Source organism: Rattus rattus, chromosome 1, assembly GCF_011064425.1.
Source record: "Rattus rattus isolate New Zealand chromosome 1, Rrattus_CSIRO_v1, whole genome shotgun sequence".
Lineage (NCBI taxonomy): Eukaryota > Metazoa > Chordata > Mammalia > Rodentia > Muridae > Rattus > Rattus rattus.
This window is the reverse complement of record NC_046154.1, coordinates 165638769-165699716: the sequence shown is the minus strand read 5'-3', so window position 1 is coordinate 165699716 and position 60948 is coordinate 165638769. Positions and strand designations below refer to the sequence as shown.

General features: G+C 46.9%; 1 protein-coding gene across 2 annotated transcripts; it reads right to left on the bottom strand.

Moving 5' to 3' along the window:
• Nucleotides 1-352: 352 nt before the first annotated feature.
• Nfyb (nuclear transcription factor Y subunit beta) lies at nt 353-15959 on the bottom strand. 2 transcript variants are annotated; one of them, XM_032910677.1, is made up of 8 exons: nt 15821-15959; nt 13476-13561; nt 8314-8407; nt 6605-6735; nt 4007-4204; nt 3070-3151; nt 2305-2384; nt 353-2093 (listed from the first exon to the last, which is right to left on the bottom strand). In XM_032910677.1, the coding sequence occupies exons 2-8, from the start codon at nt 13479-13481 to the stop codon at nt 2061-2063; spliced, it is 624 nt and encodes a 207-aa protein (XP_032766568.1). In that variant the 5' UTR covers nt 13482-13561; nt 15821-15959; the 3' UTR covers nt 353-2060. The 2 variants fall into 2 exon arrangements, with proteins under 2 accessions (XP_032766568.1, XP_032766577.1); XM_032910686.1 differs by lacking the exon at nt 15821-15959 and adding an exon at nt 15287-15543.
• Nucleotides 15960-60948: the final 44989 nt, after the last annotated feature.

Here is a 60948-nt window from a genome sequence, read left to right as displayed (position 1 = left end):
CCAACACTGGGCATGCAGGCCCTGTGTCTGGCACACGCAGAACGCCTGTTCTCTGGGAAGAGTGGAGATGGTATCACTCAGAGGCCACCTGCTTTTGGCCCTAGAGAGCATTACTCACAATGAGGTTCAAAATCCTGTTTTGATGCATGCCTTAAATGTAAAAGCAGTGAGCGATCTCTGTCTTGACTCTTAACTCAGTCTTTAGGTAGCTGTAGAGAGTGTCTGGTGCCCAAGGCCTCACTCACACTGTTTATCAGTGAGGTAGCGACAACACCTGGGTAGGACACATTTCAAAGTGAACCCACACGCAAGGAGCAAAACCTTACTGCCATGTATCTGGCAACCCAAACAGTTCTACTTCTAAGAATTTATTTCAAGAAAAGTTACGATGTACACAAGATTCAGTGAACTTATATAACTATGTTTATAACTATGAAGAGATGAAAAAGGTCAAACTGTGCAATAGGCAATTAAATAAATTAATCATGATTCAGTCATATAACAGAATAAAAACCCAGTAAAAATGATGCAGAAGACCATGCATGACCTGGGAAAGATGTTCACAATGTATTAAGTGAAAAACGAGTTACAAAACAGTGTGCACAACACGACCCCATCTTTATAAAAATATACATATTTAGCAAAGTAAAAGGACAAATGAGTTATCAAAATATTAACATTGTTACTTCAGCACAGTAGGACGACTGCTGGTTCTGCTTGACCGTCACCTCCCGTTCTTCCCTATGTGCATCTCCTACACAGAAGGTGACTACTGAAGAGGAAAGGAGGAAGGAGAAGGGGGAATTGTTTAATCTCAGAGTAGCCAGCTGTGTTCCACAAGACTCTTGGCAAGTGGCCATTACTGATCAGCCTGGACCTAGGGAACTGCTTGCTTTTGTCCACTGGAGCCCCAAAATTTCCTCTGGACAAACTATACAATAAGCCATTTTTGATAGGGCTAAAACTACCACACTACACACACAAAAATTCAAAGGAAGTATTACTAAAAAGACTAGATGAGAAAATAGAAATCTTCACTTTAAAAAAGAAACCACGCTCCATCAACTAATGCTAGCTTACTGCAGATGGTGTGACAGCACACCAGAAGGCTCCGTGTCTCCTGATTCCAAGTGCTGGCTGCTCCCCTGCCTCACTGCTCCTCCGCTCGCTTGCTCTCACCTGCAGCATCTGCACAGAACCACACCCACTGCTCGGCTCCCACAGCCCGACAGGGACCTGACCTTTCCATGAAGGGAAATGACTATCAGTGGACTGAAAACTCCCTCTTCAGGAAGGGGACTGTAATACTTGAAGAAGAAAGGGGCCATTTCAGAGGTGGCAGGACCGTATGGAAGGGAAAGGAATTCTCACAGGCATGGCAGTAACGGAAGCTGCCTCAACAGCATGGACAGCGACAGGCACCAGGTCTGACAGGCCAGGCAACACTTGCTTCTGCATCCAACTTAATTATTCAGTTAAAAAAAATGACGTTGCTTAAGCTATGACTGTTTACCAAAAAAAAAAAAAAAAATTTGTTTTCAATAAATAAATGCTAAAACATTCGGCTAAGTTACCATGCAGGATAGTGTATAGCCAAGACAAACGCAAATTCGTAATAAAGGCAACTTTCATTCAAAATGAACTCTACCCTTATATTTTATTAAAAGGGTAATAAACATTATGAATTAACCCAGCTGCTTACTTGAATTACAAAATAACATGATTCAATATGAAAATAAGAAACTGTCTACAAATCTCTGACAGTAATAAATCGCAATATACAATGCATACAGGCGTCACAGAGCAACACACTCTCGTACAAAACAAAAATATTTTTAATACCTTTAAAATCCAATTTTTTTCTTTTAAAATCATTCATGAAAAAGATTCTCAAGTCAGAATTAACACCTCAATTAGTCAGGCATCAGGAAGCTACGTTACAGCTACTTATTGTACAAGGAGGCGGCCTCACTCTCACTTCCTCCCAATGCCTCTGCTCCAGACTCCGTCAGACTCTCGCTCGCGCTCTCCACACAGCCCGGCTCCATCCTTCCTTCATATCATGAAAACTGAATCTGCTGGACACCAGAAATCTAAGATTGGAAAATGGGATTATTTCAGACACCAAACAAGCCACAGCAGGAGCTGCTCCCGCCCCGGCCGGCCCCACCACCCGCCTAGGCTGCTCCAGTTCTCTATGCAGACGCCTGAACGCTTGTGAAAGGCCTGTCCTTAGGAATTCTGGTAGTCGGACACACTCTGAGCAAACGGCTGTTTGAAATGCAGAGCCAGCACCCACCGTACCTGTTGATAGGACGTCGTGTAAACCATAACGTTTTGTTGTTGGCCATCTGCAGTTATTAACCCAGCCGGTAACTGGTTAGCTACGAGGAAGGGGAGGAAAAGGTTAGGAAGGGAGATAATCTTGACCTCAACCTTAGTTCAATGCCGATAATGTCCTGTTACACTTCTCCCACACATGCAGAATATAACCCCATATAAAATCATAAACTTCACACTTTCTTCTTTTTTTTTTTTTCTTTGTCTGTTTTTCGGAGCTGGGGACCGAACCCAGGGCCTTGCGCTTGCTAGGCAAGCACCCTACCACTGAGCTAAATCCCCAACCCCAAACTTCACATTTTCAAGAAGTCCCCGAGGAATACAAGCCACACTGTGTCCTACTGTACCAGCCTAGGCACTGCCTCAGACCTCCAGACTCTGAGTCCTGGGCAGATCTGGCCTCACCACAGGGTGTGGCTGGAGCACTGCAGGGCTGGGCTGCATGAGTCTTGTAGGCGAAGTTTCTTGTGCGAACATAGAAGCCTACAATGTTACGTTACAAACTCCAGTTCTCAGTGTCCTGTCCCAGGAATCCTCACCGGAAACTAGAGGCTATGGAAATGACTCATGCCCATTAATGAAAGGTCAGTGTCTCCATGTTAAAATCCCCATGTATCTATCACTCACTGACTTCAAACAAGGACATATAAACAGCCACACGGCTCAGCACCGGGACTCAGCAGCACACTGCCCACGGTGAGGGCTCCCCAGCGGCAGTGCCGAGCTTACTGAATGCCTCTTCCGTGAGCTCCTCGCTGAGTCCATCTGTAGCGGACACGGCCCCACCAATGCCCTTCTCTCCCTTCATGGCCTACAGAATAAAGAAAAACAAGCGTTCACACCAGACTATTTCTAAATGAGAATGTTCATGCAATGTCCAAAATCGGAAGCTTCTCTCAGAAGCCTTTATAGTATTTTATGAATACTTTCTGGGATGCCCCCGCCCCCACCCAGCACAGAGTCACCAGGTGGGAGGCAGTGGAAGGCTCCAAGCTTAGTGTGCACAATCCCCAAATAAAAGTCAGTGTGGAGCGGAGACCTGGAGGCCGCCGGCTCTCTGCTCTATGTATGTACTGTGGAAAGCATTGGGGAGAGGACTGTGGATTATAAAGACACCCATTACAGGGCTCTACTCAGTCCTACCGATCCACTTAGCTGGCTGTGGTCTACACGCCTGTAGGCAGTGCTGGGGAGGCAGACAAAGGTCTCTGGGCTCACTGGCCAGCCAGCCTAGCCAACTGGTGAGCTGCTGGCTCAGCGAGAGACCCTGTGTTAAAAAATAAGGCAAGAGCTGTGTGTAATGTGTATACACGTGCATGCATACACACAAAGGGTAGAGTTACGTCACCCTGGCCTGAGAAGGTTCACACTGACGCCATTTCTAAGCAAACACGGCAGCACGGACCACCACTTCCGCAAACTTTCCAATAATCCACACTCAGTGCCGTAAGTCTCTTCTCCATAGGAGACACCAAAGTAACCATTTAAAGCTGCCCGTGGTCAAGGAGTTCAGGCCCCAAACTCAGAATCTCTTTAATCACCACCTCCCTGAAGTTTGTAATAAACTAAGGAAACGATAAAGGCTTGGTATTTAAGTGCTATAATTTAACGCATTAAATACTCCGGGCTATGTCATCTGCTACAGTGTAGAGAGCATGTCTCCTACCTCTCTGAACTTCTGGAGGTACAGTTTCAGAGGCTCCACGTAGCTGTCGAAGCCGAGAGTGGACATGGCAAACAGAATGTCCTCCCCGTTGATGGTCTTCCGTTTCTCCTGGTGACAGCGCTCGCTTGCTTCAGACGTTATGAAGCTTATAAACTCACTCACACACTCCTGAACGCATTCTTTGGCATCCTTTGCGATCTGAATAAGTAAATTTGTAGGAAATACAAGTATTACTTTCTTAACAGCTGCAAAACCAAAGTGCCATACAGAGCACACCCCATTATACTGGCTCGGTCTCAGCTAGCCCAGGCTGGGCTCTTGCTGTGTAGCCAAGGATGACCTGATCTTCCTGCCTCCACCTCTCAGTGTAGTCTTAAAGCCCAGGGCTTTGTGTAAGCTGGGTGAGCACTCTCCCAGAGCTGGTGATGGCTAAGTGTTAGGCCCTCAGATAGTAATACATGCTGGCAACAGCCGACTCAGTCAGAACGACAGGACATGCATGGACATAAAAGTGAGGGGAACCTCTCCAACTGCTCACAGCAACCACAAGTGGACGGTAAGAGCTACTACCACACCGAGCGGCTCTACCATCCCAGACAGATGCCCAGGAAGGGCAACCCCGGTGCCTGCACTGAGAACATAATAGGCTCAGGAAGCACTTAGTCCTCTAGCTAAGCACTTCTATAATAAGGCCGTAACAGAATAAGGACATAAACAGGTCCCCTCCCTAAAATAAACAAACAGAAATGGACTGGGGTTGGGGATTTAGCTCAGCGGTAGAGCGCTTGCCTAGGAAGCGCAAGGCCCTGGGTTCGGTCCCCAGCTCCGGAAAAAAAAAAAAAAAAGAAATGGACTGGAGTTGCCTTGCTAGTTAGGAGGACACAGGTTCAATTCCCAGTATCCACATGATGGCCAACAACCATCTGTAACTCCGGGTTCAGGGGTACCTCTGGCACCAGGCATGCATGTGCTGCACAGATAGAAATGCAGGCAAAACACTCATATAGAAAATGATTTTTAATGTAAAAAAAACAGCAAACAAAAAAACCTAAACAGTTAAGGAGTAAAATCTTGTTAAAAAAACCTCTTGAGGCTAGAACATGTCCCATGTGGGTTATGAGTGTTGCCTAAAACAGCACACAGCACACAGCGCACAGCATTAGGGATCAATCTTCTCATCAAGGCCTGTGTCTGCTCGGAGTGGAATGAAATGCCTGTAAGTCCTTGGAGGTGGAAGCAGGCAGAGGCCAGCCTAGGCTACATAGCATGTTCCAGGCCAGCCAGAGCTACACAATAAGACCCTGTCTCAATGAATGCATACAGAAACAGATAAAGTTCTGGGAGCTAATAGTGAAAACCAAATAGACCAATCCAACAATTGTAGAGCCACTTACAACAGCGGTGACACTCAAATGCCTTCCTGAAAAATTAGTCACTGGGCCCTGGCAAGATGGTTCAGTGCGTGAAGGGGCTTGCTTGTTTGGAAAACCTGACCTCCTAGTTTGATCCCAGGGCCCAGATGACAGAAGGCAAGAACTAAATACTCTAGTCCCTCAGCCGTTCCCCTGTTCTGTGGGCATGGGGTGCACACAGGCATCTCACACGTGGAGAGTGACTGAGTCACACAATGCACTGATCTAAAACAATGAGAGCCAAATGCATAGCTCTGTTTCCTGGAAGCCACTTCAGTTAGTATCTTTCTAGCCGATATGTAGAGTTGTTACAGCTGAAACATGCGGTCAGCTTCACATGAGGGGCTCCCTGCCCTCCGAGAGCTAGGCTTCTACACAGGTGGGTTTAGTACACCATGTCTCTTTAGACCAGCCACATTTCAGCTGCTTGGCGGCCACAGATAGCTGGGGTTTGGGTAAAAAAGACAGGGCAGGTATGAACAAGTCGGGAATAATTCCTCTGCCCTAAAAGGTAAGGAGGTAATTTCTCAGATTAGAACTTACAGTGTGAGTAACAACATGTCACAGTATTTTTACTGTAAGCTTCACTTTCGAAAGAACATTTATAAAAGTGATGGAAAAGTTATATAATGACTGAATATGTAAGTAAGGCAACACAGAAAGCACAGGATCTACCTCCCACCAAATGGTTAAGATCAGTGCTGAGGTCTGTCTGCTTTATGACACAAGGTCTCACTGTATACCCAAGGCTGGTGTGGAACTTACATAGCCCTCAAACTCGTGGCAATCCTTCTGCCTTAGCATCCTAAATGCTGGCAATTAAAAGCAAGTGCCACCACACCTGGCTGAGGAATGTTTTGTGGAAGGCGTTCTAAGACAAGCGACAGTGTGTCAGTTAAAGTGCATGTCATACCTATTTGTGTAAAAGTGAAAAGAGAAGTTTCCAGTGCCAGCCAACATGACTGACATTCGAGCCATTATGAGGTATGGGGGGTGGGGTAAGAGGACTCAAGACGGGACGATGTGCTGTAGCCAAGTAGTCAGAAATAAATATTTGCTGTGCTGAGAGGCTGGGACTGAAATCAATAGCTGGCTACTGATTGAACTATGAATACATGTGTCTTACAGTTTCCACTCCCCCTCCCCCCTGCAAAAGAAAAGCCAGATAAAGTCTCCTCTACGTTACCTTTCCTGTTTGAGGTATGGCATTTTTCATTATCCTAGCCACATTTGCAATGGGAAGATAAATATCTTGTTCTCTGAAACTTTCTTTTGAACCATTTGTATCTTCATGATCATTCATGCTGTCCTCAGTATCTAAAGAAAGTTTTTTAAGAATTAGGTTTAGGGGCTGGAGATGGCTCAACGGTTAAGAGCACTGACTGCTCTTGCAGAGGACCTGGGTTCGGTTCCCAGCACCCACATCAGGCAGCTCACAACTGCCTGTAATTCCAGTTCCAAGATCTGACGCCTTCTGCCTCCACAGGCAACTGCACACACACAGTGCACATATGCTCACCCAGAAACACACGCATAAGTAAAAATAATAGTTTAAAGCTTTTCGTAATTTTACTTCAACCCTGAAAGGACTATTTGCGAAGGCTCATCACCCAGTGCTCCCAGTGCATAACTGTTATTGCATTTTTCTCAGGGCTACAACTGACCCATTCACCTCATGCCTAGCAGTCTTTGTTGTCACTGTCATGTCAAACCCACCACCCATTCTTCCAAAAGCTCCACTCACACCCCTGTAGCACCTTCCAACGTGTCCCGTTTCACACAACACCCTGGCTAGAACTCTGCTGGTTCTCTCAAGAGTTTGATAGTTCTTTTCACTTCTTGTTTCTTTCCCCATAACCAGCTTTGTGTGCCTGTGACTTGGTTCTGGAGAGCAGACGGGGGAGGTGGCTCAGTGGCAGTGCTTGCCTGCTAAGCCTGCGGCAGCATCAGTCCCCAGCAGTGGCAGGGCTGGGCTCATCCAGTGCCTACTCAGCTATAAAACTGTCAGTAACCTACACTCCTTACATGGCTGGACTAAGGTTTATGTGTACCCAAAGCCAAGTTTATATAAGCCTGTATATGTAAAATTTATAAAGTATAAAACTCTTAGCATTTATATAAACTTGTTCATATAAAGTCTATATTAAATTCTACGGACCTGATTACTAACCCAATTGGATAATGATAATATAGTGTCTAGGAACACAAATACTTTCACAGCTCCTAAAAATACATATTAATGTTTAAATTTACAAATGGCACAACAGCAAATTATTTCTGGCAGATTAACATAAGATTCCTCTTATTTACTGTTTACAGGAGTCAGTGGTAAGTTTTGAATTTTTTAAGGCACACTTTTAAAGCACTCTTCTGAAGACTCTTATCTAATAAAGATAGTAAGGGTCGCCTCTAACGTGTTTGCTTTCAGAATATCTGGATTGGACCAAGGGCCTCGTTCTCAGTCTACATCACTGTGTTATGTCCTCCAACTGGTACATCTGTCTCTCCTTTCTCTCATCTCCCTTCCTCTCTCTTCCCCACTGCTTTTTCTTTTGAGACAGGGTTTCTCTCTGAAGCCCTGCCTAGTCTGAAACTGGCTGTGGAGACCAGGCAGGCACCATGCTCACAGAGGTCTGCCTCCTGAGCTCTGGGTTATAGCTGTGCACCGACACAGCTGGCACTGGCTTCTGTGATACAGGGTCTCAGACTGGGTGGAGCCAGGCCTGACCACGTAGCCACGTAAGGCAGAGCCTTAGCCTGACAAACAGCTGGGACTATAGGTCTGCACCCCTAGAGCAGGCTCCCTTCCATTCCAGTGAACCAAGGCATGCGGTCGCTCACTCTGCTGGGAAGACACTGGTGACCTGTGTAGTCTGGCTCTAGTAGTGACCTTACCATCGTGGGGCTGGATCACATAATGACTTCCTCCGATGTAGTCTGCAGAAATCCCTAGTTGAGAAGCATCTGTTGTAGAGCTGTCGCCATCCATCTAAAGAGACAAAGTCTTTAGTGCACTTCGGAAAACAAGACCTAGTACTTACTGTCACTGGCTGGACCAATGGTAGTCTTCAGTTGACCTTACTGCTGTTCCAATAATCTGCTAACTATTCGACATCCCTGTTCGTCTTCCATGTACAGTAAGTATAAAGTCAAGAGGAACAAACAAAATAAATCCACAGTATGTCTCTTGCCTTTCGATTACATAACCCTTAAGGACTGCACAGTCGGCCTTAACTCGCCAGACACTTTTTCCTTATAATGCAAGTCAAAGTGAGCAGAGCTTCCCCAGGGAGCCGGCCAGCCGCCTCCTCAGCTGTCCTGTGGGGCCATGAGGCCTAAAGACTTACAATGCTTTTGCTCTTGCTGTGCACCCTCTTTGTTCCCCAGTGGGGTCTGACTGAACCTGCAGCTCCCTGCCCTGACTTTCTAAGGGGGGATTCCATGCAGTGGCCACCACACCAAGCTTTCCGTCAGGTTCTGAATGAGCCATTGCCCGAGTCTAGTACAAGTATTTCCTCTTCCCCTGCCTCCTCGCCCTTTTTAATTCTTTAAAGAAAAGGAAATATCCAAGAGGCCTGACTAGAGATAGAGCGAGCACAACCACAGACGAGAACGAGCCTTTCAGCGACTATTTATATCTGTGGAGATCTGAGGTCAGCTTCAGTTGTCGCTCCTCAGGGGCAGACACCTTGTTTTATGAGACAGTCTCTCACTGACCTGGAACTAGCCAATTAGGCTTGGCTGTCTGGCCTGACTCCAACCCCAACCCCAACTCCAACCCTAACCCCAGGCTGTGCACAGCATCACTGCTAGCCTTTTCATACAGGTTTTGGAGACTGAACTCAGATCCTCGTGTGGCAAGTACTGAATCACAGCGTTATCTCCTCAGCCCCGACTAGCTTTTTTGTTTTCAGTCTCATTAGGGCTCTGAGCAATAGGAACTTTAAAATGAACCGTCTGGGCGGGGAAGGAAACCACTGGCCCTGAGCAGATGTCATTTCATGTCCCGTGAGCAGACCCAAAGGGTTTCTGCTTTGCAAACAGTAGACAAGGAAGGACTGGCCTGTGCACACCGTCTCCATGACTGTCCAGCAGCTGGACAGAAGTGGCAAACTGAACTAAGGCCTAGGAGTTGCACAAACTGCAAGCTCCATTCCTGATAGAGTAGTTTCCATCTCTGTGGGTTTGCTCCAATCCTCACACACTAGGCTAGTTTCCAAGTTTCCAAGACGGCATGTCTTCTATGCATCTGTCAGCTTTGATATCTAATTCGGTTGTAGACAGACGCATTTCATAATTCATAGCTGTCTTAAGGAGCCTCTAGCAGTCTATGGAGATGCAGGGTCCTACTCTCTGACCTGCCCACTCGTTTCTTTGTACATAGAACAGAACTGCCCTCCCTCCCACCGAGCACCAGTGCACAGGAAAGTCAACCATCATCCCAACAGAGAATGCTACACAAATGCCCTCCAGGACACAACAAAGGGCCTGCTGGCCACCAAAAGATGCTCTGGTAGAGAGGGTCACCATTTTACAGGAAACGACCAAAAGCTTTGTCTCAGAACCCAAAACTGGAAACAAGTCTTGACTGGTGAGGTCTGACAGCAGACATTCTTGGCTAAGTGGATGTTCACAGGACGCCAGTCTTACAGTTCCCTGAGCAGGGAGTCTGCTAAGGAGCTAGGTGGATCTAGAGATGAGCGGATGCGTAAGTGCAACCACAGATACTAAAGCACAACGCTGACTCCTGACATCTTGCTGTACGCTAGAATTGGTGCTTAGCCCGTGGACAGCCTGCACGCTAGAGCCGTCCAAGCACGCAGATACTACTACTTCGCAGCTGTAGAGTTAGCGGCAGAGCTTCGAAGACCCAGCAGTTACTGCAGGCCCTGGCTTGCCTCTTCCTCTTCTGAAGCCGTGTCTTCTGCTTGACTGTGCGTGTCTTTGGTTCTGTCAACCCCACACCTTCTGTTCCTTAACTCTTTCTGCCATTAAATCCCACCCAGACTTTAATTCCAATATTCCCTTCCCTGCTGGGATTCCCGACTGATCCTATTCTGAAATTTCCAAACATTTAGCATCCCCTTGTCTGAAGTCAGCAGCAGCAGCGACATTCCTTCAGAGAACAGCCTAACCTCTGGGTCTTACACTGTGCTAGCGACTCTGCTCCACATGAGGAACAGAGGGAAAACTTGCTCTAACTCTGAGGGTGTGTTTTCCTATGAAACTGTATGAGAGAGTGTAGATGAAAGTCAGTCAATGACTATTTCACAGACCAGGCCGGCAGTGTTTACTGGCCATGCTTTGTGTGGTCATCTAACAGTAACGCAGATAAGGCTCTGCCCTCATCCTGCAGAGCAAACAGTGTTACACAATCTAGGGACAGGTGAGGATGCAGAGCAATCTGTGTGCTCTGCCAGGCTCTGGAATCACCCGGTTGGAACTCTCTGCTGCTTTGATCAAGAGACCTTTCTGGACTTGAGCAAGGTGGATGAGCAGAGGACTTTTGCTCACAGGGCTATTGCATGAATCAGGAGACATCTGTAAATACCGAGCACGGTATAACAGGAATACGCCAGGGTGTTATATTTAGCATTATGTATCTATCTACAATATGTACATATGCGCACACACACAGAGCATTAGTTGTTAAATGTTTATATAAATAACGACAATCAGCCAAGCAACTGCTAACGCTGCCCAGTACTAAGAAAAACCGAGGTTCTGCTAGTACCTTATTTCAAAGGGGCTTCACTAAACTAGTCTGAGGGGGCCCAGAAAAGCTCCATTAGGAGATGGCATTAAGCCAGCAGTGGTGCAGCCTTTAATCCCAGCACTCAGGAGGCGGAGACAGGCGGATCTCTGAGTTCAAGGCCAGCCTGGTCTACAAAGCAATTTCTAGGACAGCCAGGGCTACAGATCTTGAAAAAATAAACAAAGAAGGTGCCATTTAAACTGAGATAAAAAGAGGGGTGGGGGTGTAGGGCAAGAAGATGTTTCCGACAGAAGAAATAGGAAACTGTGCTGAGGGCTAGGCTAAGCAGTTGTCTTATGGACAGGAGCCACCAGAGGGGAGTCTTAAGGGAAAAGAGCAGGCCATCGGTCATCACAGCAAACGGAGGAGCGAGGCAGAGCCAGGAGTCAGAGGCTGTGCTGCACTGCTGCCATGGTAGGAAGTGGGGTAAGATGATCCCAGCACATGTCCAAGGCTGGAGCCCTGCACATCACCATGAGTTTACAACTGTGTGCACCCCAGGCACTTCCCAGGCCTAGGGAACTGGGGTTCAGAGGTCACCTCGTTACATAGGTTCAGTGACTATGCGGTCTAGCTGGGCTGAGATTGTTGTTTAAATACAGTGCAACAGTGCATTGCATTCTGACTTTAAAAGCAGAGTATTTAAACCACACTGGTCCCTGTGAACACAGTAAATGGCCAGGCAGAGTAAACATCGTCTTCTTTACTACGCTTATTTCTGAGCACTTCTAAAGCCCTCATGAAATGTTCATGGCCCCCTGCAGCAGTTTAGACACAGCCATGGGCCAGTGAGAGCTCAGCAGGTAAACCTGCTTGCCCCCAACCTAACAACCGAGTTCGATCCCTTGAACCCACGGGGAAAGGAGAGAACCCAGTTCCACAAGTTATCCTCTGACCCACCTCATGCCCCTCACCTCCAGCACGCTGCTGTCTTTTTAGGGTTTCAAAGGCACAAAGAACTTTTCTTTCCAGGCACAAAGACCTTTGCTCTCATACGTAACCTACCTCCTACCTGCTCTTTATCTTTTGGGAGTAAGAAACAGTATCAGGAATCCTCATCTCGACTCCATTTTCCTGCCCCGCCCACTTCCTTATTCTCACTCACATGTGTTGTCTCATTACCTATGGCTGTGAAAACCTTCCCTTCCCCCACCCCGTCTGCCTCTCCTCTCCTGCAATGCAAGGTTCTCACACAGCTTTCCACCTAACTCCCTAGTGCATGCTTCTAACCTCCGAAAGCCAGTGAAGCCACTCTAGAGGCCGCCAGCGGCCCTACCAACCTGATGGACCACTGCACAACAGTCTTACTCGATCCCCTAATTGTTAGTTTTAATCCAAGGTTGTTTTCTTTTTCTTTCTCCCCATCTGGTGAGCTCATTAAACATTACATCTCCTCTCAGAAACAGTAAATTTACACTCACCATTTCCCTGCCATTCAAGCATCCATCAGTGCTTAGGACACCGGCGTCTAAGACACCTACCTCCCCTAGCCCTGCAACTCTAATAGAGCGAACTCAGCCAGCACTGCTTTCCCGGCTCCACCTGGCCCTGCCCCTCCTATTCTGTCCTACCGGCCCAGCACAGCATCCTGTCAAGACCAGCTCACCAAAAATGCTTTCCACAAGATCTCTTGCATCAAATCCAAAACCCGTCTTCTAAGCTTTACAAGAAGCTTTCTAAGCTTCTTGTAACCTAACAAAATCCTTAGTACTAGCATACACCTGGAGGACCACCTGATAAATGCAGACCTCTCATTTTAAGAGTGAAGCAACCAAGACTCATAGGAACTGTACCCTGCCTGAGGTCACAGATACCACAGCAGAGCCACATCCAGGCCAGGTGGGAAGTCATCATTGCATTTTCCTGTGAAATCCCCATCTGGAAAAAGTACCTGTCTTCATCTCCAAGCCTGGCTCACTGGGTTGCCCAGGCTTTTGCTTTGGGTGACACCCTTTTCCTAGCCATATCCCACCACATCTGGGCCCTTTCCAGGCCAGGAGGATCCCGCCTGACAGTCCCAGGTCAACCACACCCCTTCTTAGCCACGTGTGCAGGGAGATTCACTTCTTGCCAGCAGAGCAGACAGGCCAGACAGGCAGGCAGGTTCTCTACCAGACGGTCTCTCTGGCACTGAGGGCCCACAGGAACCAGAGAGCATGTGCCAAGAGCATGACAAGAGGCGAAGGGCTAGCACAGGTAGTCTGCCTAAACTTCAGAACGACTACACAGCCCTCTCCAATACATGGGCTACCCTTTAATTCCATACCACATTAACCAAAATGATTAACTAAAACATACTTACTGTCATGAAATACTGTCAGAATTGTGTTATCTGCAGGGTTCTCAAACACCTGTCCTAAAGGTGGTGGATCTTTGTCCAATTTTAACCTAAAAGACAAACACACAAACATCTATTAATAGTAAAAGTGTAGGGGTTGGGGATTTAGCTCAGTAGTAGAGCGCTTGCCTAGCAAGCGCAAGGCCCTGGGTTCGGTCCCCAGCTCCAAAAAAAAAAAAGTAAAAGTGTATAGACTATAGGCTTTCTTAAAATTAAAGAGGACGGACTCAGGTCATCTCACCTGCTATGCTTAATCAATGGAGGGTAAAAAGTTAACTCTACAGGGAAGGGGGGAAAATGGCTTTCTAACATAACCCTGAATTTACTCCAATAATCAATATACGTCACAATACTCCAAATAAGGGACCAAATTATATATTATGCAAGAGACTGAAAACTCACACATCTAAATTTCATAAAATATTAACACCAAGGACAGAAATACCCTACTGATAAACTTGAATTTTTGAGGATGGCTTCCTTAAGTGTTTCAGAGATTATGTTACACATTTTTAAGCTGAAATGGAAATATGTCAAGACAATAATGCGTTGAAATTATCTTATGTCGAGCTGGAAAAAAAACACAAGGCCAAAGAGGGCACACCAAAACAAACAAATTTCCACTTGAAGAGCCATCGTTGTGAACTAAAACTGCATCAAGACTGCACTTGGTCTCCCGTAAGGCATGAAGAGCAGAGCACATCACAAGCAATGACAGGACTGGGACCTTACTTGCTGGTTCCCCTTTTTCCCCCCAAAGGTAACAAACAGGAGGGAGGTGCAAATCAAACATCCTTTCCCTGTTCCTTTTAAAAGAGGGAATTCTGATTCGCATTGAAGCATCTAAGTGTAGTACATAACAGGGAAAAAAAGGGGGGGGGCTGTTGAAATTTTAAAATGGCATTTAAAAGGTCCCAGACAGCAAAGACTGACTGACACTATTATAATCTTAAAGGTAATTTACATTGCCTTCCCATATATGTCCCTATTCTGGATCCAACTGTTCCTGTTGCTTGAAAGTGTGTTTGAACACTCAAGCACAAGAGGCTGGTATGTTTATGCATCTTGCTTAGAGTGGGTATAGGGCAAGAGCCTTACCAACCCAAATAGTTGGCTAAGTAGACATTTAGATTTAGTCCATTAAGAATAAGAAATCACTGTATCTCTTCATATGGAAAACATTTTCCTAAGGGCAGGTTATAATCTTTGTAATCGCTCAAGGGAATGCATACATCTGCTTGATGTTTGAAGAAATGCAAATCTGTATCCAAGAAAAGCAATATTCCCTTCCTCCAACCTCCTTTCTTTGGCATCGACAACCACAGCTTTGCGTCGATAGAATCCTTAAATTAAGCCACAAAGAGCAGTGCAGAGGAGGAATAATTTGCCTTTTAAAGGAATTCTGGTTAAACTCTCAATACCTCACCCATAAGGCTCCTATTTATTAATGCCACTACTACTGACCAGTTGAGCCATCACTTTCTGTTACTGATTAGTTTCCTTACTGAGAGCTGAAGCCACCCGGGTGATTTTCGGCACCATCCACAAAACTAGGGTCTGTGAGGATTAGCGGGATGCCATTTTTTTTAAAGGTCGCCTGCTACCTAACCTTGCCCAAATCAACCAGCCCTGTCGTAGCACTTTAGGCATGAGAGGACGATCTGCGGGTGCTCGGTAAATTCTTTGTTCTCACAGACCCTCCCGCACACCCCCCACCCCCACCCCAGCACGGGTGACTGAAACCTCCGTGCAACCTCCAAGGCTCCCCTTCCCACCTTCGGGGCAAGTCCGGGGCGAGCCAGCCGCCAGATGGCTGCATGCTGTAGGCGCGGAGCGGGCCGGGGACCCGCCAGGCCGCTCGTTCCTCGCGGGGACCCGCCGCCTCGGCTCGCAGGTGCCCGGGCGGCCCCGCGGAGCGCATCCCCCCGCCGCCCGCGCCCAACGCCTGCCGCCGCCGGGATGCGGGAGACAAAGCGGCCGCTCCGGAGCGCCGCGTTCCCCGCCCGCCGGCTACCCGGACAAAATGGAGCCGACCTGGGGCTGCCGCCGCGAGAGCCCCTGCAGCCGCCCGGCTCCAGCCTGGCCCGGCTCGCGGCCCCGCGCACAGCACCTGCCGCCCCGCGCCCGGCCCGGCCTGAAGCACAGCGGCCTCGCCTGGAGGCCCGGCCCGCCTGAAGGCTGCGGACTGCGAGTGCCCCTGACCGCTGCGGCGTTGGCGGCGGGGACGGCGCCGGGAGGAGACGGACATTTCATTCGAGCTAAAGTGGAGTCGGTTTAGGAGCGATCATTGGCCGAAGCGAGACACAAACCTCCAATGCAGCCCTGGTTGGCTCCCGTCTCCAATCGGCTGTTTGGTTGGACAGAAAATGGCTGCGAAGGAACCAGTCCCAGCGCGGAGCTCCACTTCCAGGACTCGGCCTCCCCTCCCTCCGCCGCGGGCCGCTTCCCTCTGCGTGACACCCTCCCTCCGCGACGCCCGCGCCCGAGGCCCCGCCCCCGGTCCGCCCCCGGCCCCGCCCCGCCTGGGAGTCCAGAAGCAAGGCGCGCGGTCCGTAAAAGCGCGCGGGCGGGCTCTGGACACTCGCTGATCTCCTTGCTGCCGAGCTTCGGAGAGGCTGGCGTTCTCATCCCCGGCTTGCAGAGCGGGTTTGCTCCGGCCTCTTTCTCCTCCCAACTCCTCCTTCCCCACGAACAGGCGTCTCGCCCGCCTGAGTTCAGCCCCGGAGGGGATCTACACCTGAGCTACCTTCCAGAATGCCTTAGGCACCTAGTGTTTTCTAGGTATCCCTCCAAGTCACCTCAGGCACACAGCGTTCCCTCTCAGTCACACAGTACAGGGCTGTTTTTCATTTAGCAGACCATCCCCTTCCTCAAAGTTTATCAGGTCGACCGGACCTGTAGACCACCACCCTGTACACTGTCTGCTTTTTCGTGCTAGGTCTGCCCTACCAAGTTGGCTTACTACCTAAAGTGCTCTTTTCCCAACCAGATAACACCGGCTTGTAAAAACTCATGTCCTCGGTGCATTTAAGGCCTTCCCTGTTGGCCTCACTGAAATCTGAATCGAATGTCCCTTGACTGTCATTCTCCCCTGTGGAGGAAATCCAAACGTCCTGCATGGTCAGTACTGCAGTATGCATGCACCCGTACAGGTGGAAAAGTATTGTCCTAGGACTTACAGGGATAAGTAAGCAAGACTGAAAGTTCTAGGTCAACCCGAGATACATTGAGACCTTGTCTTTAAAAATAATAGTACGGACGGGTCAGAGGGGTCAGGCAGGTGCACAGCTTTAATCCCAGGACTAGGGAGGCAGATCTCAAGGCCAGCCTGGTCTACAGAGTGAGTTCCAGGACAGCCAGAACTACACAGAGAAACCCTGTTAAAAAAAAAAAAAACCAAACCAGAAACAATAGTAGTAATAAATATAGACGGCCCTGGTGTTGTGGCTTAGGGCTGGGGAGACACAGACAGGAAGATTGGAAAGCCCAGGCCATCTTGGGCTCCCTAGTGTATGTGTTCATATCCAGCCTGGGCTACATAATCACAGACTGTATTTCAAAAAAAAAAAGTATGTGTGGGTATATATTACATATAAATATGTTCATAAAATGTACAGAAACATCGAGAATGGTGTTATTCATCAAGATCCTATCTGGAATATATAAATATTTCTCAGGCAAATAAGGAAGCAAGAACAAATGAGACTTGCTTAATTGTTTCAAGAGGAGTAAGCGGCACTATAGAATCTACCAGAATTCTAGGACACCCTCCTCTTGTTTTGGTTTTGTTTGTTTATTTGGGTTTTTTGTTTGTTTGTTTGTTTGTTTTCCAAAACAGGATTTCTTCGTGTGGCTCTGGCTGTCCTGGAACTCACTCTGTAGACCAGGCTGGCCTCCAATTCATAGTTCTGCCAACTTCTGCCTCCCCAGTACTGGGACTAAAGGTGTGGGCACCACCAACCTTGGGCCCAGGACCCCTTCGACCTAAAAGGCTAACATTCTAAAATTTTTGTTTGTTTGGTTTGTTTTTTGAAATGTTTCACTATATAGTTCAAGTTGGCCTTAAACTCAAGATCTGTCCCCAACCCCCCGTCCTCGACCCCGCCCCTGCCTTCTGAGGAACTGAGCATATATGTCACTGGTGTTTGTATTAATCAGGTTCTCTGGAGGAAAAAAAAATGACACGATAGATGGATAGAGGGGGCTGGAGAAATGGTTCAGCGGTTAAGAGCTCCGACTGCTCTCCCAGAGGTCCTAAGTTCAATTCCCAGCAACCACATGGTAGCTTACAACCATCTGTAATGAGATCTGGTGTGTCTGAAGACAGCTACAGTGTACTCCTATACATTAAATAAATACATAAATCTTTTAAAAAGATAGATAGATAGATATACACATACATACAGATAGATTCATATACATTAAATATATATAATATATTAAATCCCATATAAATGATCAAATAAGTTCCATATGTACTTATGGGATTTATTAGAGAGGCTTATAGGCTAGTCCAAAGCTGGCATTACACCAGTGGAAAATCCAAGAACCCAGTAGTTGTCCAGTCCATGAGGCTGGGTGTCCCGGCTGGTCTTCAGTGAACATATGGACTTGCCAGTGACAGAGGGCAGGCAGGGGAAGCAAAGGGCATTGTTCCACCTCAAATGATCCAGATTTGGGGTGGATCTCCCACTAGAGATTATTAGTAAAGTCCCTCAAAGGTGTACCTTGATGCTTGGGTTTCAGTTAAATCCAGATGCAGGCAAGGTGACAGCCAATAATGGCCATCACTGTGTATTAGTCAGGGCTCTCTAGACTCATAGAACTTATGGAATGCCTCTCTATATTAAGGCAAATTACTGCGATGACTGACAGTCTGTAGTCCAACTAACCCAACCTTGGGCCACTATGAGTGGGAAGCCCAAGAATCCAGTAGTTGCTCAGTCCCACAAGGCTAGCTACTTCAGCTGGGTTTCTGTATAAGCTGGAATCCTAAAGAAGTAGATTCCAACAGACATGCTGGCAAGTAAGTGCAAGCTAGAGAGTGAGTCTTCCTTCTTCCAGTGTCCTTATGTAAGTCTCCAGCAGGAGGCGTGGCCCAGATTAAAGGTGTGCACCACCACACCTGGATCTGGGACTCGTTTTGTCCCAGGCTGACCTTGAACTCAGAGATCTCCTTGAGTCAGTCTGCAAGGATTAAAGGCATGTAGTACCTTGCCTGGGCCTAAGCCTTTCATGGCCACTGTGCCTCAAGATCTCCATGCCAAGATCCAGGTCAGAAACTTGTGTTTTCCAGCCTCAAGACCTGGATCACAGGTTTACCCTCCAATTCTGGATTGTAGTTCATCCCAGATAGAGTCAAGTTGACAACCAGGGATAGCCACTACACAGTGCCTATTCTGTCATAGCGTGCCCTCCATTTCTAAACCCAGTTCTACCCTTGCCTCTCTCTTCTTAGTCCTTTCTATGTGCTGAAGTCCAGGAAGACACGGCTTCTGCTTCTGTCTCCTGTCGCAGATACATCATTCCATTAGCCCACCTTACCTCCCTCTGGAAACCCTAACCTTGACATAGACACACACACACACACACACACACACACACACACACACACACACAGACACACACACAGACACCCACAGACACATGCTACCCCACAGATATACAAGACCCCACACACACAGACACCCATACACACACAGACACACACAGACACACAGACACACACACATACAGACACCCACAGACACATACTACCCCACAGATATACAAGACACACCCCATACACAGACACCCATACACACACACACACACACACACAGACACACACACACACACATACAGACACCCACAGACACATACTACCCCACAGATATACACAGACACCCACACACACAGACACAGACACACACACACACACACACACACACACACATACAGACACCCACAGACACATATTACCCCACAGATCCCACAGATATACACAGACACCCCCACACACAGACACCCATACACACACACATTCTTCTTGTTGATCTTCTCTGAGTTTCTCTCTGAGGAACAAACACTAGAATTCTTGTTAAAATTTCCCTTCAAGGTATCAAAAATGCAAAGCTAATATACACTAAAAATCTCTCTGTTGCAATATCCACGCTCGAGGATTTTGACAATAAGAAATCTCTCAGGTAAGAATTCTATAAGTCATTCATTTTAACAGAGATGACAAATTTCTGGTGTGTTTGGTGCTGTCTAATTTCCCTCCACCTCCCAGGGCTCTGGGTTCTGTATCAAAACTGAGCGGGTCCAGCTTTTCAACGAAACCCGTGAGACACCAGCCTGCTTCCTCCTCTTCTGTCAAGAACCTTGTGGCTCCCTGAGACCCACTTGGAAAAATCCCCGAACCATTTCTTAATGGTTTCTTTGTCGGGGGTGTCTTTGTCCAGTCTGTTGTAACAGAGTCCCTGAGATTCAGTGATTTATAGTGAACAAATTTACTGTACCATCGCTCTGGCTAGAAAGCCCCAAATCAAAGGGCTTAGGCCAGACCTGAGGCTTCTGGTAAAACACCTTCTTCACCTCATAGTAAACAAGGCTAGTGGGGGAGAGGAAAGAGACACAGAGGGTGCCATCATAACTTTCCTAGCCCGCCCACTCTGGAAATGATCACATTAGCATTTGCGAGTGCAGATCCCCCTATAGATAGTCTCTCTCTCTCTCTCTCTCTCTCTCTCTCTCTCTCTCTCTCTCTTTTTTTTTTTTTTTTTTGTGCTTTTATTTGAACACATAACAGGCACACAAGCCATGTATCCATTCTCTTCGCTGCGTAGCCTGGCGTTGGGATTAGTGACTCTGATGGCCAGCTGTGCTGCTCTTCCTACAATGGCTTTTCGGTTCTTAGAGGACACATTGTGAGCAATCTCAGCACAGTAAGATTGTTGCACATCAGCAGCACTTCCAGCTCCTTGACATTGTGGACCAGAAACTTCCGGAAGCCGCTAGGCAGCATGTGCTTGGTTTTCTTGTTACTCCCGTAACCAATGTTGGGCATCAGGATCTGGCCCTTGACTCTTCTCTGCACCCTGTTGTTGATGCCTCTGGGTTTCTGCCAGTTTCGCTTAATTTTCACATATCGGTCCGACTGGTGCCTGATGAACTTCTTGGTCCTCTTTTTGACGATCTTGGGCTTCACCAGAGGCTGAAGGGCAGCCATGATGCCGCAAAACGATGGCAGCCACCTCGCAGGCAGCGCCAAGGAAGAAACCCCCCTATCACTCTTAAAGGCTGCAGCTCTCAACACTGTTGTGTGGGGAATTAAGTGCTCTTGCCTGGACTTTGAGGACTACTCTCAAACCAAAGCGATGGACCTGGCATTACATTTTAGTGATAGAACATTCTAGACCCCAAAAGGGAACAGTGAAAAAACAATGGCATTTATCCTCAGGTCACTGGCTTGGGAGCACGAATGCCTGGCAAATAGAATCTGGAGTAGAATTTAGACTAGAACCCTCCTGCCATACTACAGCAGCTGAGTACTCCGGGCTCCACAGGCTACATGTCCCCTATGGTGGTGAGAATGGGTATGGCTTCCATACACTCATGTGTGTGGAGGCCTGGCCCATAGGGAATAGCACTGTTAGGATGTGTGGCCTTGTTGAAGGAAGTGTGTCACTGTGAGGGTGGGCTTTGAGGTCTCATATGCTCGAGCCATGCTCGGGGTAGAAGACAGTCTCCTGCCGCTTCCGGAGCAAGGTGCAGAAGTCTTGTCTCCTTCTCCAGCACCATGTTGTCTGCCATGTTTCCCGTCATGACGATAATGGACTAGACCTCTGAACCTGTAACCCAGCCCCAATTAAATGTTTACCTTTATAAGAGTCTCCCCTAAGACACTGCCCATGTGCTTTTGTTTCTTTTTCTGTAGACTGATGGACTTCTTCTTCACCCACTTTGCTCACATTTGTGGGCATTTGGTAACGTACGGGGCTTAAAGTGAGCAGCCCTGGCTCTCAGGAAGACAGCCAAACCCATTAGTCATTTGTTACAGTGATTGAGATGGTTGTGAGTGAAGAGGTTATTAAGACCAAGAATAACAGTACTCAGAAGGTGTAAGCTTTATTAATATTTCTCTACTACAGCAGAATCGTGCCATCCAGTAAGGACTACCTAGTTTAACCAGTTACGGAAGTAATTTATGTGCTCCGTGGTAATTAACCTTGTGGACCTGAGGTGCCTGAGGGGAGGTTTAAGAGAGCGGCACATTTTAATAAGAACTCCGGGGAAAGATGTATAAGGGAGAGGAGCTGAAGCCAGCTGAACCTGGAGGGAAAGAGCTACGGCAAGCATTGGAGGCCAATAAGAGGCCTCCTGCTTCAGGTATGGTGATAGCCCCTGGGATATTTAATGGTGCTACACTGAATATTTCAGGCCTCTGCCGTAAGCACAAATACTTCAAAATGAAAAGGGAATTTCACTATAAAGGAGTCTGAGTCCTACAAGAGCTCAGCTTTCTCCAGGACGGGTACGTCTATGTGTTCCTTGTTGCGGTGCTGGGGTTTGAACCTAGGGCCTCATACCACTGAGCCACATTCCCCTGCCCCCGCCCACCCCACCTCCACCCCCACCCCCTCTGATGTTCTGCTATCCCTTTCTACTGGTCTCTAAGCAATTTCATGGTTTGCCTAACAGTAATCCCAGCCACTCACACCTCACCCCCTGCCGTTGTTGGGCTGGCCCCTAGGTATTCTTCCAAATTCCGGTTAGAATAACATTTGTGATGTTTAATCCAGAAGTGTCAATTTAGTTGGATTAAGAGACCCCTCGGGAGATTAGCAAAGCATGCTTTTTTGAGTATGTCTGATGGTGTCTGTGATTTCCAAAAAAGGATCAGATCAATCATGAGGGCTTTGACCTCAACGGTTTAACACATTGATAGATTCTGTTGTGCCAGGGAATGTTCGTGAACCCCCAAAAAACCACTAAGGAGCCAAGTCTGATACAATCACATTAGGGTCTCTTTATTCAGGCTCAAACTTGGGCTCCCCGCCAGCCCTGACGCAGCATGAAGGTGGAGCTCTGAGCCTAGTTTTAGGTAGGTATTTGTAGAGGTAAGGAGGGGGTATCCAGCCCGGTACACATCCGAAGGGGTAGGGGGCACATTATGGCCTTTTACATAATTGGCTGGTGCCGGGAGCCAAACCATCAACTTAACTTCTGTTTTCCCCCTGATTGGTGGTTGTTAGGAAACAAAGTGTTAGGGGCAGACTTGTAAGTTGGAGGTGCAGATTTTGGGGGGATAATCTGGAAACTGGTGTTAGACGCAGGTCTTGTCGGGAGGGCGGGTAACCTGGAAATTGGTGCTAGGTACCGGCCTGTTAGTTAACGTGAGTTCAACCTCAGGTCAGGTTCTCTAAGGCGGAGTCTGAACCCAAAAGATTTTGTCTCCCAAGTCAAACATTTTTTTTTTTTTTTTTTTTTTTTTGAGACAGAGTCTCACTACGTACTCAGGGTGGCCTGGGACTCACTATGTAGGCCACACTGGCCTGAAACCCACGGAGATCCTCCTGCCTCTGCTTCTCTGGCACTGAGACTAATGACACAGGCTTGGATTTAAGCTCTGAGTAAACATATGGGGGAGTGGTGGAACTTGGCAAGGCGAGGCCCAGGGAGAAAGTGAGTCCCGGAAGGTGTGATCTTAACAGTGTTTCTGGCTCTAACCAGCTCCTGCTCCTCTTCTTGCTTCCTGGCTGCTGTGATGTGAATAGCTTTCTTCCACCGTGAACTGCCTCTGTTCCGCTCTAGCCTCCCAGGAGCCTGGGAGTAACAGAGCCAGCCAGGTGCTGGCTGGAGCCTCTGAACCCAGTAGCAGAGTTAAGTGTCTCCCCCCTGAAGCTGCGACAGGCATTTTGTCACGGTGATGGCGAATAGGAGGGACACCTCCTTCACAAAGCTTCCTGGGCCCCATGCCATGAAACGGCATCTTCCTTTTTTTTTTTAACCACTCTTTACTTGTAATAGTTATTTATTTTTTATTTAGTCATTCATTCGTTTATTTTACAATGTGTTTTTCTGTGTTTCAGTTTTGGCCTTTTTGAGAGAGGGTCCCCATGTAGCCCTGGCTGTCCTGGAACTTCCTGTGTAGACCACACTGGCCTCAATTCACGGAGATCCACCTGCCTCTGCCCTCTGAGTTCAGGGATTAAAGACACCCAGCACCATGCTTAGCTTTTTTTTTTTTTTTTTTTTTTTCTAGTTTTTGAGATTGTCTAATGAAACTGGGGCAGGTCTCAGAAGCCCGGGATGATGCTGAACTTTGTCCACCTCCCAAAGTCAGGGTTCCAGCAAGTGCCATCATCCCTGGCTGGGTCTCCACGGCTGTACGTTCTGTTGAGCTGGACAGCATCTGTCTTTTTATGTTTTTTTTTTTTTCTCTTTTTTCTTTTTTTCGGAGCTGGGGACCAAACCCAGGGCCTTGCGCTTGCTAGGCAAGTGCTCTACCACTGAGCTAAATCCCCAACCCCTCTTTTTATGTTTTTTTTACTCCTTTTCTTTTTTTTTTTCTTTTTTTTTAAGAGCTAGGAACGGAACCTAGGGCCTTGCGCTAGCAATCGCTCTACCACTGAGCTAAATCCCCAACCCCTCTTTTTATGTTTTTAATCGCTATGTCTCCCCTCCCCCATGCCTAGAACAGTACGTGGATCAGGGCTGAATGAAAATTTACTGAATGAATGCATTGTTGAGTAAATGACCCCTGCCTTCCCTCCAACTTCTCCATCAAGCACCTCCAGAAAGTCCATCCCTAGGACCCTCAAAGTCAGAGGACCTCCCACCAAATGCCTGTGCTGTGACACTAATTAAAAGCTCATAAAAAAAAAAAAAAACTCACTGGGCAATGGTGGCACTTTAGTCCCAGTTCTCAGGAGGCAGAGGCAGGCGGATCTCTGTGAGTTTGAGGCCAGCCTGGTCTACAGAGCGAGTTCCAGGACAGCCAAAGCTACACAGAGAAGCCATGTCTCCAAAATTAATTAATTAATTAATTAATAAAAATAAAAAATAGATAAGTATAAATAGAATAAGTTAAATTAAAATTTAAAAAAAAAAAAGAAAGAGTAGAAAGTTATAATCGTGGGACTGACCCTTGAGCCCAGAGTGTGGCCTCCGGTGCCTCTCTCTGAGGAGTGCCGGGATCCTCTACATCTGCGGCCTGTCAGCAGCATAACTTCTGCCTTAGTCACCCTCCTAAAATAGCCCTTTCTTGGCTAGGAAAGCTCCCCTCGACACTTAAGGACACACTCCTGGCTTCTACCAGGCTACTGCCAAACCTCTTTGCCACCTGTGTGACCTGACCCCTAGAAACAAATCAGAGGTGCTGGCCCTGCCTTAAACTGACCCCGAGAATCCCCCTGTCCCCCAAGCTCTCATCAGAGAAGCGTCGAGAATTTGCCTTCCAAAGGCAGCTCAAATCAGGACCTATTCTAGGAAACCTATTTTCACACCTATATGGTTTAGGTATGAAGGATCTCCCCAATAGGGCTGTACATTGCTAATGTCTCACATTTTATTCTTTATTATGTATTCTATGTGGTAGAGGGAATCAGTGTGCGGACCACCTTCAGGTGCCCTCAGAGGGCAGCAGTCAGATGCCCTGGAGTTTGAGTTACAAGTGGTTATGAGCCACCTGGCATGGGGGCCAGAAACTGAAGGGTTTCTGTCTCCCTGGTTACCATGAAGTCAGCAATGAAGTCCCCTGCATGAACAGCACCTGCTCTTAACCAAAGGAGCCATCTCTCCACTTCCCAAGAGGATTTTATTTTGAAGACTCAGATCCCAGCATTAAGGTTTTGATTGCTGTATAGAGACACCATGGCCACGGCAAGCGTTATATAGGAAACCACTTAAATGGGGCTGGCTTACGGTTCAGAGGTTCAGTCCATTGCTGTCATGGCGAGAAGCATGGCAGCGTGCAGTCAGACACGGTGCGGGAGAAGGAGCTGAGAGAGTTCTACATCCAGTTCACAGGGCAGCAGGAAGAGAGAGTGACACTGGGCCTGGCTTGAGATTCTGAAACCTCAAAGCCCCTCCCCTAGTGACACACTTCTCCAACGAAACCACACCTACCCACAACAAGGCCACGCCTCCTAATAGCGCCAGTCCCTTTGAGTCTATGGAGGCCATTTTCTTTTTTTTTTTTTTTGGTTCTTTTTTTTCCGGAGCTGGACCCAGGGCCTTGCGCTTCCTAGGCAAGCGCTCTACCACTGAGCTAATCCCCAACCCCTCTGAATGGGTTCTTAAGAGTTGGGTAGCCCATTGACATCCCATCTTGGGTGGGAGAGGGGCTGCCCCACCCTGATAAGCTATTGGTAGTTAATGGCTGCAAAGGAAGGAAATGTGGGAAGAAGGGGTTCAGTGGGAAAGGAGAAGAAAGGAGGTGACGACAGCATGTGACAATGACCATGGACATTGTATACACGTGTGAAATTGTCAAAGAATTGGGTGTGGGCAAGGGGAACACATGAGACTTTCTTGGAGGAAGTGGGTCACAGAGGACGTACCTTTGAAGAGAAAACATTGCTCCCTGGCCTCTTTCTGTCTCCCTAGTCACCATGAAGTCAGCATTGGCGTGCCTACACACTTGGCTACAGCCATGATGTTCTGCCTTACCATGTCCATTAAGAGTGGAGACAGTCAACCATGGATGAGAGCTTCTAAAACAGGGAGACACAATGAAGCCCTCTGTGTTTAGGTCACTCATCTTAATGTATTTGTCACAGAGAAAAAAAAAGCAGACCAGCGTCCCTTCCTCTTTCTTGCATGGCTTTGTCAATGTCTTACGTTTGTGCTCAGTGTCACCAGTATATATGGTAAGCCCTAAAGGAGCCAGCGATGGGATTTTCACTCACCACAGGCTTCACTCCTGCTGGGGTTTGTTCCCTAGAGACTCGTGTGAGAGGTCTGGCCCCTAGCAGAGTGATATTGACCATAACTCAACTGAGCCAGAATTCAGCAGAATCAGTAAAGGACACCAGAAAGACCATGTGTCAGTGAAGTGCAGATGCTGTGGGGACAGCCTGTGTTTTGGGGATGTGCAGACACTGTAAAGTCAGCTGTGGACTTGCCACCTGCCCCATGGAGCAGATGGACACACAAGGGGAGAAGCAGAGAGGAAAAATGGTCTCTGTGGAGTGTCTGGTTTTCTGGATCATCTAAGCTGGCCCTACAGTTTACTTGTTTGTTACTTGAAGGCAAGCCCTGAGTAGCAGGGCCCTCTATGTCAAACAGTGTTCAGACATTAGCAACTGCAGAAGGGGAGTTAAGTTTGTTATTTGCTGCTCTCCTTACTTGTGAGTGTCTCCTTTCAACTGAGTTAATAGATATCATCAGGATGCTGTAATTAGCCTGGCATGGCTAATTGCAGCAGGCAGATCTCTGTGAGTTCGAGGCCAGCCAGGTCTATACAGGGATACCTGACCACAGAGCAGACAGACAGACAATGCCTACCCAGTAAGAAGGGAGTGGGAGTATACAGCGAGTGAGACATACGATAAACAGAGCTCAAAAATATATATTCATATGCATTTGTCTTTTTTTTAAAAGATTTATTTATTTTTTATATATAAGTACACTGTAGCTGTCTTCAGACACACCAGAAGAGAGCATTAGATCTCATTACAGATGGTTGTGAGCCACCATGTGGTTGCTGGAATTGAACTCAGGACCTCTGGAAGAGCAGTTGGTGCTCTTAACCGCTGAGCCATCTCTTCAGCCCTGCATTTGTCTTAAATATATATTCACTTCTATGTTATGTGTGCAGGTGTTTGGCCTGCATGTATGTCTGGGTACCACGTATGTACAGTGCCCATAGAGACCGGAAGAAAGTGTTGGGTCCCCTGGAACTGGAGTGGCTGATGGTTGTGAGCCTCCATGTTGGTGCTGGGAGTGGACCCTTGAGTCTGTATTCTTTACTGCTGAGCCATCTCTCTCCAGCCTCAACCTCTTTTCAAATTCCCAGCTGAAGAAATGTTTGTCCACATTTTGTGGCCTTGGCCTAGAGCCTTTACAGATCTGAGCTGATCACTCAGAAAACGGTCAAGCAGAAGGACCTCTCCCCCATCATACCTCAGGTCAAGTCGAAACCAGAGGCACTGGTCGCACCTTCCTCCTGCCTACTGACTCTGCCGTCCTGGAGGTGGTGTTTGCAGGATCTTAATGCTATAATCACACAGCCACATACAGAGTCCCTTCAGTGTTATCACACTTGATAGGAGAAGGTATCTCTGAGGCTAAGCACACAGCTGCCTGCCGGACTGCCTGGGGTCTTGTCTCAGGCAACATTGTTCTCCTTGTTTATTCGGGGGGGGGGGGAAAGTTGTCAGAATCTAAATGGAGTCACTAATGTCAGTTGTAACAAAAACCAAATAAGTAAAACTGGGAAGGGAGGGGTGTCACACATGCTATAGCAGACACTAGTAACTACTCCAAAAGACTAACCAGAACCATACCCCAGAGAGACATCTGCTGGGACAACTGTTTACTTACCCTAGAATGAGGTGGCTCATCCTGGTTACCAATTGGACGGCCGAGGCTTATTGATTTAAGATGCTTATGCAACCTCCCTCACTTTGCCTTTAAGGACTCTCCCATGGGCTGGAGAGATGTTCTGCGGTCACCTCGCTGCTGCTCTTGCAGTGGACTCAGGTTCGGTTCTCAACACCCATATCAGGGGCCTCACGGCCACCTGTAACTCCTGTTCCTGGGGATCCTACACCTTCTTCTGGCCTCCACGGGCACTGTGCAAACCCAGTGCACAAGCAGACAAGCAGGCGCGCGCGTGCGCGCGCGCGCGCGCGCGCGCGCACACACACACACACACACACACACACACACACCCCAGAAAACAAGGAAAACAAACACCCACAAAATGCCATGAAATTTATATTTAATGGGCAGGAAAGGAAGCCAAGATGGGATCCAGAATTCTCAGCCTCCTGGTCTCTCCCAGCACCCAGTCCTTACTCTTACCCTCTCCTCCTGTGGTATGTAAGGCTGACCCAGAGGCCCTGTGACTACAGAAACTGCCCCGCATATCCAAGCACACATCACTCAGTAGCTGGGGCTCCTCTCAGCTCTTCTCACCCCACCCCCTACCCCAAACTTCTCCAGCCCATGCCCTTCCCTTCACTCAGTGTCTCATTCCTACATAAACCTGACATTTCTGCCTTGTGCTCTTAGCTGTCTTTTGCTCTCTTGGTCCCCTGTGCTTGGTTCTTGGTCTCTATTCTTCCCCTCCTCTCCTCTGTTTCTCTCTTGCTCTCTGCCCAGCTCTCTCTCATGGGCATGCTCACTGCACTACTCTCCCTCCCAGGTCCGGACTCTTCTGTATGCCGCCAGCTGTGTTCTCCCTCTCATCTGCTTATAAGATGTCCCAGGACGCATCTCATATCTATAAACGTACGGTTCTCCTCAACCGTACCTTGGAGCGGTTATGTCTTCACTTTCGACACTTGGGATCTGTTCTGAGATGTGTGCCTGAGAAAAAGAAAATATTTGAAAAACCCAAATTGAAAATCCTGTAATTTGGAAAGAACAAACAAACGAGTTAACTTGAAGACCCCGTAGTTCTCAAGGGAGCAGCAGACCCGGGCAAGTGGGAAAGGGGTGTGGAGACTGAATGGATTCTGTTATCTTTTGTAATCCCTGTCATTCCCTATGAAATAAGGACTTCATGGTCCAGGAGAAGAGATCGGCAAAGCCAACACCTAGCTAATGACAGAGTTCTTAACCCAGGTCTGCCTGGTATCCAAGCTGAATCTTCATTTACTAGAGCAAGAATCTATTCCTGGCACGAAAGGAAAACATTCCTTTAATGTGTTTTCCAGAAAATATTTGAAGTCAGAATGGTTGGAATCGGAAACACTGGCTCCTCATCTCTTATTAGTGGCTCCTTGGCTACGTAAGCAGTCATTCTGAGAGCCCTACAGGAATTAACGGTGCAATCTACTGACTCATTCCTTCCAGGAACCCCAAAAGAGGGTCAAACTGCGTTATCTGTCAGATGCCAGGCCTTGGGACCGACCCATCCCAGGAGAGAAACAACAAAACTCCTCTGAAGGCTGGAGAGATGACTCCACAGTTAAGCTCACCGACTGCTCTTTCAGAGGACCTGGGGTTCAATTCCCAGCCACCACATGGCAGCTCATAACTGTCTGCAACTCCAGTTCGAGGCGACCCACCCCGCATCCTCACACAGACATATGTGCAGGCAAAACACCAATGCACATAAAAATAAATGATTTTTTAAAATTAGCTGATGGCCAGGGGTGTAGCTCTATGGAACAGTGCTTGCCTGGCAGACCCCTGTAGCTGACCCCCTGCACTGGGAAAAAGAAAATGTCTCTCTGAACACAAAACCGTAAGACAGTCTTGAGGATCCTGGACCAGGCCCTGGCAAACGGCCAGTTTTTGTCTCTTAAAGCAGTGCTGTGGTACAGCTGTTATGGGTTCAGTACAACTTATTTATTATGTTTGCCTGCTGTGGTGGCAACAGGGGAGCTGGGGTGCAGAGCGGAAACCGTTCCCTGGCTGTCCCTTTAAGGAAGTCTGTGACCTCTAGCCAAGGACGGTGCTTAAAACCCCTAAAGAACTTGGGAGATACAGGCTGGTTTTTAGGACAGCTGCACAGAAAGCCCTTCCGAGCCCGTCAGAGAACAGCTTGGCTTTCTGCAATCAGCTCTGTGGTGAGCTCAATCAGCAGTTACAGTTTTCCACCACCGTCCCCGACCTGCTCTGCTGCTCTCCCTCGCGTTTCTCTCCCCTTTGGTTTCCCAGACGCATAAGCCAGAACGTGGAAATCACCTCCGTTTCCTCCTCGCCCCTCCCCCACCTCCCCACAGCACACACTCTCACCTCCCGTAAACCCTGCTTCTACCAACCTGCACCGTGTGCTTGGCCAGCAGAGGCGGCAACTTTGGCCAGGTTGAAGGTGAGAAGAAACCGAGATGGGGTGTTTGTTTGCCCGGCTCCCCGTTTCCTGGCACACCACCTTCCTCTACCAAAGGCCACGGTCAGGCCGCTTTTTGCTGCGGCCCATGGATCCCAGAGCTCTTCTCTCCAGGCTCCTTCAGACCGCAGAGGCTAATAGTTTCCTGTCCTTTCTAACTTCGTTCTCCAGGGCTTGACTAATCTGTTTCCTAAACCAATGCTCACTGTTTTGACTATGAATTGTTAGGCAAAGGATTACCTTAAATGAAGTGCCTCAAAAAGTAAGCCTGCCAGTGGTGGCTCATACCTTTAAGCCCAGCACTGGGGAGGCAGAGACTAGCAGGTCTCTGTGAGTTCGAGGCCAGCCTTGTCTACAGAGCAAGTTCCAGAGAAACCCCGTCTCAAACAAACAAACAAACAAAAACCCCAAACAAACAAACAAACAAACAAAAAACCCAAACAACAACCACCAAAAAAAAAAAAAAAAAAAAAAAAAAAAAAGACAAAAAAAACCAAGGAAACGTTTATGGGCTCTCGGGGAGCAGCTGTCCGTAGAGTGCTTACCGAGCATGCGCAAAGCCCTTGCCGAAACTCAGCACTGCCTAAATGAGGCATAGCTGCCCACGACCTCCAACCCAGCGCTTGGAATGTAGAAGCAAAAAGATCAGAAGTTCAAGGTTATCGTCAGCTACCCAGAGCGTTCAAAGGTCAGCCTGAGCTGTACGCGATCTGGTCAAAATAAACAATAGAAAATGAATACTTCTGACCTCACATAGCTTCTGAGGGTGGGAGTCCGGTAATGGATTTGCGGGAGGTTCCTGACCCTGTGGTTCAGTTGTTGGCCACCGTTATTCAGAGGTGTGAATGGGGGTTGGGGATTGATGGCCAAGGTGCTACAGTTCACATCTAGAATGTCCTCCACGGGTTCATTAGTCCAGCGAGGGAGACAGCTCAGTGGGTGAAAACACTTGCTGTGCAAACATGTTTCGGGATGTTTGATCACACCGTGACCCCTAAGATTGTGTTATTTACTGGAAAAACCTGTTTTTGGTTGTGGTGTGGCTCAGCCTTAGCACACACCTTTAATCCGAGAGCTTTCTGCTTGGGTATTGTAAACAGGATTAAATAAAGTCGACCAAACGCCAAGTGGTGGAGCAAGCAACCGGTTGACAGGAAGTGAACAAAAGATTATTAAGAAAAAACCAAAGAGAGTATGCGGGAGCCAGGAGGACGGATAGAGAGACACACAGGAGGGACATTGAGTTGGAAAGACGTTTTTTGAGAGAGAGACATTCCCTCTGGGATGCTGGCTGAGGAAGAAGGTCAGCTGGGTGCTTTCTCAGCCTCTCTGAGTGAGCAGGCTTTCACCCCACATCTGGTTCCCCAGTTTCCATTGGTAAAATTGAATGATTGAGAATTTAAAAACAACACAGACCAAACCTGACGACCTAAGTTTAAGCCCCAGAACCCAGGGGTAATCGAACGTGGCGATGCACATCTGGAATCCCAGAACGCCTACAGTAAGATTGGAGGTGGAGGTGGGAGAATCCGGTGGAAGCTTGGAGCACACTAAGCTGGAGTACACGGAGAGGCAGAAACGCAAACCGAGTTTCAATGTGGAGGAAGGAAAGCACGATTTCCTAAAAGTAGTCATCTGACCTGCACACGCAGACTGTTGCCTATGCAGACGTGTATACACACACAGACACACACACAGACACACACATATGCAAACATGCACGTGCATGCATACATACATACATATACATACATATGTACACACAAAAGCTCACACAGGAATGCATGCAGGCACACACATACAGAAACATATAAATACACACACAAACACACATGTGCACACATGCACACACACAATAAGTAAACAAATAAAATTAATCAAAAATATTTCTAAAAGCCTGTGTATTAAAAGCCGTTCCCCGGAGTATCACTATCAGGAAGTGGTTTAGGAGGCGGGGCTTAGTAGATTTTAGGACATTGGGTATTATGTGCTCTTTTTTCCCCTTTAATTTATGTGTGTGTGTGTGTGTGTGTGTGTGTGTGCACGCACGCACGCGCAAGTAACCATGCAGGCCAGAAGGGACATGAAATTTCTTGGAGCTGGAATTAAGAGTTGTTTGTAAGCCAGGCAGTGTGGGTGCTGGGATCTGAACTCTGGCTGAGAGAGGAGAAAGCACTCTTAACCGATGAGCTGTCTCTCAGCCTCTGGAAGGAGAGCACAGGGCCCTGGTCTCTCCCCTCTCTCACTGGTTCCTGGTTGCCATGAGATGAACAGTTTATTTTGGCCAAGTCCTTTCGTCATGGTGTGGCCCCCCCAACCACAGACATAAAAGTAATGCGTCTGCCTGACCATGAGTGTTGTGGTTTGACTATGCTTGGCCCATGGGAAGTGGCACTATTGGGAAGTGCGGCCTTGTTGGAGGAAGGGTGTCACTGTGTAGGTGGACTTTGAGGGCTCCTGGTGCTCAAGCTCCACCCAGTGCAGAAGAGAGGCTCCTCCTACCTCCCTCCGAGGACAGTCTCCTGCCTGCCTTTGGATCAAGATGTAGAACTCTCAGCTCCTCCAGCACCATGTCTGCCCGCACGATGCCATGCTCCCCACCATGATGAACTGAATCTCTGAAACTGTAAGCCAGCCCTAATTAAATGTTTTCCTTGGTCATGGTGTCTGCTCACAGCAGTAAACCCTAAGACAATGACCTTTGAGGACTCTAGGCCAGATTGAAACTTTTCTCCCACTAAGTTGACCGTCTCAGGTATTTGCTATGCAGACAAAAGCTGAATCATGCACAAGTCCACCCACATGGGTGTTGGGAAGAGGCCACAGCTTCTAGCCACAGTAGCTTCCCACAAGGCTGTTCAAGACATGAAAGGCACCCCAGTAATCAAGAAAGACACCCCAGTATTATTTAGAGCCTAATTATAGAAGTGACCTTGATAAAGTAAAAAGTAGACATGTGTCTATCTTAGAGTTCTTTCTGTTCCTTTGATCCATTTCTTTGTCACTATACTAACACCACATGGTCTTCAGTACTGAAGCTTTAAATTGAGGCAGCCTTCCAACTTACTCTTAACTCTTCTTTCTTTTTTGTATATGCAGGCATGTGTATATGCAAGTATGTATGTGTGCTTGTATATCTATTCATGTGTGTGTGTGTGTGTGCATGTGTGTATGCATGCATGAGTGTATGTGTCTTAGTCAGGGTTTTTATTACTGCACAAAACATCACGACCAAGAAGCAAGTTGGGGAGGGAAGGGTTTATTCAGCTTACACTTCCACATTGCTGTTCATCACCAAAGGAAGTCAGGACTGGAACACAAGCAGGGCAGGAAGCAGGAGCTGATGCAGAGGCCATGGAGGGGTGCTGCTTACTGGCTTGCTTCCCCTGGCTTGCTCAGCTTGCTCTCTTATAGAACCCAGGACCACCAGCCCAGGGACGGCACCACCCACAATGGACTGGGTTCTCCCTCCTTGATCACTACTTGAGAAAATGCCTTACAGCTGGGTCTCACCAAGGCATTTCCTCAACTGAGGCTCCTTTCTCTGTGATAACCCCAGCTTGTATCAAGTTGACACAGAAAACCAGCCAGTACAGTATGTATGCGTGTATAAGTATTCTTGTGTGTATGCATGAATGTGCTTTTTTGAGTGTGTATTAACCTGGTACTTGCCAAGGAGGCTAGGCTGGCTGGCCCATCAGCCCCAGAGGTCCACCTATCTTTGCCTCCCCACCGCTGATATGACAAGAACATGCTACCGTGTCTGGATTTTGTTCCTTTGCTTGTTTAGGAATCGAACTCAGGCCCTCATGCTCTGAAGGCAAGCATTGTCCTGACTGAGCTATCTCCCCGTGATTAAAATGATGCAAGAAGAAACCTTAATATTCGTGAGCTAAATACAGTCTGACTTTAATTTTCATCTTGTCCTAAGAGGTGAATGTTCTGTTTCGGACTAGAGAGATTAGTGTTTTACTTGCCTTGGGAAGTGTGTGCGTGTGTGTGTGTGTGTGTGTGTGTGTGTGTGCAACCTTGGGTGTTATTCCTCACTTTCTACCTTAAGGCAGGGTCTCATTGCTGTTTTACATTCCAGGCTGGCCTGTGTGCTTCCTAGGATTCTCCAACCTCTGTCTCCCATTTCCCCACAAGGGCACTGGGTTACAAGTGCTCACCACTACACCTGGCTTCGCTTGGGTTCTGGGGAGCTAAGCTCCTCGTTGAGGGTACCAAATGAGGCCACAAAACCAGAACCACTCAGGCAGCCTACCAGTTAAGGTTTCTTCAATGTATATTTTAGAGGGAAACATAGATTTAAAAGTTCAAAGTCCCGCCCTTTGGATCTTTGAGTCGCTCTCTACTTATCATTTGATTTCTTGGTACATTATAGAATTCTCATTAACCCAGGCTTTGAAGGTAACCCATGCTTATCTTGACTTGTCTTAAGGGAGGGTCCTGCATAGTAGCCCTTACTACTAGGTTAAGAAACCAAGGCAATTTGTCCTTTCCTTCCTCTCACCTCAAAATGTTTAGGGCAGGTTAAATGGTATCGCAGAGAGGGGCTGACAAGATGGCGCCACCTATAACGCTTGCAGCCTAGCAACCTGAGTTCACTGGCTGGGGTCACAGAGTAGGAGAGATTGGATTCCTGAAAGTTGTCCTTTGACCTCCATATTCATGCCGTGACACTGTGTGTGTGTGTGGGGTGTGTGTGTGTGTGTACCCCAAAGTTTCCTCCTAAACCTCACTTGATCAATTTAGTCTCTGCCCTGAGAATATTTGATGGTTTTACCCAATGGGATTCTTGGATTTCTTATCCCTCTGGTGACCAACAGGGTGTGTCAATAGCTTAGCTAATGAGTAATGGGAAAGTAAAGAGATCTGCACGCAGCCAATCCATAAATCCCCTTAAAACTTGTACCGGGTTCTAGGGCCAGGCTCCTTCATGCTCCTCAGCTAATTTCATTGTCTATGTGAAGATACTCTCTGTGCTACTTTCTTTTTACTGTGTGTGTGTGTGTGTGTGTGTGTGTGTGTGTGTGTGTGTTTGTGTGTGTATGTGTGTGTGTATGTGTGTGTATGTGTGTGTGTGTGTGTGTGTGTGTGTAATGTGTGTGTGTGTGTGTAACCTGTGGGATTTGGACTTCTTCCTCTACCATGTGGGTCCCAGGGATTGAATTCAGATCACACTCTGGCAGATGCCTTGACCCAGACAGCCCTGCCCAGTAGAATGTTCCTAGCCCAGATCCATCAGTCCTGTCCAAAGGGCAGCAAGACGATCCAGAGAGCTAGGGACATATTGCCTAGTGGCAGACAATCATGGACTAAAATGACTTAGGTCCATTGAAGATGCAAATAGACCATGTGAAGGGGGTCACAGAAATCCTGTTAGCCTTCTCCAGAAAAACAGGAACAGTGAGGGAGGAGGGTGGGGAGGACAGAGGCGGGGGGAGTGAAGAGAGGCAGAGAGAGGACAGTACTGTGGATATTTGTGTGGATATTTGTAAGGGGAGCTGGCTCACAGGATTACAGAGGCCAAGGGGGTCCACGTACACCATAAGTAAGGTGAGGAACCAGGAAATTCAATGATGTAACTCAGTCTGGTTACAAAGGCCTACGAAGCAGGAGTCCAAGACTCTTCGTGCAGGAGAAGGGTGAAGTTCTGACTCAAGGAGAGAGAGAAAGAATTTCTCCTTCACCTATCTTGTCCCAGCAGACTCTCAGTGGACTGGGTGCCTCTCCCACGGTAGAGAAGGCAAGGCACTTTTACATGGTCTTCAAGAGCTTCTAGAAGCTTCCTCATGGGCATTCTCAGAACTGATAATGTTTGACCAGCAACTTGTTCATCTTAGGTCCATCAGGAAGAAGGTGTTTAAGAGGGCGAAGAGGAGAACAAGCTCTTTCCCTCCCAGATGCTGAACGCTGACAAACTCTGCAGCCCAGCTGGATGATAAAAACTCAGCAAGTCTGGGAAAGTCCCACAGAGAATCTTAATTTCCGTGCTAAGTCTCAGCAGGAGTGGCCAAAGGCACGAAGTTGGTCAGCTATGAAAATGATTGGACCCTTGCCAGAAAAGTATTGCTCTAAAATATAAAGGAGGACCAACTAGATGGCTCAGTAGATAAAGGCACTTGCCACTCAAGCCTAGGGATCTGGGTTCAAATCCCAGAAACCACATACAGATGGAAGGAGAGAACTAACGCTACAAAGTTACAAATTAATTGTGAAGAACAGGTTCACTTATGCTATACAAATAAGTAGAAAGTATTCCTGTGATAACTGTTACGGAATATTTGATCACATTGTGAAGCCTGAGATGGTAAACTGGAAAAATAAAAAAAATCCCTTTTTCTTGTTGTGGTGTGGCTCAGCCCAAGCGCACACCTTTAATCCAAGAGCTTCCTGTAAACGAGAGCTAAACAAAATCAGGAGACAGAGCAAGCAGTTAGTTGAGAAGAAGGAAACACAGGAAAGAGAAAGGAGGGTTTCGAATTGAAGGTGTTTAAGAGGGCGAAGAGGAGAACAAGCTCTTTCCCTCCAGGACTTCGGAAGAGGAGGAAGGTCAACGCATGCTTTTTCTGCCTCTCTGAGCTAGCCGGCTTTCACCCTGGTGTCTGGCTCTGAGACTTCATTTGGTAAACTGAACAGTTGGAATTTTTGTTTTTAGAACAACATGTAACAATTCTAAGATAGGATTTATAGAAATGCCTTCATATAACTTACTTCATATTGCATACTCCATATAACTTATAGGTTAGTACGGGGGGGGGTGGGGTGGGGAGTGCACAAACTGTAAGGTAAAACCTGCCTGTGTCCAAACCCCAGCTCCACTGTTCACAGAGTGACCTGAGCTGTTTCCTCATCTTTGACAACCCACATACTAAACACATGGCACCCGCCCTAACCTCACGGGCTGTGAAAGAATTAAATGAACAAAACACTCAGGACAGTACTTGGCACTAGATATTTCTAATCATTATTTTCTCGCTTACACAGAATTCTAAAACATTTACTGAGATCTGAGAAAGTATAGCCAAAACAAACAAATTATTTCCACTTAACTAATTCCAAAAGCAACATTGTAAAAATGCTTCCCACAGAACTTTCCAGAACATTTTAATCGATAGTATTTACCATTGTAAAAACAATAGTTGTGGTGGTTACCTTGTCAGCTTGATGAGATTAGCAAATGTCTAGTGAATTCGTGAAGCGTGTGTGTGTGTGTGTGTGTGTGTGTGTCTGATGTTTTTAGAAACAATTAGACCACAACAAGAACCTGATGAATAATTTATCCCTTGACGGATTCAGAGTAGGATGGCAATACTGGTAAGAAGTAAAGGTAGGAAGTAGGGTGTAGTTGGAGGAAGTACGTCACTGAGGGCGTGACTGACTTCCTGTTGATCGTAAAGTGAACAGTCCTATACCTTCACAAGCTCTTGCTGCCATGGTGGTCTGCCCACGCAGGTGGAGTGAAGTAACAAATCCTAGAAACTGAGAAAACGAATGCTTCCTTCCTGATTTGGTCTCTGCAGGCTTTAGGCCACAGTGACACCACCACACGTATTGAACACAGGAACACAGGGAGCTCCGTATAACTTTCTCTCAGCTCCTGATTGTCTGTGTGCATATGTGTAGTGTATGTATGTGTGTTCATGCTCGTGTATGTGTGAATGTGGGTGACTGTGTGTGTGGAAGCCGGAGGTCATTGTCACCAACCTCCTTTTTTTTTTTTTTTTTTTTTTTTTTTTTTGGTTTTTTTTTGGAGCTGGGATCGAACCCAGGGCCTTTGCGCGCTTCCTAGGTAAGCGCTCTACCGCTGAGCTAAATCCCCAGCCCCACCAACCTCCTTTTAAAAATTGTTTACTAGAGAGTGGGCAGGGACTGGGAGGTAGGGAAGAGGGTGAGCGAACATATCATGGAGCCTTCATGGAAGTCAGAGGAAAACTTAATGGAGTCAGTTCCCTCCTCCATCTTTACACGTGTTTCAGGGATCAAACTCAGCTTGCCAGTCTTGGACTACAAGCATTTCTATCTGCTGAGCCCTCTCGCCAACCCTCCACCATATTTTCTGAGACACAGTCTCACCAATTTGGCTAAAGCCCGACAGCAACCTCAGGGACTGTCCTGTCTCTGCCTCACAGCGTCTGGGATTCCAAGCCTGCATTATCACACACCTGGCTTAATACATAGACTCTAGACACTTAAACTCAGGTCCTCATTGGACAAGTACTTCAACCACTGAGCCATCTCCCAATCCCCGATTTTTCTAATTATTATTTTTTAAGTTAACTTGGTTTGTTTTATTTGTATACGTGTTTTTCTTATCTGTATACATGTGTATTATGTATATGTATAACATGCAAATTATATGTATAACCCTACATGCATACGTGGATTATGTATACCCAAAATATAGGTATTGTAATGAGTATTACATATGTGTAAAATATGTGTGTTATATTATAATATGTAAATTATTATATTGTGTATATCCCTACATGTATAATATGTATAGTATTATGCACATGTTTACCATGTACGTGCCTGGTGTCCAGGAGGTCACCAGTGAAGAAGGAGTCACAGAGTAATGAATGGTTGTAAACTATCATGTGGGTTCTGGAAACTGAACCTGGGTGCTCTGGAAGGGCAACAAGTGCTCTTGACTACTGAATACCTCACCAACTTGCCCCATGTTGTTTAATATAAACCTGTTATTCTCTGTCGTGGTTTGAGCAAGAATGGCCTCAACAGGCTCAAATGTTTGAATGTTTGGTCACAAGGGAGTGGTGTTACTTGAAAGAGATTAGGGGGCGTGGCCTTGTTGGAGGAAGAGTGTCATTGGGGGTGGGGCTTTGAGGTTTAGAAGCCCAAGCCAAGCCCAGTGGCTCTGTCTTCCTGCTGCCTGTAGATACAGATGTTGAACTGTATCTCTACAGTTCAGAGCTACATGTCAGTTCTGGGAATTGAACCTGGGGACTCTGGAAGAGCAGCCAGTGTCCTTAATTATTAGAGAGATAGTCTCTAGGCCTCCTAGGTGATTCTAGGTCCCATCAAACTGGCAGTTAAGATTAACCATTACAGGATCCAAGTAAAGTCTGTCCAGGTTGTGAATAAATAACATTATCTAATATTATTTATTTTTATTTATTTACCTTGTAATCTTAGAGAAGTCACAGAGTCATCAGCCTTTGCCTCACTAGTGTTGGGATTAAAAGCATTCAATACACACACACACACACACACACACACACACACACACACACACACACACTTTTTAAAGACAGGGTCTTCTTATTTATAGTTCTATGTACTATGTAGCCTGGAACTTGCCACATAGCCCAGGTTTGTCTCAGACCTGCCAGCATCATCCTCCCAAACAGGGGGACTATAGGTATATGCCACCACACCTGAGCTTCCCTTGTTAGGTTTTCCTAGCTGAATAAACCACGCTGTCACGTGGATTTTGGTGAGGCCTCCTTCAGTGCTACCTCGATTAAGAAGTGGGTAGTGTCTGCCTGTCTTTTTCTTTCTCTCTCTTTTTTTTATTTTTTCTTTTTTTTTCGGAGCTGGGGATCGAACCCAGGGCCTTGTGCTTGCTAGGCAAGCGCTCTACAACTGAGCTAAATCCCCAACCTGTTCTCTCTTTTTTTAAAAAAGATTTTACTTATTTATTATAGATAAGTACACTGTAGCTGTCTTCAGACACACCAGAAGAGGGCATCAGATCCCATTGCAGATGGTTGTGAGCCACCATGTGGTTGCTAGGATTTGAACTCACGACCTCTGGGAGAGCAGCCAGTGCTCTTAACCACTGAGCCATCTCTCCAGCCCCCATCTTTCTCTTTTAAGGTATTTGCAGCCATTCAATCTTTGCTTAGGTCCATCAATTCTTTAGCAGTCAAACTAAAATGAGGATGGTATCATTTTTTCATTCTTTTGTAATTTTTTTCATACATTGTCCTTCTCAGCCTCCAGATGAAACCCAAAACAGAAACACAGAGCCAGACAATACCAAAGACACCCAAACTTACCAATTAGAAAAACCCTCAACTACTCAACTACCTGGGTCAGGGGGTCTCCAGCAAATCTGGGACAAGCCCCCAGATGAAATTCGTTGAAGAAGGATACCCCTGACTCAAACAGTATGCAAAAGCAAAAAGCATTTTATTCTGCAGAAGTCCAGCATGTGGGGGTGGGGTGGAGGGGGTCTACCATTTACCAAGATGGAGATAGCCCAGTTGAGATCACAGGCCCAATTTAAAGCACATTAGTATAACTCCTTGGAGGGGTAGGTGACCTTTATCTTGATTGATCGGCTCGATTTCTAAGGGTATGGGAGTCTTAGGGCTCTGGGAACATTCCAGAACCATTACTGGGGTGGCCTGGACACTGTTGCTGGGGAAGCCTGGAAACTGTTGCTGACTCACTGCTCTTACCTCAGGCCAAAGGCAGGGTGACATCATGATGGAAAGCGATGGTTGGAGCCGTCTGATTGGCCCAGGCCCATGGCACTGGCTCAGCGTTCATTCCTGGAAGTGTATTAGATAGGAAGCCTATCAAATGTAGACTTGATCGGCACAAGCACAAATGACGTAGGTCATGTGAACAGAAGCTGAGAAACAGGAGTTGGAGCCACTGTAAAGCCCTGAATCCCTTAGAGGAAAGGGAGGTGGAGTCTCCTGGAAAAGGGACTGTGGCCCATTGAAGGAAGTTGCCCCTGTTAACCTTTGGCCCAGGTCTCCTTATAGGACCCACATGTAGTCATTCAGTGGCATTCCAATATCCCATGGCATGAATCTGTCTCCCAAAGGCCAGTGTGCTAAGGCTTGGCTATCCGTCCATGGTTACTAAGGTAGTGGGATCCTTGAGAGATAAAGGAAGTAGGGCCATCAGGCATATACCCTTGCAGGAGACTTCGGACTGCAGCTGCTTCCTTTACTCCTTACCTGGTCACCTTGAGGTAAGCGGGTTTCCCCTGTCATCAGCTCCTAGACTACTATGCAACTTTATCCAATAGACCATCGACTGAAACCTCTGAATCTAGAGCCCTTCCTCCATGCAGACTGATGCTACGGGCTATGTTGCCAGAGTGAAGGGAAGTAGACCATCACACTGCCATTAGGGGAAGAGATATTTCCCTTCGGAGACTCTGAGACGCTGGGTGTGAACTGACATCGATTCCAGGAGACCCAGAGAGAATAGAGGCTGATGTGGTTTGAGTGGCCCAGTGTGTCCTCAAAAAAACCACCCTGTAGTTACTTTCGTTAGTTCTGGAATGCAGTTAGGGTGATATGTTTCCCAGTTGAATCCCCAACTCTTCTTGTGTGTGGATTGAGGTCTATTATGCTGGGAAAGGCCAAGAGAAAGCCACGAGACCTGCCTCAAACTGGTCAATAGCAAGCTGAAAGAATCATCTAGACAGGTGTGTGCTAAGACTGAGACATACCGGGCTGGAGAGATTGCTCAGTGGTTAGGAGCACTGACTGCTCTCCCAGAGGTCCTGAGTTCAAATCCCAGCAACCACATGGTGGCTCACAACCATCTGTAATAAGATCTGATGCCCTTTTCTGGTGTGTCTGAAGACAGCTACAGTGTACTCACATATATAAAATAAATAAATAAATCTTTTAAAAAAAAAAGTAATAGCAATGATTGACTTTAAAAAAAAAAAAAAAGACTGAGACATACCATAAGGAAAACCAGTTCTCTTCCATTAAATAACACAATCTCAGGGTTCACATTGTGATGAAATATCTAGCAGGAGTGGGCAGTGAATGGCTTCTGGGAAAGGGAAAGTCAGTTTCTTTTACAAGTGTGGCCCTTGGTAAGTGTTCCATGCTTCAGTAGGTGGCCCCATACTCTAGACTCAGTGGGTTATTAAAAAGAGAGGCTCTGACATTGTCCAGCATCAATAGGAGAAGCCCTTGGTCCTGTGAAGGCTCCTTTTCCCAGCTTAGGGGAATGCCAGGGTGGTGAGGTAGGAGTGGGTGGGTGGGAGGGGGAGCATCCTCCTAGAAGCAGGGGGAGGGGGTATGGAAGAGGGGAGAAAAGGGATAACATTTGAAATGTAAATTCATAAAATATCCAATTAAAAAAAGGAAAAAAGGAGAGGCTATGAGATTGGGGGTGGGCAGTAGGGAGATAAGAGTCAGCTTAGGAGGAGTTAGGGGGAGGAGTGAGGGACAGATATGACCAAATACATTATATAAAATTCCCAAATAACTAATAAAATATTATAGCAGAAAACCACTTCCTCTACTGAAACGCAGCTCTAGTTGGGAGATGGAAAAAGTAAGAGTATAGTAAGTTGGCATTTAAAGAAGACATTAGAAGGGACATTTTCCCTGTGTCTTATGTGGCAGATCAAGAAAGCAACTCAAAGGTCATAGACAGAAGCACGCGGGTCACAGCATATCCTTAAAAAGAATACTACATGGCCATAAAAAAGAGTGGAGGAGATCTGTCTACCCTGATGAAGGATGGATGTCAGTGGTTACAAAATAAAAGGAAACTGGTAGGAGTCTCATGTCTTAGAAGTGAACCTGTCAGCCAGTGGCTGGATTTGGACCCTGGGAAGCACAACTTTAGGTCATGTAGCCATCAGTCAGCTAAGGTCCCATAGCTGAGACCTGAGAGGACATTTGCATGTTCATTCAAAGGCCTTGTCTCCTGACTTCACACATATGTCACATACATGTGATCTCTCATAAGCCAAGCACTAGCAAGAGGAAATGAGATCACTGATTGACTTAAAGAGAAGCCAATCGGGAACTTACAGTAATCCCCACCCTGCCTGAAGCTCGTGGCTATCCAGGGTAAGCCGGAAACTGAAAAAGGGTTCGATTCTATTGAAAAAAACAACTGCCATTTAAGTGGCCCCAGTAAGGATGGGGTGCCTTTGAATCCATATATTTCTATATAGTTTGGGTTAAGGCTGTTTACTACTGATATAATGATCATTATCCTTTCAGCTGGCTATAGTATTCCACTAGATTATTTATAACCTGCAGTCATAGGCAAATCAACTCATAGCCTCAACACTTTATTACTAAAAAGTGTAATGTAATTCTCAAGTTAAAAAAAAAAAAGCAGAAAACAGTAAAGGGATGTGGGCTACCCTTGCTCTTGGGGGAACAGATTATCTCCCGGCTATAAAGATTCTGGAATGTGTGGTAAGACTTAGGGAGTACTTAATGTATTGATGTTTTCAGGAATCAGAGAGCACAATTATTTATTTTTTGTTTATTCATTTATTCATTTTTGAGACAGGGTTTCTCTACGTCTCCCTGGCTGTCCTAGAACTGACGCTACAGGTGGGCCAGGCCAGAACTCAGAGATCCACTTGCCTATGCCCACCCCCACCCCTGACTGCTGGATTTAGGCATTCTGTAACTTTCTATCAGTACATCAAAGAAAGTGAGGATGATTTTTTTTTTTCCAGTCAGATTTGCGTTGCTGCGTTAATTGCTCTCAGCTGTTTTGTTCTCTGGAAGGATTTGGAATTGGATTACAAGACAATGTGATACCTTTGGAAATTAGGAGTTTAACTTTATTCATACCTAATATCTAATCTCTTTTTTCAAAGATTCATTTATTTTACGTGTAGGAGTGTTTTGCCTGCGTATATGTATGTGTACCACATGAGTGCCCCACGCCCATAGAGGTCAAAGGAGGACACTGGCTTCGCTGCATCTGCAATTGGAGTTACTGACAGTTCTGAGTCGCCATGTCGGTGCTGGGAACCGAACCCAGATCCTGTGCCCGAGCACTGTTGAGCCATCATTCCAGCCCTTAACCTTTTTTGCCCCTCTTTGAGACAATTATCATCATGCTCGGTGATCCCTTCGTTAGCATTTTCTTTATTCAGAAAATACTACTTTCTTGTCACTTCAAAAGCTCCACTAAGAGATGGTTAGTCACAGCTCGGAAGAGGTCCTTAGTCCATTGACAAAGGAGAGGCTACACAGTGTCTCTCCCTCACGTGCAAAGTGACATGAAAGTCTCATTCAGAACTGGGTCTCATCTTGCACGCTCCGCCCACACTCCTTGTCATCGAGCCCAGAATGCCTGCTCTGACTCTCAAGTGCGGGGATCACAAGCCTGCGTCATCACGTCCAGTGTGTGTAGCACTGGGGACCCCACTCAGGGTTTCCAACAGGTTGGGTGAGCCCCCTGTCCACTGAGCTACACCCGCAGCCTGGTTTAGACATCTCAATTTTCCATATGTTGTTTGGCTGTCATAGAGAGTGCCATGGGAGAGGGAGGATGACAGTGTCTCCCGTCTCCAGTCTCCAGCACAGCACTTAACAGGAGCCAAAGACAGATTGGTCGGGAAGTGGTCGAAATGAAAGGCTGTGCGGGAGCCAGGCGCAGGAAACTTCCCAGCAGAGGCTCGGTTCTGGGAAGCAGTGAGCTTCCGCGCTGCTTTATGCATGACTCAGTCTGCCCAGAACCTGCCAGGGGAGGGCAGTAGCTCCTTGCTTCACTTTTTTGTCTCCCCAGGAACTGTTTGCCGGTACCACGGATGCTACCTGAACTCCGGAAGGCCAACCTCATCTGCCTCAGGGGAGTAGTCTTGGCTCCAGTTAGAAGTCCCACCGGGCCAAGGAACGGGGCTCCTTGCCAGCGATCCTGTCCCATCCCATCCCACCCCACCTTCCTGCCAGCTGCCAGAGATATCATCAATAAATTGTTTGAAAATTTCAATTCTAAAGATTAAATACTCCCTTGCTCCCTAAACCTAGAGATAAAATCAAACTCAAAACAGTTTGGCGGAAAGCTGAAGGTGTTTTGTAATCTGCCCCAAGATTCCTCGGGGCTCCGTTTTCATTGCCCGCCCAGACATGGGTCTGGTGTTGAACGAACTTGTCTACCCGGCCAACAAGCTGTAAATTGACCCACTCTCTCATCTGCATGGACGTCTTTGCCTCTCGCCCTTCACCTGGCTGTTTCCTTTCTTCTCATCCTCAGACTGGACTAGAAATTGTTCTCAGGGTCAGGGTGTGGCTCTGGGAGTGGAATGGTGGAACTGGGCTGGGGCTCAGTTCCTGGCTCTACATAACCAGGAGAGAGAGACAGAGAGAGAGAGAGAGAGAGAGAGAGAGAGAGAGAGAGAGAGAGAGAGAGAGAGAGAGAGAGAGAGAGAGAGAGAGAGAGAGAGAGAGAGAGAGAGAGAGGAGGGGGGGAGGCAGAGACAGACAGACAGACAGACAGACAGACAGACAGACAGATTATCACCCTCAAACACACTTATTCCATGCAAAACCGACATCCCAAGATCCTACACTGTTTATCACATGTCCTTAGTTTTCCTTTCTCTTGTGTCTCCCTATTTCCCTATTTCTTGTGTGTAATTCAGGGTCACCCTTAGCTATATAAAGAGTTGAGGCAGCCTTGGCTATGTGAGACCCTTACTTTAAAAACAAAAAGAAGGAAGAAAGGAGCAGAAAGAAAAAAAAAGAAGAGTGCGAGAAAGAACAGGGGAGGGGAGAAAGCCATCTACTTCCGGTTTCCATTCTATTTCTATTAAATAGAATTTCTATTTTTATTAAAATCCTCGATGAAGGAACTAGAGTAATGACTTCCCGGTTATGAGCACTGACGTCCAGAGGGCCCAGTTTTGGCTCTCAGAACCCACATGGTAGCTTACAACCACCGGTTTCAGGGGACCAAACACAAACACCCTTATCTGGGCTCTGTGAGCAACACACACACACACACACACACACACACACACACACACACACACACACCAATCATATGTTTGAAAATAAAGATTTGAAAAACAAAAACAAAACAAAGAAACCCTCCTTGATGTCATTCCCTGATTTGGAGGGAGGAAATAAAGTCGGAATAAAAACAAAAGAGAGGAAGGAGAAAAGCAGCAGCCACCTGGAGGAAATGGTTACTTACAGGGTCTGGTGGGACAGCTGCCTGCAATTCTCCCTCCCTCACAAAAAGGGAAAATGTCTGCTTCTGTGCTCTTGATCTGGGGCAATAAACACCAGTAAACACACCTGACTGCCAGAAAGGGATTTCTAGTTTCTTTAGCTAGCCTCCTCAACAATGATGGAATGGCTGAACCCCTGGGCAGTGGCTGAGTCAGTCTTCCCCACTGAGCCCATGCCTAACGGATTCTTCTGGTCCCCACTTCTCCTTCGTGTCTGTTTGAGCTGCTCCCCTAACCAGGCTGTGGCCACAGAGAAGAAGGAAGGAGGAAACAGAAGAAGTGTGTCTCACAAGCGACGCTCCATTCCTGACTTCTCGTTTCTCTCTGCTTTTTCTATTCTACAAAGTATATTAACTTTCTCTGAAGGGACATTGGTTGCGTTTGGGTGTTCAATGTTCCTTCCTTGTGTGTGGACTTGCCTCACAGGGTCAGAATGGGTTTAACTATTTCTACATACCGCTTGAGCTCAACTTGCCCTTAGCAGTGGACTCTATGCTCTTGATGGCTCCCTCCACACACACTTTTAAATTTTATGCATATAAGTGTTTTTCTTGGCATGTGTGTATGTTCAATATGTGCATACCTAATGCCAGAGTGGGCAGGAAGGCATCAGATCCCCTAGAACTGGAGTTTACAAACCACCGTGAGCCACCATGTGGGTGATGGGAATTGAACCTGAGTCCTCTGAAACAGCAGCCATTGCTCTTAAGCAGTGAGCTGTCTCTGCAGCCCCAACCCTGTGCCCTGGAAATTAAAAGAAAAGATTCAGGATCAGACACCCCTCCCCCAAGAAAAAAAACCATATAAAGGTTTCTTTGAAGCCAGGTGTGGTGGTGCCACACATAATCCCAGCATTAGGAGGCTGAGGCGGGCAGATCTTGAGTTTGAGGCTTTCTGGAGATTGTGAGGATTGATCTAAATTTTCAACTTATTGAGGCCTAGAATCGTTTGAAAGCTTCTGGGCATGCCTGTAGGTTATCTTGAAAAGGTAATTTCAAGGGGAGATCTGCCTACAGTGTGTGGTCCTATTGTCTGGCCCTCATCATAACGATACAAAAGGAAGAGAGTGTGTTGAACACAACCATTGTCATTCCCTGCTCTCTCGGGGTAGATGTGATGCGACCAGGTCCTGCTGCCTTGCCTTTCCCCAAGTGACAGACTGTGCCTCTGAACCCTGGGCCAAAATAAACCACATCCCCATTAAGTTGCTTTCGTCAGACCAGCTTATCACAGCAACAGGAAAGTAACTAACAGATCCTGTTCTAAGATTCAAGCAGAATGCCCCAGACTTCTCTGCCAAAGGCATTTGCAACTGTGACCCTTCCCAGGAGGATGCTAAGATGAGCAGGTGTTAGCTAGGAGAGGTGGTCCACTTACCCAGGAAGGAAGCATGAACTGATGAGGGCATCTGAGCTCCTCAGTCAAGCTGTGCTTGGAGCCAGCCGCTTTCCTGTATATGTGAGCCATAAATATGCTTTCAATTAACCTGGTCCACTTACGCCCATCACACCTGAGTCTCCAAGCGCTGTCCGTTTACATGTGTGTGTGAGAGATTTGTTATATAATTATATAGTATTTATATGTAAATATTAAATATTAGATATAATATTGTCTTAGTCAGGGTTTTTATTCCTGCACAAACATCATGATCAAGAAGCAAGTTGGGGAGGAAAGGGTTTATTCAGCTTACACTTCCACATTGCTGTTCATCACCAAAGGAAGTCAGGACTGGAACTCAAGCAGGTCAGGAAGCAGGAGCTGATGCAGAGGCCATGGAGGGATGTTTCTTACTGGCTTGCCTCCCCTGGCTTGCTCAGCTTGCTCTCTTATAGAACCCAAGACCACTAAACCCAGGGACCGTATCACCCATAATAGGCTTGATCACTGATTGAGAAAATGCCTTATAGCTGGATCTCATGGAGGCATTTCCACAACTGAGGCTCCTTTTTCTGTGATAACTCCAGCTTGTGTCAAGTTGACACACAAAACCAGCCAGTACAGATATATAACACACATGCTGTTTTATTTATTTACTTACTTTTGCGTCTCCATTTCCCTTGCATAAGGCAATTGGCATGGGAAGTAAAACTTGCTCTCAAGGTCTGGGATAGAGAACACACACCTGAGATGGTCTCTGGGGTGGAGTTCAGGGGTTCCAACGACTTTCAATAGTTTTTTTTTTCCCCCCCGGAGCTGGGGACCTAACCCAGGGCCTTGCGCTTCCTAGGCAAGGGCTCTACCACTGTGCTAAATCCCCAACCCCTTCAATAGTTCCTTAAGAGCAACATTATTCCTCTCTCCTTTCTCCCCCCCCATCTTTCCCTTCTCTCCTCCTCTCTTTAGCCTTTCCTCCATCCCTTTCTTCCTTTTCTCTAGTCTCATCTATAAATATGGAAAGTGACCTGAAATTAAGTAAACCCATTTTTAAAATTCAATACTAGGGGTTGGGGATTTAGCTCAGTGGTAGAGTGTTTCCTAGCAAGCGCAAGGCCCTGGGTTCGGTCCCCAGCTCCGAAAAAAAGAAAAAAGAAAAAAAAAATTCAATCCTAAAACACATTCCTTTGCGTCACAGAATTTATCACTAGTACCAACACCTCCCTGTATTGCCAGAAGTCTTCACAATTTAGAAGGGTTGGATTGGGCTGGGCATGGTGGCACTCATGTGGTAGAGGCAAATGGGTCTCTATGAGTTCGAGGCCAGCCTGGTCTATGTAGTGAGTTCCAGGACAGCCCGGGCTACATAGTGAGACCCTACCTAAAAACAAACAAGTGTTTTGTTTGCTTGTTTGTCTGTTATTGAACAGTCCAATAAGCAAACCCAGTAAATCCATTTCTGTCCCTCCCACAAATGTTGGCAGCGAGCCGCGAGTTCCTCACTCTTTTGTGTTTGTGTGGTGTGGGGAGAATGGGGTACAATCAGTCTCTCGCACATGCATGGTGTGACGGCCGGAAGTCGACATCTAAAGTCCTTCCTTGGGACATTGAATCTACCATTGACAACATTTATTTTATTTATTATTCACTTCGACATAAGATGTCTCACAGGTTGGCTGTGGAGCCCCAGAGGGCCTCTGGTCTTCACTCACGAAGTGTTGGACACACATGCATGTAATACCGTGCTTGGTCTCTCACATACATGCATGTAATACTGTGCCTGGTCTTCTTTACGTGGGGTCTGCAGCTTGAACTCTGGTCTTCATTCTTATGCCAAGGCGCTTTCCCAGCTGAGCCATTTCCCCAGCCCCACACTCTTCTTCCTAATGCTCAGAAAACAAAGTCAAAGCAAACCAAACAAATGAACAAAAACTAAAATGAGTCAAGCGTGGTGGCACACGCCTTTAATCCAGCGCATGGAGGCAGAGGCAGGTGGATCTTTGAGTTAGAGGCTGGCCTGGTCTACATAATAGTGAGTTCTAGGGCAGCCAGGGCTGTGTTGATAGACCCTGTTTCAAAAACAAAAGGAAAGAAAAACACCAACAAACCTGAAATGAACACCTACTCTTAGGCCCTTCTGTGTGAGTCTGTCTGGAACACGAAAGGGACTTTGTGGTGCTGAACAGAAACGAACTAGAACCCCAGAGAAGCCTTGCAGCTTCAGGCAAGCCAGTTGGTTCTTACTTTGCTTTTCCCATTAAAACATATTAGTTTGTATATGTTTGTGCATATACACACGTACATGCCACAGCCTGAGTATAGAGGAAAGGTGGTAACTTCGGGGGGTTTGCTCTTTCCCTCCAACTCTACTCAGGTTCCAAGGATCAAACTCAAACCATAAGACTTATGTGGAGGGGTTGGGGATTTAGCTCAGTGGTAGAGAGCTTGCCTAGGAAGCGCAAGGCCCTGGGTTCGGTCCCCAGCTCCGAAAAAAAAAATAAAAAAAAAAAAAAAGACTTATGTGGAAATATCGTTCCCTGCTGAGCCATCTCTCTCCCCCCTCCCCCATCCCTTTGGTTTTTCAAGACAGGGTTTTGATGTGTATGTAGTCTTGGCTGTCTTAGAACTTGCTCTTTGTAGATCAGGCTGGTCTCAAACTCACAGAGATCCACCTGCCTCTGCTTCTCCAGTGCTGGGATTAAAGGCTTACCATCTGGATCTTAAGAAGAATGCAGAGCAACCCAAGTGGAGATGGTATTGTAGAATCCACGTGGGCTTCTTCCAAGGGCTTTCCCGAAAGTAGAAAAGTCCTCTTTGTAAGGATTTGGGGACAAAGCCAACTCAGGAGTCATTTTGGAAAAGCTAAGCTAGAGAGAGACAGGGCTGACAAGAATAAACTAGCTCTGAGGTATGTGCTTTAGATCACAAGACATGGTTGTAAGGCTAGCTGAAGCTCCAGAGTAATGGAGAGAAAGGAGTGTGGGGAAAAGAAATAAATCATTTGGAGACTCTCACCTGCAGGATGACTGATCAGGAAGGCTCCGTGAGAGAGTGCGTCCAGGAGGCTTGATGACTCTCTGTAGTTTAGGTTTTGATCACCTCAAAGACTCGTGGTCTAGTCTGTGGTGGAACCTTTGAGAGGTGAGGTCTGGTGGGAAGGAGTTAGGTCATTTGGTCCATGCTCCGCAATGGAGTATAGGCACCTGCTCCTTCCTTTCCTTTTGCTTCTCAAACACCATGAGATGAGTAACTTGTTCTTTCCTGTATTCCCCACCATGATGTACTTCCTCACCGAAGGGCCCCAGTGCAGTGACACTCAAATAACCAATGAGCCAAAGAACCTTCATCTCTAGGCTAACTTGGTCTCAAGTATTTTATTACAGTAACGGAAAGTGGACTAACATACTTTCCTTTGCTCTGTAGTCCTTCAAGGTCAGTCATTGCCCAGTCTGGCTTCTTTCAAGGTCTACTCATTTGAGAAGTGTTTACTGAGATGTTATTGAGGCCATGGCACCCAAAAGCCATCCGCGTGACACCAAAGAGCCCAGAAGCAGCTAGAGTCTAGGGCACCAAACTCCCCTTTTATTGGCTGCCTGGAGTTTATACTGTCCTGGCCACATGGCAATTCTTGCTGTTGTAACCTCTCCCATGGCAGAGCACCCTCAAGAGGCTCTCCTCTTAACTTGTCTCCATGGTTACAAAGCAAAGCTATTAAATTACTTTCTATCTCAACGGTGCAACTCGGGGATATCTCTCACCTTGGTTAATCATCTTGGGCCAATTTGAAGCCTGTAGGAGTTCACCCCAAAATTCTTTCAACTTACTCTCCAGGCAACTCCCGATAACCTTCCCACTCCCTCTGGATAAAATCTGTCTTCATGGGTGTAGCATTCAAAGGTTTTTGGGATCTGCCCTCTCTAACTTTCCAAACTCAATTTCTTAGACCCACAATCCTTTCTCTCCAGCCTAGCAAAGCTTCTAGCACTTTCTGTTCGTCACCTGGTCACATGGCCACTATAGTTTCCATGGTTCTGCACTTGTCTCCACCAGATCAAAGACTTGCTTCTTCTCACTTCCTTTATATGTTCTCCTGAGAGATACAGGGTGAGTGCCTTACCCAGTCTCTCATGGGGCTAGCTGCGTACTTCTTTCCAAAAGCTGGGGCACGGATAGGGATGTTTAGCCTAGTCCTAAACCACACTCCTCAAAGTTTACTATAAACACTACACCTATACTCTGACGGTAGACACACTCTTGGTGGCCTATCCCTCTCAGTGGTGTGTCTGTTGCAAGGATGCTAAGGCATCCAGTAATGGCTCCTAACGGCTGGGCCAGTCACCTGGCCTTTCCTGCCACTCTTTGGTACTCCCCACTGGCCCATCTAGACACAAGTCTGGGCAAGACAATCCTTGTGGAAAGTGGTCTGCTGCCACTGTGGGGCCAACTCCAGCCACTGGTTCTGCTGAATGGAACAAAATACCTTTTAGTTACAATTCCCAGTGACTTTTTCACGGAACAACTTGATAAATTAATCACAGGCCTGACTGAATTGCTTTCTGGCAAAATTGATTCAATTTTGATTCAATGCTGTGTAGCTGGGTGGTGATAGAGAAGGGTTGCTCATGGCATGTCCTCTAGGGGTCCCAGCTGCATTTTTTTTTTAAATTGGAAAGTCCCCGAGATGGCCTCCATAACGTCCCCCACTTCTTCTATCCCCTTAAGACACTTCAGTGTTAGTCATAAGTGAGAGGTCTTCAATCACGCATGACATCATACACCTGCTGAACGGGATCCCCGTGATCACGTGTGAATTCCCAGCTGTCATTTTGACCTGAGGAAAAAGGATGAGAAAAAAAAATGACCTCCTTAGAGATTGGCACAGGCACAAAGGAAATGGAGTGCGAACAGGTGTGTGTTAGTGAGCAAACGTGTCAGTCAGGAATTGTTGGGAACTCAGTGGCTGTAAGGCAAACTGGGCTAATAAAAACTAGGATGTACCTGGCTCCTGAAAACTAGGGAGGAGCTGTTTTCCATTGGTAGATTACCACAGTCTTAGCAATTTACAATGCCAGTTTAATGCCTCCCAGCTCTGAAGTCCCCTGTCACCTGGGCTGAGGTCCCACCTGGAGCCGCTGGAAAATCTATTCCCAAGCTTGTTCTTGGGCTAACAGAATCCAGTTCACTTAGTCCTGGGATGGAGACAGCACCTCTTTTCTGACTACGCCGCTCTCAGTTCTTGGTACGACATACCACTCCTTTCTATCTGGAGATGGCACTTGGTTTTGGAGAAACAGTAGGGGACAAAGGAAAACCCCATTGCATGGGAAACTTCTAGCACTGGTGAAACAGTGAAGAAGAAAACATACAAGAATCGAAATATAAAATACAGGTGTGTTCAACCTTTTTCTTTCTTTTCTTTTCTTTTTTTCGGAGCTGGGGACCGGTGTTCAACCTTTTGACACTGTGCCGTGACCCTGTCACCTCCAGAGTTCACTCCCGAGAGCCATGGAATCAAACCCAACAAACTGTAACACAAAACCGCCCCATGCTGTTTCAAGCAAGTAAATGATTTCGTTCGGTTGGTTTGTGTTTGCTTTGAGACAAGGACTCTATTCGTAGCCCTGGCTTTCCTGGAGCTTGGGATGTAAACCAGGATGCCCTCAAACTCACAAGAGATCCACCGGTTGTAATTAAAGGTGTTCTCCGCCGTGCCCAGCCGAGTTAATGATTTTGTGTTGGGTCTCTTTCAGAATTATCCTGGGGTACAAGTGGCCTGGATAAACCTGCAAGCTGATAAGTGCAATAAATTAATAGAATTGGCACTTCATGAGTTTTTTTACACCTGTCTGTCCATCCATCCATCCAATCTGTCTGTCTGTCCATCCACTCATCCAATCTGTCTGTCTGTCCATCCACTCATCCAATCTGTCTGTCTGTCCATCCATCCAATCTGTTTGTCTGTCCACCTGTCCAACCTGTCTGTCTGTATGTCTGTCAGTCCATCCATCCAATCTGTCTGTCTGTCCATCTGTCTGTCCATCCATTCAATCTGTCTGTCTGTCCATCTGCCCGTCCCATCCATCCAGTCTGTCTGTCTGTCCAATCCGTCTGCCCATCCATCCAACCTGTCTGTCTGTCCATCCATACAATCTGTCTGTCTGTCCATCCACCATCCATCCTATCTGTCATCTGTCCGTCCATCCATCCAATCTGTCTGTCTGTCCATCTATCCATCCCATCTGTCTGTCTGTCCGTCCATCTGTCCATCCATCCATCCAACCTGTCTGTCCGTCCATCCACCCATCCGTCCAATCTGTCTGTCTGCCCATCCGTATGTCCATCCATCTATCTATCTAGTGTGTGTGTGTGTGTGTGTGCGTGCGCACACACGCGTGTGTGCACACGTGTGAATGCGTGAGCATATTCATGCCTTGATGAATATGTGGCGGTCAGAGGAGTTTCCAAGGGTCAGTTCTCTCCCTCCACCACGTAGGTCCTCCACCACTCAGGTTGTCAGGTTTGGCAGCAAGTGCTTTTACCCACTGAGCCATCTCGCCAGCCAATGATTGTTTGCTTGAGACTGGGTCTTGTGTTGACATATTTGTTTTATTGTTGCATTGGTCTCTTATACCTTATTCTACCCTAATTTCTTCCACACACACACACACCCCTTTCACACTAGGTAGGACAAAGGAAGGTTAGAGGGGAAAGGAGGTATAGACCTCTGTAGGCTATTTCTTGTTGAGGAGAGTCAGTGGGTTCCTTGGGGCAAGTCCAGTCTTCGACATCAGGATAGCCAGCACTCCAGACATATCCAGCAGTAGCAAACGCACCAGCAGTAGCAAACGCACCAGCAGTAGCAAACGCAACAGTAGTGGAAGGCTAGGGGAGGTCAGCCACCACAGGCTCTCTCCTGGCTCTCCCATTTATACCCTCTCCTGAGTCCACAGAATTAAACTCTCTGCAGCTGGGAAAAAAATCATGCCTTCCCTAGAGCACGAGACAATCATAGTTAACAGCTGAGGACAAACTGAAGCAGCCCCATAGCCCACACTTGGGATTAAAACAAAAGCAGTCATATAACACACCCGGCTTTTAACAAAACCAAAACGTCCTCTACAGTCTTGATATGTAGTTCAAGCTGTTCTGGAGCTCATAGCAATTCTCCTGCCTCACTGTCCTTGGTGCTGGAATTATGAGGCCTTCGACATGACATCTGGTAAGGATCGTTACTTCTCATAAACATCTGACCAAAATAATTACACTGCACAATCCCCCGAGGCATGCTGGCTCCAAGTAGACAGGTACCTGCAGTGTGAGGCAGGGATTTGGGGCTACAGTCTAGACCTGCCTTGGTCAGGAGCCCATGCCCCACCCAGCTTCAGAAGATTTGCCCTCTAGACTTACCTGCTGTGTCTTGAGGTGTGGCACACTCCTTAGGTTACCCTCAAACTCACACGGATGGCTTTGCAAATCTCCTACGTACGCAGGCCCGAAAAATGCACCATTTTAGGGCTGGGAGGTGGAGTAAGCCTGTGTGAGGTCCTGGGTTAGATCCTCAACAGCAAAAGCAAGCGAGCAAAGGAGGAGCCATTGAACCCCTTAAAGCATCTAGCTGAGGGGCACTGAGTGCATTCGAATTGCTATGCAGCCAGCCGATGACTTAATTTGCAAAACGGAGAATGCACTCCCTTGTTCCTTCCTCCCCGCAACCCGTGGCTCCCCTCGTTCCATCTCTGTCTCTATGAAGTTGGCCACTCTAGGTATCTCGTACAAGGGAGCTCATACAACTCATGTCCTTTATTTTACTTATCCCCATGTCCTTTAGGTTGACACATGTTATAGCATCTGTCAGACTTCTCTTCCTTTTAAAGGCTGTTTAACAGTCTCTTGGGTGGGGCTGGAGAGATGGCTCAGTGGTTAAGAGCACTGACTGCTCTTCCAGAGGTCCTGAGTTCAAACCCCAGCAACCACATGGTGGCTCACAACCATCTGTAATGAAATCTGATGCCCTCTTCTGGTGTGTCTGAAGGCAGCTACAGTATACTCATATACAATAAAATAAAAAAAAATTGAAAAAAAAAAAAACCAGTCTCTTGGATGGATACACCACATTTGCTTCTCCACATCTCTCAATAGAACAATAGGGTGTGTCCATCTTTTGACTATTGCAAATAATATTGCTATGGACATGGTAAAACGAAGTTGCTGCACTGTATCAGTAGTTCGCTTAGAGACAGGGTAGCCTGTATGGTTGATTTCAGACCCCTGAATTTTAAAGAGCTGCAGCCATGTTAGGGGGAGATACGGTTTGAGAGCCCCACCCTGCTGCACATCAGCTACAAGCTATGGAGGGAGATGCTTCATCTCTCTAACTATGTAAGGTTCTGGGAGACTTAAATAAACCAATGAATGTAGAATGGATGAAAAAACAAAGAGGGAAGCAGAAGCGATACCTGGGGTGTAGCTTGAGTCCTCTTCCCAACTCCTGGGATGAGGAAGCTAGCCTGGGTTACACAGTGACTGTCAAGCCAGCCCCTGTCTCAAAAAGGACAAAGAAGGGTTTGGAGAGATGGCTCGATGTCTGAAAACTTGAAATAAAGTTTGATTCCTAGCACCCATGACCAATGACTCTCAAGCACCTGTAACTTCTGCTCCAGAGGATCCAAGGTCACGTGTGGCCTTCTCAGGCACAAACCTACACACACACACACACACACACACACACACACACACACACACACACACACACCATGTAATTAAAAATAAAGATATTTTAAAAAAGCACAAACACAAAAGTCAAGTTTGTGTGCATGTAGTGTTGTGCAGTAAAACTTGTCCTGGGGAAATCCCGCCCATATCTACTTACCCCAGATAGGGAGCCCACAGCAGACCAAAGTACGGATACCACTGATGTCCAACTTGGTGAACTGTGAGTTTTATTGGAGTTACTTACAGCACAGAAATGACTAAAAGACAGCTGTGCCACTGTGGTGGTTTGAATAGGAATGGGTCCACTGTAGACTCATGTTTGAATGCTTGACCCATGGGGAGTGGTACTATTAGGAGGTGTGGTCTTATTGGAGTAGGTGTGGCCTTGTCAGAAAAAGTATGACACTGTGGTGGTGGGCTTTGAGGTCTCGTGTGTGTGTGTGTGTGTGTGTGTGTGTGTGTGTGTGTGTGTGTGTGTGTGTGTGTGTGTGCGTGTGTGTGTTCAAGCTACACCCAGTGTTGGGACAGTCCCTTTCTGCTGCCTTCAGATCAAGATGTAGAACTCTCAGCTCCAGCACCATGTCTGCCTACATGCAGCCATGCTCCCTGCCATGGTGATAATGAGCTAAACCTCTGAACCAGTAAGCCGGCCCCAATTAAATGTTGTCCTTTATAAGAGTTGCCTTGGTCATGGTGTCTCTTCACAGCAATAGAACCCAAACTAAGAAAATAACCAAAGCCTACGTGCGCATGGGCGACAGTTCACAAATGCTGAGCACCTGGAAGACACCGCACAGCCTACACATTGAAGAATATTGGCTCTGGTGACTTAGTTGGTCTAAATTCTTAGGCAGCTGGTCTGGTCCCAGTTTTCTTTCAGCTTGGCTTGTCTAGAGTCTTCTTTGCACCTTTACTCTGTTAATAAACTTTGAGGTAGACCCTTAGCTTTTATCTTTTACTCTGGCAAGGGGGGAGAGCTAGTGAATCTGGTCAATTTTAGGAACTTCCTAAAGCTATTTTAATTTGTTTACCTTCCTGCTCAAGGAGCTTCCCTGCAGGGTGTTTCAAAGGTAGAAAGTGTTACAGGAACAGACAGTGGCCTTTAATCATTTCTATCCTTTATCTCCAAAGGTCCTTTGTTTGCTTTTGAGATAAGATTATCAGGTAGCCCAGCTGGTCATGAATGAGCTGCCTGCTGAAGTTGTCTTTAAACTCCTAATTCTCCTGCCTACACTCCATGGTGCTAAGTCTCTGGCATTGTCTGCAGTGTTATTTGAGACTAATGTAATTTTTTTCCCTTCCTGAAAGTAATGGATATTCAATCTCATTGTCAAGAATTGCTACTTTGCTCAAAATAGGAAAGGGTCTTAATTGTCACCTAATACTATCCTCCTACTGTAAAGTCAAAGATTCTTGTGGGAAGGATCCAGAGGGAACTGCACATAGGCAGGAAGATCTGGGGTTTGGGATTAAGTGGGAGAGATTCTTCTTCTTCTTCTTCTCTCTCTCTCTCTCTCTCTCTCTCTCTCTCTCTCTCTCTCTCTCTCTCTCTCTCTCTCTCTCTTTCTTTCTTTCCAAGTAGGGTTTCTCTAAGTAGCCTTGGCTGTGCTGGAACTCGCTCTGTAGATCAGGCTGGCCTCTGCATCCCAGGTTTTGGGATTAAAGGCACCACCACTCTCTGGGTAAGTCCCGTTATTATTGTAGTGCTTGTTTTGTTTTGTTTTGTTTTGTTTTGTTTTGTTTTGTTTTTCAAGACAGGGTTTCTCTGTGTAGCCTTAGCTGTCCTACAACTCACTTTGTAGCCCAGGCTGGCCTTGAACTCAGAGATCCATCTGCCTGAGCCCTCTGAGTGCTGGGATTAAAGGCATTTGCCATCATGCCTGGCTAAGTCCTGTTAGGCAGTGTACTCATATACATGAAATAAATAAATTAACCTTAAAACAAACAAACAAGGTAGTAGGCAACTGAGGATAACCTTCAGACTCCACTATGTACAAATGTGGGTACACAGGCATGTGTGCATGTGTATATGTGTGTGTGTGATGTGTACATGTGTGTACATATACACAAGTTTCAAACTACACATTATTTTAAATGGAGCAAAGCACTGTGGGATTTGTTGATAACGGAAGCAACATAAAATTGGGTGGGAATCTTTTTGCCCCCAGGGAAGATACAAAACAGCCACACGGACCTTTTTTTTAGGAGCAAAAGCTTTGCCACACTTTAGACTCAGCATTTTGCTTTCCTCACTTGTGAAATGCAGTAACAATGTCTGTCTGTGGGGTTGGGGATTTAGCTCAGTGGTAGAGCGCTTGCCTAGGAAGCGCAAGGCCCTGGGTTCGGTCCCCAGCTCCGGGGAAAAAAACAAAAACAAAAACAAAAACAATGTCTACCAGTGCTCTGAGAGTGTGTGCCATCTCTCTCAGGGGTCTTGAACACAGCCACTGTGGAAGGAGAGCCCCTCTGCGCCCCTGTATTTGCTGGGTGTCATTTACATGCAGAGCGCATATGATTTGCTTTGCCCTCGACGCCATCCACGGCAGGGAGGTATTGCCTTGACATTTTATAAGACAGTAGAGGCTCAGAGAAGTTCAGAGACCTGCAGAGTGTCACACAGCAGGCGAGAATCAGAAGCAGTATTTGAATGGGGTCTACTTGAAAAACCTCTCCACCTTGCTCGCCTATCTGGAATGCTAGTCCCAGGAAAGCATGGGTAGACCAATCCCAACTGGAATCATTAGAGTTGGGGGACCCTTGGGTGTCTTTCTCAGAATTAGGGAGTCCTCCATTTCATCAACAGTAGGAACCATAGGGCAGCCAGGGCTTGGTTTGTTATCCTATCACCAGCCACTCTTAGTTCACTGAAGATCATTCTGCAAATAGGTAACACCTTAGGGCCTTCAAAAGGCAATGTGGAATTTGTATGCAACTCCATCAGCAACGGTTCTAATATTAGTCAAAATAGATTCATGGAAAACATTTACATAATTTTTAAATCCAGTGCGAAGCTCAACCGACCAGAGGAGCTCAATAGATCAGAATATTTGGTTAATGGATAACTGATGTTGGATGCTCTCCTTAGAGACCTCTGGTGTTGATTCTCTTAGGCACCCAGCCAGGTGCTAGGGGGTTGGGGAGCAGGGCGGGGGAGAGGGCAGGACAGGGAGTGAGACACAGGCCTGCCCTTAGCAAGGTCTGGCAAGTTTAGCTGCAGGCCACCCAGCATCCAGTGTTTCTGAGCCAACTTCTGCCCTCTGTGAGGGAGCCCTGGAACCTTTCTGTGGGGATATCCACAGTACTACCCAAATGCCCAGACGGAAGGAGAACAGAATATTCTGGACACACTTGACCTAGCAAGCCCAGTGCTGAAAGAGAAGCAGAAGAAGGGCAAGTAGTGTGGCTGAAAGGGAGTGAGCAAGACGGAGAAATGCAGGGAGCTTTGAGAGGCTGCCTGGCCACTGCCTACTTAGGACTTCCCATCACAGGTTCAGGTTAGAGACTGGCAGCTGTCTTAATCCTGTGCTGCTCTAACAGAGAGCCCAAGACTGGGACATTTAAGAAGAGCAGGCACGGGGTTGGGGATTTAGCTCAGAGGTAGAGCGCTTGCCTAGCAAGCGCAAGGCCCTGGGTTCAGTCCCCAGCTCTGAAGAAAAGAAAAAAAAAAAAGAGCAGGCCCATATATATATAGTTCTAGAGCTTGTGAAGTACAAGATCAAGGGGCAACTTCTGGTGTGAGTCCTCTTACTGCATCAGCCCACGACAGGAGGGGGAGATAAGAGATCACACACCACAGAGATGAGGTGGGAAGGGATGAACTCATCCTTTTATCAGGCTTGCAGGATTGTGATCTCCTCCCCCAAATACACACACACACACACACACACACACACACACACACACACACACACACGAACACACACACGCGCGCGCATATAACTTTACTTTTTTTCAAAAGTTATTTGTAATGTTGGTTCTTAAATGCTTTAACCACCCTTGTAGCCCATCACCCACCAGAGGTAGTGTGGAAAGGGAAGGGGGACAGAGGAAAGTGGACCCATTTAGAAAAATTCTTTGGAGCAACTTCCGTCTCTGTTGTCTGGAACTGGGCAGTTCAGTTCACAGGTTAGCAGACAGCAGCAGCTCGATCCACTCGCAAACACTTCACAGATACACCGGCAGTCCAGTTCGGTAGAGTTGTGTTAGCAACAGCGGTGATGAGAACCAGCAGAGAGAGCCAGGACTCAGCTTCGTCTGAGACCCTGAGGGACATCAGGGGACGTTCTCGACCATGCCTCTCTCAGGGAAGTGAAGATCAGGGAAGACAGGAGGCCATAAACATTGCACAGCTAGCTCTATAAGCAAGCCAAGCTCTGTCTCTGTCACTCTATGGAGTCCTAGTTGTACCCTCCAAACAT

Coding starts and splice junctions, on each gene's coding strand:
- Nfyb (XM_032910677.1), bottom strand. Junction 6,736..8,313: donor TGTGATCCAGCCCCACGATG/GTAAGGTCACTA, acceptor AACTTTCTTTAG/ATACTGAGGACAGCATGAAT. Junction 2,385..3,069: donor GCTCACGGAAGAGGCATTCA/GTAAGCTCGGCA, acceptor CCTTCCTCGTAG/CTAACCAGTTACCGGCTGGG.